This window comes from Cetorhinus maximus, chromosome 23, assembly GCF_964194155.1.
Source record: "Cetorhinus maximus chromosome 23, sCetMax3.hap1.1, whole genome shotgun sequence".
Classification (NCBI taxonomy): Eukaryota; Metazoa; Chordata; class Chondrichthyes; order Lamniformes; family Cetorhinidae; genus Cetorhinus; species Cetorhinus maximus.
In genome coordinates, this window is record NC_135901.1 from 6,383,011 (window position 1) to 6,438,325 (window position 55,315).

General features: G+C 44.4%; 1 protein-coding gene and 1 non-coding gene across 2 annotated transcripts; one reads left to right on the top strand and one right to left on the bottom strand.

Annotated features, from left to right (window-relative positions):
• Nucleotides 1-7,677: 7,677 nt before the first annotated feature.
• On the bottom strand, nucleotides 7,678-7,759 carry trnas-cga (transfer RNA serine (anticodon CGA)). Its single transcript has one exon. It is a non-coding gene; the product is annotated as a tRNA-Ser (tRNA).
• Nucleotides 7,760-24,101: 16,342 nt separating this feature from the next.
• On the top strand, nucleotides 24,102-47,735 carry LOC144697750 (uncharacterized). The gene is made up of 5 exons (XM_078569757.1): nucleotides 24,102-25,059; nucleotides 26,222-26,235; nucleotides 34,006-34,570; nucleotides 34,703-35,213; nucleotides 46,512-47,735. The coding sequence occupies exons 1-5, from the start codon at nucleotides 24,102-24,104 to the stop codon at nucleotides 46,564-46,566; spliced, it is 2,103 nt and encodes a 700-aa protein (XP_078425883.1). The 3' UTR covers nucleotides 46,567-47,735.
• Nucleotides 47,736-55,315: the final 7,580 nt, after the last annotated feature.

Consider the following 55,315-nt stretch of genomic DNA (forward strand, 5'->3'; position numbering starts at 1 on the left):
CCAGCGAATTCACACTGGGGAGAGACCATTCCTCTGCTCCGAGTGTGGGATGGGATTCACTCAATCAGCCAATCTGCTGTCACACCAGCAAGTTCACACTGACAAGAGACCTTTTAAATGCATAGACTGCAGGAAATGTTTTAAAAGTTCTGGAGAACTGATGCGCCATCAACGAGTCCACACTGATGAGAGACCTTTTAAATGCCCAGACTGTGGGAAGTGCTATAAAAGGTCTGGGGATCTGATGTCCCATCAATGTATTCACACTGATGAGAGACCATTCAGATGCTCTCACTGTGAGATTGGGTTCAGGCAATCGGCTCAGCTCACTGAACACCAGCGAATTCACACTGGAGAGAGGCCATTCACCTGCTCCAAGTGTGGGAAGGGATTTACTCGGTCATCCCATCTGCAGACACACCAACGAGCTCACAGTGTGGAGAGACCATTCACTTGTTTCGTGGGTGGGAAGAGATTCACTTGGTCATCCACCCTGATGAGTCACCAGCGAGTTCACAAATAATTACAGTGATTTTATTTTGCTGTTAATCATGCCCAGGACTGAACCATGTTCATTGGGGTCTGTTTCTGCTGATGTTAATGAACTCCAGCCCAGTTATAATGGTTAATATTTTGGATAAAAATCAAATAAATCAGCTTTGTTCTGAACGCACAGTGTGGTGAATCTTCTAATATCTCTAACAGAAGTTAGTTTCTTTTGAAGTGCTCTCCCTTTCCCCGTATCCTCCTCCTCACCTCAAACAACAAGTATGAGAAGCTCATGAAGGTTCTTTGTCACTAAAATTGAGACAATCCTATCAGCTGCCTCTGCTTCTTCCCTCCCTTCCACTAGCCCACCTGGCCAAACTGTATCTGAAGCACCTTCTTGTCCAAGCTCTGCACTTGCATCTTTCTCCAGTTTCTCTCCTATCTTCTATCTCCTTCAGCTCATCTTGTCTCTGAGACGTGCCTTCGGCTTCCTTGACACTATTCTCACTAAACTGCTGACCATCCAACTTCCACATTTTAGACAATATACTTAACGGTTCTCTCTCTTTTCGTACTGTCCCTCTCACCTTTAAATCCACTATTGTCTCTCATCATAAGAAAATCCTTCGACCCCACCATCATCCTCCACTCTTTTCTCTAACTTTGTACTTGCCGGTAAACTGTTCAATCTCTAATTCTTTTCCAGTTTGGATCAAAGGTTCCTGACCTGAAGCATTCACTCTGTTTCCCTCTCTGTAGATGCTGTTTGACCTGCTCAGAGTTTCCAATATTTTTTGTTTTGAGGTCAAACAAATATACGAATTAGGAGCAGGACGAGGCCACTCGGCCCCTCGAGTCTGATCTAATTGAACTGATTTAATTGTAACCTTAACTCCACATTCCTGCCTATCCCTGATAACCTTTCACCTCCTTGCTTATCAAGAATCTACCGAGCTCTGCCTTAAAAATATTGAAAGACTGTGCCTCCACCGCCTTTTGAGGAAGACAATTCCAAAGACTCATGACCCTCTGAGTGAAAAATATTCTCTTCAATTCTGTCTTAAATGGGCCACCCCTTATTTTTAAACAGTGACCCCCTAGTTCTAGGTTGGATTTCCACCTAGGGTGTTACAGTATTTTGTTTTTGGGTCAGAGTGGATCAGTTTTCTCTGGAATGAGACAACAGTAACTGTCACCCTGTTCGACATGAAACTAAACTCACTGTTAATTCCTCATCAGTAACAATGTTAAACACAAAGTTTCCAGCCGGGATTGAACCGGGGACTTTCTCATATAAAGTAAACGTGAGAATCACTGCACTGGGGAAATGAGTGTGAATCCCCCCGGACAGAGGGGAACAGACCATCCATCTCTAGCTCTAATTCCCAAACAGAAAATGCTGCCAAGAATCAGCAAGTCAGGCTGAGTCTGTGGCCGCTCTCAGCGTTTGAAACCGTCACAATGCCCGGGTGATTGACGGCAGCTCAGGACCAATAGGAAGAGAGGGCGGGACTGGTCCTCCATCCAATCGGAGTGAATGGAGGGGCGGGGCCAGGCTGTGACTGAAGCATGCGCAGTGCGGGTAATGGCGATGGGGAGACGGGTCCACAATGGGTAAAGGTGGAGATGGCGGGGCGGAGGGAGCGATGGATCCGGCGCGTGGACCGAGAGGCTCCGGAAACATGTGTAAACCGCAAACCCCGGAAATAAACTGACCGGTCCCCCTCCCCAGTTTGCATCGAGCGGGGCTGCAGCTCCCAGATCAATGAAGAGCCGGTTTAAACCAGAAGACATAGGAGCAGAAATTAGGCCATTCGGCCCATCGAGTCTGCTCCGCCATTCAATCATGGCTGATAAGTTTCTCAACCCTATTCTCCCGCCTTCTCCCCGTAACCTTTGATCCCCTTACCAATCAAGAACCTATTTATCTCGGTCTTAAATACACTCAATGACCTGGCCACCACAGCCTTCTGTGGCAATGAATTCCATAGATTCACCACTCTCTGGTTAAAGACGTTTCTCCTCATCTCTGTTCTAAAAGGTCTTCCCTTTACTCTGAGGCTGTGCCCTCGGGTCCTAGTCTCTCCTACTAATGGAAACATCTTCCCCACGCCCACTCTATCCAGGCCTTTCAGTATTCTGTAAGTTTCAATCAGATTCCCCCTCATCCTTCTAAACTCCATCGAGTATAGACCCAGAGTCCTCAAACGTTCCTCATATGTTAAGCCTTTCATTCCTGGGTTCATTCTCGTGAACCTCCTCTAAACCCTCTCCAGGGACAGCACATCCTTCCTGAGATACGGGGCTCAAAATTGCTCACAATATTCTAAATGTGGTCTGACCAGAGCCTTAGAAAGCCTCAGCAGCACATCCCTGCTTTTATATTCAAGTCCTCTAAAAATAAATGCCAACATTGCATTTGCCTTCCTAACTACCGACTCAACCTGCAAGTTAACCTTAAGAGAATCCTGGACTAGGACTCCCAAGTCCATTTGCACTCCAGATTTCTGAATCCTCTCCCCATTTACAGAAGAGTCTATGTCTCTATTCTTCCTACCAAAGTGCATGACCTCACACTTCCCCACGTTGTATTCCATCTGCCACTTCTTTGCCCATTCTCCTAACCTGTCCAAATCATTCTGCCGCCTCCCCGCCTCCTCAATACTACCTGTCCCTCCACCTATCTTTGTATCATCTGCAAACTTAGCCAGGATGCCCTCAGTTCCTTCATCTAGATCATTAATGTATAAAGTGAAAAGTTGTGGTCCCAACACTGACCCCTGCGGAACTCCACTAGTCACCGGCCACCATCCTGAGAAGGACCCCCTTATCCCCACTCTCTGCCTCCTGCCAGACAGCCAATCTTCTATCCATGCTAGTACCTTGCCACTAACACCATGGGCTCTTATCTTACTAAGCAGCCTCCTGTGCGGCACCTTGTCAAAGGCCTTCTGGAAGTCCAAGTAGATAACATCCATTGGCTTTCCTTTGTCTAACAGACCCATATCAAATGCATTACCTGGTGCCTGGCATTCTTTTGCTTGCCAGTCAAGTTTGCAATTCGATGTTGTCTATTTCAGAGAGCCTCAAGTTAACCAAGGGCATCAATATCAAATACATTAATACTGAATGTTAAATAAGGTAAAAAATTGCTGAGAAAAGTTTGTTTAATTTCTTCTGCTGAGGAGAAGTGTGTTCATAATGATTGAGCAGAAAGCATTGCTGCCTAAGACATTCTGTAGTTTGAAATTCAAACAAACTGAGGCACCAGGCGGAAACCAAGAGTTGTCTTCCTGTAACAAGTGACATGACCTCTCAGTCTAACCATTGGAATCCTCCAAACATTCTGGCAGATCAACACTTTTTCCTAAACAAATATGTATTCTGTAAGATTGCCTTCCCAGAACAAATGCATTTTAAACCAAATGAAAGAAACAAACTATGCCAGCTTTTGATCTTGGCAGGGCTCTGTTGAACTGTAACATTGATTTCCCACTGTGATATAACACCCTTGATTAGCTCCACCCTTGTGGAGCAAATGTAATTAGATTCTGTAAATCAAGTCAGAAATAATGAGGTGTTTGATCAGAAAAATGAGCACTTTTGTCAATTCGATATGAAATCAATAGAAAAAGTAAATAATGTTCATATGCATAACTATGTAAGAAGCACTAGTCTAAATCTTCATGGCATTGGGTGAGGGAAACAGTGTTACTTAAGGTAAACTAGGCATGGAATATGCAGAATCTCCTTTTTCAAAAGGGAATTGTGCAATTAATTGATATTCAGAATAATAACAGGTTTACTAAAAGAGGGATGGAAACTGAGATTAATTCGTTTGCTCTTATAAAAAGCTGATCGGGACAAGATTATGGAAGGGCCCCTTATGCCATTGAATAGATACATGGTGCTTTGCCGTTTTATGATTACATTGTTATATGAGTCTGTCTGCAGCATTCCTGACAATACCAGCTGAATTCTATTTCTCCGAAACAGAGACCCAGAGTGCTGCTGCATGACAGAATGGCTTAACATTCCAGATAGGCCTTGGTCAGTCGGACAGCTCACCCTTCATTCTCCCCTGATTCCGTTTCCTAAAGAGTTTGTAAATATTCACAGAACTGGAGACTGGGTTTCCTGTTTTGGTTCCTCCTCCATTTTTCCACCTGCCAATGAACAACATTTTCCAAAATCTCGTCACAATGTTCCGCCTTGCACCATGTTCAGGGGTGAACACATTCAGTTTTGTAGAGACTATAAAGGCCGGGATCGTTTTCTTTAGAGCAAAGCAGGTTAAACTGAGTTTTCATGGTGTTGTTTAAAATTACTGTGCTAAGGAAGGGATCGGCGGCGGGCGGTTTGATAGAGCAGTTAGGGAGAAACTGTTTCCACTCTCAAGGGTCAGTCACCAGAGCACTGGCGTTTTTGATATTTAAATAAAGACAGGCTTGCATTTATATAGCACCTTTCCCGACCAGCGGACGTCTCAAATTGCTTTCCAGTCAATGAAGGACATTGTGAAGTGTCGTCATTGTGATGTAGGAAACCCGGTAGCCAATCACCGCTCAGCAAACTCCCACAAACAATAATGTCATAATGAGCGGAGAATGTGTCTTTGTGACGTTGATTGAGGGATAAATTTGACCAGGAAGCGGGGAGAACTCCCCTGCTCTTCTTTCAAATAGGCTCATGGCATCTTTTACATTCTGGCGCCTAAATCCCGTTCATGTCTCTTCTTTCCAGGCTGAATAAGAAAGGAGGGATTTCACCATGCCTGCACTGAGCCTCGGTTTCCTCGGACATTTTATCGCACCCTGGCAGTTTTTCCTCTTCCTCTGCTGAAGACCGATACAAAGTGATGATGTAGCGTGTCTGCTATTTCTTCTGTTTCAATTACAATATCGCTTTCGTCTGTCTTTTGGAGCACACATTACTGTTCTTCATCTTTGAGACGACGAGTAAGTATGTTAACCTACAGCAATAAACAGATTCATTTATTTTGCTAACTGAACGAACTGTTAATATGTCTGTCGAGTGACAGTAGAAAGTGTTTTACAACCTTTACTGCATCGGGTGCGATAAAATGTCACTTTTGTTTTATTTGTGGGATGTTCTTTAGTATTTCGAGAAGACCAATTGTCACGTGACCGTATTACGCAAGTGCACTCAAACGTGCGGATTTCGGTAACATTTTCCCGGGTTTCGAACCGGGAGACTATTTGCGTGTTAGGGCCACGATGCTAGAGAAACCCTGCACTGCCGAATTCTCAATGGTCTTAGCTGAAACGGTAACCTGTGCGGCCATGCAGCAGCACTTTGGGTTTTTGTTTTGAAGAAATGGAATTCAGCTGCTATCATTAGGAATGCTGGAGACAGACTGATTTAATAATGTTGCCATAAAATGGTACAGCACATGAGGAGACAATTCGGCCCATCGTGTCTATGGCAGCTTTTTGCAAAGAGCATTCCAATCAGTCCCAATGACCCAAAAATACAGACTCGAAACGTTAACTCTGTTTCTTTCTCCACAGCTGCTGACAGATCGGCTGAGTTTTTCCAGCATTTTCTGTTTTTGTTTCAGATTTGCAGCATCCGCAGTATTTTGATTTATTTTGATCCTGGAGTCTCTTTACTCCGGGATCTACAAAACCCGTCACTTCTCTTCTTTCATTCTCACGCTTCCATTTCTAGTTTGAGTTGGTTTCCCTTTCGGGCTCTTAAACAAATCCATTTGGACGGACAAGTGGCAGCTGAAATTTAACGTAAGGAAGTGTGAAGTGATTCATTTTGGTCGGAGAGGAGAGGCAACAGGAAATAAAGCGTACAGATTTATGTTGCACAGCGAGTGGTTAGGATCCGGAATGTAGCAATGCGGCTCAGTTCCACACGCAGGTGAACGAATTTTTACCATCGCATTCACTTCACGCTTTACAACTACATTCACTTTATGTTTTGTAGCTTCATATTAAAATGGTTCAGAGAGAAAAAGCAGATTGGAAAGATTCCTTTTGTATCTTTTTGAACTGGAAATGTCTGAGATGGAGAATACGAGTTAAAAAATGTGACGTGAAAGTGAAGAATTTGATGTCTATCAGTTGCTTTTAGTGATGAATATCTGCCGTGCGCTGCCTTGTCAGTTTCACAGGAGCCGCAGTGATTAGGTTGGTGGGTTTTGGAAATTGAATTTTGCAATTCACAGCTTTGGGACTATTTCACCACGCTGTCGATTTCATGTTCCAGCCAATAGCTACGTTGATTTTCATTGGCTGAAGAAATAATTTGTGTCCTATTTCAACATGACATTTTGTCGGAGAAACTTCGCCCTCGTGAAAATGGTCCAGAATGAAGAAAATGGCAAAAGCCGCGTGGATATCCCGAGATGCAAGCGCAGAAAGCAGCTTCCTTGGTAGTCCAGTTGTTAGGATTCGGCGATCTCACCGCTGCGGCCCGTGTTTGCATCCTGGTCAGAAGCTAGCCGCTTAATTCTCTTGTTAAAACGACTTGATTGAGTTCCTGATTGAAAACAGAAAATGCGTTACAGCTCTGCCCGAATCAGTGGAGTTGGAACTGAAGCTCCGCATCAGAAATGAAAATGTCACATGTGCGTCAGGTCGAGAACAAATGTCGATGTCGAGCTGGAAAGTAAAAGAATAAAAGAGAAAGGCTGAGATCGGTTGCAAAGCACTGGCTACAACGATGTTGGTACAAGGCAGAATATGGATGGGAATGGGGCTGCTTTTACTGGAGCACTGTGTATAGTTCTGAGAATGGCACCTGATAAGAATCAGTATTGATTTTGGAAACACGGCAGCGCTGATCCACCAGGATGTGAGTTCTGGAATGTGAGTGGACATTCTACCCTCTGTAAACTTGAGGTCATTCAAAACTCTGCTGCCCATGTCTAAACTACGCAGCAAGTCCCATTCCCCAATCACCCCTGTGCTTTCTGACCTACACTGGCTCCTGAACAAGTATTATCTTTCGTTTAAAATTCTCCTGCTTGTTTTCAAATCCCTCCATGTCCTTGATCCTCTCTTTCTCTTTAGTCTCCCAGAACCCCAAAACCTTCCGAGATGTCCACACTCCTTGAGATGCGGCAGATAAACGGAAATAGGAAAACGCGGGAGAGTTTATTTTCTACAATTTACCAATAATTCTTTTTGGTTGAAATCGGGAATAATGAGAAAACGCAGTCGGCAGGATTCGAACCTACGTGGGAAGATCCCAATGGATTTCGAATCCATCGCCTTAACCACTCGGCCACGACTACGGGCATGCTTGCAGTGTTCATATAAAATGATAGGTGGCTACAGCAGAGCAGGAAGACATTCGCCAGGTCATGTTCGTGCCAGCTCTCTGGAAGAGCCAATCAGCTGGTTCCACACAGGCTCCTTTCCCCCCACCGGAATTCATATTTGTATTGTCTCTCCTTGTTCTTCCCATCAAAATAAAACACAGCACACTTCAACTGAAGCTTCCCCGTCTGAAGATTTAGTGACACGGAGCGAATACCAGCCCATTGTAACTCTGGGATTCGAACCCACGCCCCCAACGAAAGGGTGCGTTTAGTACAGCATTTTAGACCGCTCGGCCATGATAACATATAATGGACGCTTTTTACCTTACCTGGTATTTCCATTGAAATATAGACAGTAAGGAAAAGAGCAGGAAGCGGCCTTCAGACGCCTCGAACCTGCTCTGCCACTTGTTTATATCATGGCGGATCCCCAGCCGCGACACGAATTTTCTACCCCTTTATTTCCTTAGAATCGAAAAATCTATCCATCTTAACCCTCAATGTACTCGCCGACTGAGAATCTGCAGATGTCTGGGCTACAGTACTCCAAAGATTCACAACCCTTTGAGTGAAGAAATGTCTCCTCATTTCAGTCCTAAATGGCTGACACATTATCCGCAGAATGTGAGCCCAATTCTAGACGCTCCAGCCAAAGGGAAAACATCCTCTCACCATGAACACTCTCAAACTGTCTCAGAATTTCACACTTTGCAAAGAGGTAAAGGAGACCGAGACAGAGACAGAGAAACTGTGAGGGCGAAAGCAGATATACGGAGACAAAGAGAGACAGATAGAGACAGAGTTAGCTCGACACTGAAAGGAACAGATACACGTCACCATTGATAGCTTAGATTGAAAGACGGAAAAGAAGAAGAGAATAAAGAACTTACGTTTAAACAGAGCCTTTCACGAACTCAGGGCAACAGAAAGTGCTGTTCAGCCGATGGAATGCTTTTGAAGTGTAGTCAGTGTTGTAATTTAATGACACAGAGAGACAGTTCGACAAAAATGCTGATCCAGCAAATGACAAAATGTGATCTTAAGAACTACACCTCAATGTAAACATTTCATTCTATGTTTCTAAACTTTTCATTATTTGTTTGATCAGATTCAGCAGGTAGAATCCTTGACAAAACAAGGACAAAGCATTCCATTTCTATAAGGCCAGCGTTCATCTTTCCCTTTTCTAGAGTAAAGAGCTTCAGGCTGTTCAGCCTTTCCAGGTGATTATAACATTTGGGATTGAACTTTAATTTTCCTGTTCCTTCTGAGGTATGACCGCAGGAGAAACAGTTCCTAAGGTCTGAGGGATTTCAGTTTGGTCTATTTGTATTCACAAATTCATTCTCTCGGTGTGTCCATTGCCTTAACTGCTCGACCAGAAGGACTCGGTTTCTGTCTGTTTTAATGTTGCTCAGTGTAAATGTCAATCATCCCCCACTTTGTAACATACGGGCACTTAGGCGCTGAGCAGTCTCCATTCAAAAACAAATAGAGCCGGAATTCCCCTCTTGCATGTTTTAAAGCTGCTCTTTTTTGTTTGTCCGATTTTAATATGAAGCTACTCAACTAATATAAATAAAGTTTTGATTGATAAAAATGGGGAACTGAAGCACATTGACACACACAGAGGAACACACACATACATATAAGACCGAGAGTGACAGAGACCCAAGGACAGGCAAACACTCAGAAAACAAAGATATCACAAATTGATTAAGTTTTGTTTTCACAAATCCGACTGCAAATTCCGTAAATGCTTGCAGTTGAACGGCAATAGGGAAAAACCAAAGTGTTTGGCTGTGTTTTTTATTCCATTGAACAGATAATTAGTCCTGTATCTGTAGACGCCTGGTTAAAATCAGGAATGAGAAGTATAGTCGGCTGGATGGGACCCTGGGTGGGGACAATCCATCACCTTAACCACTCCGCTTTCGCCTGCTGACCCTGTGCGCTCACCAGTCGGGGTCATATAAAATCACATAATGATTACAGAAGAGAAGGAGGTCATTCGGCCCGTCATGTTGGCTCTTTGGAGGAGCAACTCAACTAGTCTCACAATGCCGGCCTTTTACCAGTCGCCCTGTAATTTATATTCACATTTCCTCTCCTCGGGATTCCGACCGCTCACTTTCCTGCTATAAATTTTAGCAGCCTCCCCTCCGCCGGAAGCGATTTGCACGAAGTCCCCAAAATTATCACCTGCTAGTGGTGGGATTCGAGCCCACGTCTCGTTAGAGACTGGAACTTAAGTCCAGCGACTTAGACCGCTCGGCCACACTACCACGGTGCTTGCAGCCAGTCATCGTCATGACTGGTATTGGCACTGAATGAGAACATAAGCAATCAGACCAGGAGTCTGCCAAAAGGCCCCTGGAGCTTGCTCAGCTACTTCATAAGGTCACGGAGGATCCTGGGCCTCAACACCAATTTCCCAGCCGATCCCTATAGCCCTTGATTCCTTTGCTGTACCTCGTCTTTGTGGCATAAGTGGTGAGTGTGTTCCGATACCTTCAACACCTCTTTGTTCCTTTGTCTGTGACATCTTTTGATTATCTGCTCCTATCACTGCTTGCTTATCCCTACAACCACCAGCCCCCCCAACTTCTCCCCCTCCCCCCCCATCCTCCCCTTAAACCAGCTTATATTTCACCCCTCTCCTAATATTACTCAGTTCTGTTGAAGGGTCATGAGAACTCGAAACGTCAACTCTTTTCTTCTCCACCGATGCTGCTTGACCTGCTGAGTTTTTCCAGGTATTTCTGTTTTTGTTAACTGAAAACTTGGTGGTTTGACATCATCCGGCAATGACATACGTCTCTTCCTCACCCTCTTCCCTTCTTACTTCCATTGCCATCATAGTTCCGGATTGTGCGCTTTGATCTGATGAAAATATTCCCCAAACTTTGTCAACCATCTGTTGTCCAGTATGTTCTCACACAAACAGGCGTTTAAATATTAATTTCAAACACAATGAGAATAAAAATAGTTCAACTGCGTATATACATCCAATTCATGAGAAAATATAGGATTCAAAGCTGCGAATAGAAATTCATTCTCTGAATATATTACGAGAACTGGAGCACACCATTGCACCGTGTGAAGTTCCATTTAATTTGTGGATGTTATACAACTGGTATCAAGATAACTGGTATTAAAATAATCTCAGAATCAATATAAAGAAACGGTACAAAAAGGGAAACAGTTACAATAATAATGCAATCAACATAATAAAAACATATTAATTTGCCATAACGACAATCCAGAGATATTCGCGAATATTTTCATTTAGAGTCGATATTTCACAGACAGAATTCCACCTGGAGTCGCTCAAGGGCTCCACCTTTGACCAAACCTACAGAGCAGACAGTTCAGCAGTGACACAGGTCAGAGCTGTGCCATGAAACTAACAGATCTTTTCATTATGTTATTGTGGTTTATTGTAAAGTAGGTTTATGGTGGTGAGTGTATGGTTCTGTCTGTGTGATTTAATTGCATTAGGGCCAGATAGGCTGCAAGCTTCAAATTATCAAAATAAATTAGGGGCAAAAGGTATTTTAAATGCTATTGAGTAAACATGGATGAGGCCTTAGCACGTATAGTGTGAAGGAAATTCGCATTTTTAGATAAGTGAAGGAAGTTAAGAAAGGCCAAGTAGTGTATTTATTTTCCCAAAGGTACTGACCATGTTAGCAACATGAAAAATTTTTGTATCATGGGAAAAGTAAATTTCCAAAGACACAAAGAACAATGGAATTTACAGATTAAAGAGAGAGAAACATATATGAAGAGGAATGGAAGGCTATGTTGGGGGGCCATGTAAGATCTAATAGGACCGTGCATAACAACCTTGGGGAAGCCTCCAGCCGCTTTAGCAGACGCCTGCTGTGTCCAGTAACCAAAGGTGGAGGATAGCCTTTGGAATTCCACTGTCAAGTAGGCGCTGTGGTAAATTTGCTTGCTTGCTACTTAAATTTTAAAGCTATTTTGGACTGCTGCCCTAAAGAGGGTGTATAGTTGGGAGTGAGGTTAATTAGGGATTTTGGGATTTGTATTTCGTAACTGTAATCTTATGCATGTGCTTGAAATTATTCCTTTTGTCAATAAATGTTTTAACTTAGTTTTAAAATCTCTAAAGGTGTTAGTGGACTCATTACTTCTGAATTCGGTGCACATATCTTCTCGTAATGAATACAAATTGTAAAACCGTTGTGATAGCGTGGCCACGTTTCCTTTGTGGAAACGGTCCGCCTGGCCGACATCATCTGCTCGGACAGCTCAGCTGGGGATGAAAGGAAACTTTACTCTGTCATGACAGTGCATCGCACATGATGCTACATTTATAACCAGCGTCATAAACTGACGCTGTTATGGAACAGAAGATTAAATAGTGGACTCTCGGAATCATTGCATTTCATGGTCCAGTGAACGATCAGGTTGAGCGATTGCTCTGAAAAGAACTGACGTCATTTTTCTTTTCAATTAACCGCAGATCTGAGCAAGGTGCGACGTCACACAAACATGGCTGACGCCAATTGGCCCGGCAGTGGATGACGCCACAATGCTTTTCGCACGCCATTGGACCGTGATTGGTTATTACCCGCATTGATTCAGGTGCGGGAGATCACAGGCTGTCTCCAGTCTCTGCTGAGCGGTGAAGTTTGAGCCGCCTGTGATCCTGACTCAGGACTGTGACCCCTTGGCATCTTAAAGGTCCCGTGCGCCCACTGAGAATGTCCGAGAAACTGGGAAGCGCAGCGGTGGAGGTTAAATATAAATGCAGCATAGAGGAGAGAAATGTGGTAGAGATTGGGATAGAGACTGAGACAGAGCAACAGATTAAACACTAACATTACCCTTTCCTAAATATCATTCCGAACCCTTCAGGTGGGCCAGCAATTTTTCCCTCCCTTAATCTTACAATGTTCATCAACAAGCGCCTGAACTCCAGGATTTTAAAGGAAAAACGGCTCTGCATCAGAAGGAAAATGTTGGAAGATATTGGGGTCTGACCAGAAATCTCTGTTGATATTCCCGTCAGGGGTGGGGGGGGGGGGGGGGTGGAGGTACGAGGGGGTCTCTGAGGAGATGCAGCGAAATCCCTGGGGTGATGTTCAGTGAGCACAGGGGGATGATATCAGAGGGAATGGAGCTGGGAGAGAGGATCCCTGGGGTGATGTTCAGTGAGTTCAGGAGGATGGTATCAGAGGAAATGGAGCAGGGAGAGAGGATCCCTGGGGTGATGTTCAGTGAGTTCAGGAGGATGGTATCAGAGGGAATGGAGCAGGGAGAGAGGATCTCTGGGGTGATGTTCAGCGAGTTCAGTTGTTTGTTGCATCAGGCAGGCCGCAGGGCCTGGGAATTTCCACGATTGTGCTACCTGGTGTTCCTATTAAACTCCAAACTGTGGTAATAACTTGCAGGATTACTGCTTGAAAATGTGTCTGTGTCAGATCGGCCCCAGCCTCTCGGAATCATCCCTGGGTTTGTACCAAATGTTCTGTGTGCGGTATATGTATATACCTTATTATTTATTTATGCGATATGGGAGCGGCTGTCTGGGTCAACATTGATTGCCCATCCCTAATTGGCTTGAGAAGATGGACTGTGACGTCTCTGCCTTGTGAGTGTTTAATTGGACAAGGTACAGAGAGTCCAGGCGAATGCTCTGGGGTCTTGGGTTCAAATCCCAACATAACAGCTGCTGGCATGTGAATTCAATTAATAAAGTTTGGACTCAGTAATGGTGACCATGGCAACAATCACCAATTGTCGTAAAAACCCAACTGCTTCACTACTGTCAGCTGTGGCTCAGTTCATCGCACCCTCGCCTTTGAATCAGAAGGTTGTGGGTTCATGTCCCACTTCCAGAAACCAAGAACTGTGAATGTACTCGAAAGAGTTACATGCGATCTGTTGATAACTCGAAAGAGTTACCCACCTTAGTACTGTCCTTTAGTGAAGGAAATCTGCCACCTACACCCAGCCTGGTCGACATGTGATTCCAGGTCCACAGCAATGTGACTTCACTGCCTGCTGAAATGGCCTCGGAAGCCGGGCTGTTCGGGGCGGCCTTGCCAGTGACACCCACATTTCATTAAAGGATAAAGAGAAAAAAACTTTTATTCTCTATCTAACCCCTACTGCACAGACCCTGGGAGTGCTTGATGGGACAGTGTAAAGGAAGCTTTCTTTCTCCACGCACTGCCCTACATCGGCCTCTGATGAAGCAGAGTCCTGCTGTTTATAATTAGCTGACAGACCAGAATATGACTGAGGCTCCCCTCGCTCTGAGGGAAAGATGTATTAACACGAATGAGTCGCTGGGTGGCGGAGTGACTCTTTCACTGACAGGTCTTCGATTCAAACACATCCCCACATCCCAGACAGGACTGGTGAAAAATACCTGTCTGGAAATGGGGACGGGGGCGGGGGCGGTGGCGGTGGGGTGGGGTGGGGGAGAGGGGGAACCGTGTAATAGGGAAGGTAGAGTGGTGTCGATGGGCCTTGGAGAAAGGATTTCGTCAGAACCATAGTTTGTTTCACAATAATGATTTATTAACAATTTCAGAGAACATTTTACAAAACAGTTTATTTTAAAGTTAACTGAAATGAATATGAGCGTCACATTCAGAACAGAACACATTCCCTCTGAGCTGCCAACTGCATGTATAATAGTAACAGACACCAGAAAGAGAAAACAGGAGCTCAACATTAAGGGAAGGGGATAATTGTGAATGAGGAATGAGAAAAGTTATTTATTTACACGGGGAATTCAAACTACAGGGGAATTATAAGCTACAATTAGAATACAGCGATAGTTATCTCGAAAATTTCAAACAGGAAGCCAGAAATACCATCCATGATTGTCTCAGTTACAAACTCGGAAACAAACTGAAGGTATTTCATTTTTAGAGTCACCAAGAGGACACATTTTAAATTCGGAATACAGAGATTTCAATGAAGAGCTGATGAAAATCTACAGTGCCCAAAATTCAACCGATCACTTGGTCTGTAAAATAGGATAAAATAATGAAACAGATGTTTAAGATCTGGGACATTTATATTAGAGTTTTAATCAATGAAACACTGAGAGGTTTTTCAAACCGCTTCTGTCAGTTTGAAGTGTGACTGTTTAAACTGTGCTGTCACACAACAGCTCTCTGGCTCTTTGGGAGAATTGGAACTTCGCTGCTTTAATTTGGAATGCTGCAGACAGACTCATATAACAAGGTCATCATAAAATGGCATAACACCGTGTATCCATACCATGGCCCTTCCATCATCCTGTCTCTGTCAGCTTTTTAAAAATGCAAACGAATTAATCTCAGTTTCCTTCTCTCTTATAGTAAACCTGTTATTTTTCTGAATATCAATTAATTGCACAATTCCCTTTGGAAGAAGGAGTTTCTGCAGAGTCCATGCCAAGTTTGCCTTAAAAGTTTGCCTCACTGTTCCCCTCACCCAATGCCATGAAGATTTCAACTTGTGTTCCTTACAGAGCTATGCATATGAACATTATTTACTTATCTCTTGATTTCATGTCGAATTGACGAAAGTGCTCATTTTTTTGATCAAACACCTCATTATTTCTGAGTTATTTACATAATCTAATTATATTTGCTCCACAACCCGTTAATCGAGGGAAATCATTGATACAGTTAGACAGAGCCCTGCCAAGGTCACATGTTAAAATAGTTCGTTCCGTTCGTTTGGTTTGAAATAATTTTGTCCTGGGAATGAAATCTTTACAGAATACATATTTGCTTAGGAAAAAGGGCAGTGTTGATCTACCAGAATGCTTGGAGGATTCCAATGGTTAGGCTGAGAGGTCATGACTCTTGTTACAAGAAGACAACTGTTGGTTTCCACCCGGTGCCTCAGTTTGTTTTGAGTGTCATAATGCAGAAGGCTCGGTCCAGCAAATGTCTCAGGCAGCAATCCTTTCTGCTCAATCATTAGGATCACCTTTCTCCTCCTCAGAAGACGAAATTCAACAAACTTTACTCAACAGCATTTTTTACGTTATTCAAGATTCAGTATTTTTTTTTATATTAATGCCCTCGGTTGACTTGAGGCTCTCTGGAATATAGAACAACATCGAATTGCAAACGTGACTAGCAAACAAAAGAATGCCAGACGCCAGGTAATGCACTTGATATGGGTCAGTTTTGAGATTTAGCACAACAGTCAGCATTTCAACTAAATCAAAGAATTTTACAGGAAACAGATTTGAGAGTTATATCTGATCCCTCTTTGTCGTTCTGAACACACATTACTATGCGACATCTTTGACATGGTGAGTAACTGTATTAATCTGTATTGAAAGACGCATTCATTTCTGTTGTTGACTGGACGAACTGCTAATATGTGAGTGCAGTGAAATACGAATATTTATTTCTACTCAACTGTGTCATGAAATCGCAGCACGTCTGATTTTGCTGTATTCATTTTATGACCTCGGGGTGAGAGCAACTGCAACATAGGAGATTCAAGTAAGCTTACAAATCACCCTCATTATTGACTGAACCGGGGTCCTTTCGTGTGTTGGGCGAACGTGATAACCACTATACTACAGAAACTGTCATGTTTCCATTGAGCCTGTCTGGAATGTTAAACTGCGCTGCAACGCAGCAGCACTCTGGGTGTCTGTTGCAGAGAAATGGAATTCAGCTGTAATTAGCAGGAACGCTGCAGCTAGACTGACATAACCGTCTAATCGTAAAGTGGCCGAGCACCGTGTATTCATACAATCGCATGAGGCCCTTCCACCATGCGACCTCTGTCCCCTTTTTAAACGAGCAAACTAATTAATCACAATTTGCTTCTCTCTTTCAATAAACCTGTTTTTTCCTCCTTTTCATTAAATTGCTCAATTCCCTTTTGAAAAAGCAATTTCTGCAGAATCCATGCCTAGTTTGCCTTAATTCACAAGGTTCACATGATGATTTGGACTTGGGTTCCAAGTATACTTTACCATATGAACATGATGTAACTATGCAATTGATCCTTATATCGAATTTATGGAAGTGTTATTTTTTCAATCTTACTATTTTTACAACCTTATTACTTTTGCTCCACAAACCTTCAATCGAGGGCGTTATATCACAGAGGAAAATGTTTGTGAAGGAGTTTAACAGAGCTCTGCCAAGAGCACATGATTTAATAGTTCCTTTCCTTCATTTGGTTTAAAACAATTATGTTCCTGGACTGGAATCTTACAGAGGATAAATATTTGTGTAGCAAACAGGCCAATGCTGAGCTACCAGAATGTTTGGAGGTTTCCAATGGTTGGACTGAGAGGCCATGTCGCTTGTTGCAGGGAGACAACTGTTGGTTTCACCCTGGTGCCTCAGCTTGTTTTGAATTTCTCAATGTAGACGTGTCCGTCCTGCTAATGTCTCCGGGTGCAATGCTTTCTGCTCAATCATGAGGAACATCCGCCTTATCCTTGGAAGACAAAATTGAACAAACTGTATTTGTTCCGCTATTCTATATTTAATATTTATAATTTATCTGTTATTGATGCCTTCATTTGAATTGAGACTCTCTGAAATATACAGCAAACTTGAATTGCAAACATGACTGATAGATAGAAGAGTGCCAGTCAGCGGGGAATGCAAATCATATGGTGCTCATTTGAAATTGAGCACAGATAGCTTGTAAACAAAATTGAATAATTTTACTGGGAATTGTTTTGAGAATGATTCGTTCATGACATTTGATCCCTCTTTGTTCCAGTTGAGAAGCTTTCTGGCGCATAAATGGCGTCCATATAGAAGACAGGAGGGAAGCCAACAGATCTGCACTGTGCCTCGGTGTCCATAGCTCCCTGGGTCATTTTTTCTGAAATTCTATTCTGAAGACCAATTATTTAAAGAAGTGATTCCGTACCAACTCTGTCATTTCCTCTGGTTCAATTACAGCATCGCTTGCGCCTGTTTTTATGAGCGCACTATAACATGAGATGTCTTTGAGGTGGTCAGTAACAATGTAAATCTGCATCGAAAACCCACTAAATTCTGTTGCTGACCGGACGAACTGCTAAAATGCGTTTTAGCATTTCTTGCTATTTTGACTCCATTCTCTCTTCTCTTGTCCAGTCCCTTCCCATCTACATCCGTGATTCCTCTGACACCCTAGATCATATCAACAATTTCCAGTTCCCTGGCCCCAACCACCTCCTCTGCACCATGGATGTCCAATCCCTCTACACCTCCATCCCCCACCGGGATGGTCTGATGGCTCTCCGCTTCTTCCTCAAACAGAGGCCTGAACAATCCCCATCCACCACTACTCTCCTCCATCTGGCTGAACTTGTTCTCACACTGAACAATTTCTCCTTAAACTCCTCTCACTTCCTCCAAATAAAAGGTGTGGCTATGGGTACCCACATGGGCCCCAGCTATGCCTGTATCTTTATGGGGTTTGTGGAACATTCCTTGTTCCAGTCCTACTCCGGCCCCCTCCCACAACTCTTTCTCCGGTACATCAATGATTACTTCAGTGCTGCTTCATGCTCTCATCTGGACCTGGAAAAATTTATTAATTTTGCATCCAATTTCCACCCCTCCATCATTTTCACATGGTCCGTCTCTAACACTTCCCTTCCCTTACTTGACCTCTCTGTCTCAATTTCTGGTGATAGACTGTCCACCAATATCCAATACAAGCCTCCCGACTCCCACAGCTACCTCGACTACAGCTCCTCACACCCCGCTTCCTGTAAGGACTCCATCCCATTCACTCAGTTCCTTCGCGTCTGTCGCATCTGTTCTGATGATGCCACTTTCAAAAACAGTTCCTCTGACATGTCTTCCTTCTTCCTTAACCGAGATTCTCCACCCATGGTGGTTGACAGGGCCCTCAACCGTGTCCGTCCCATCTCCCGCGCATCTGCCCTCACACCTTCCTCTCCCTCCCAGAAACATGATAGGTTCCCCCTTGTCCTCACTTATCACCCCACCAGCCTCTGCATTCAAAGGATCATCCTCCGCCATTTCTGCCAACTCCAGCATGATGCCACCACCAAACACATCTTCCCTTCACCCCTCCTGGCGGCATTCCGCAGGGATCATTCCCTCCTGGACACTCTGGTCCACTCCTCCATCACCCCCTACACCTCAACCGCCTCCCATGATACCTTCCCATGCAACCACAGAAGGTGCAACACCTGCCCCTTTACTTCCCCTCTCCTCACCGTCCAAGAGCCCAAACACTCTTTTCAAGTAAAGCAGCATTTCACGTGCACTTCCCTCAATTTAGTCTACTGCATTCATTGCTCCCAATGCGGTTTCCTCTATATTGGAGAGACCAAACGCAGACTGGGTGACCACTTTGCAGAACACCTTCAGTCTATCTGCAAGCATGACCCAGACCTCCCTGTCGCTTGCCATTTCAACACTCCACCCTGCTCTCATGCCCACATGTCCGTCCTCGGCCTGCTGCATTGTTCCAGTGAAGCTCAACGCAAACTGAAGGAACAGCACCTCATCTTCCGACTAGGCACTTTACAGCCTTCCGGACTGAATATTGAGTTCAACAATTTTAGATCATGAGCTCTCTCCTCTATCTCCACCCCTTTTCCGACCCCACCCCCCCCCCACCCCACCCCACTTTTTTTCCAATAATTTAGAAATATTTTTCTTTTCCCATCTATTTCCATTATTTTTAAATGTATTTCCATCCATTGTTTTATCTCTACCTTTTAGCCTTTTTCGATTCCTTCACCCCACCCCACCCCCATTAGGGCTATCTGTACCTTTCTTGTCCTGCTTTCTACCCTTAATTAGCACATTCCTTTAGATAATATCACCACTTTCAACACCTCTTTGCCCTTTTGTCTATGACATCTTTTGGCTATCTCCACCTATCACTGGCCCTCTATCCAGCTCTACTTGTCCCACCGCCCCCCCCCACCCCCCCCCCCCCCCCCCCCTTAAACCAGATTATATTTCACCTCTCTTCTATTTTTACTTAGTTCTGTTGAAGAGTCATCCGGACTCAAAACGTTAACTGTGTTCCTCTCCGCAGATGCTGCCAGACCTGCTGAGTTTTTCCAGATATTTTTATTTTTGTTTTGAATTTCCAGCATCCGCAGTTTTTTGCTTTTATGCAAAAATGCGTGCCGAGTCAAAAAACGAGTATCTATTTCTACTCAGTGTGTCATGAAATTTCAGCGTTTCTGATTTTGCTGCATTCATTTTAAGGCCCAGATAAGAGCAAAAGCACCATGCCTGAAGCATGCGAGATTCAGGTAACATTCAACAACAAACCTGAACTGCGCAAATTTCCCTGTCACAAAATTAGCAAGCTCAGATAATGTTTGCCTGGTTTTGAGCCAGAGTTTTTTTGTGTGTTAAGCGAATGTGATAACCACTACACTACAGAAACATTGACCAGCCTTGATGGCAGTGAGCCTATCTGGAATGTTAAACTGTGCTGTCCCGCAGCAGCTCTCTGGCTCTTTGGTTGGGGGAAATGGAATTCAGCTGCTATAATTTGGAATGCTGCAGACAGGCTCAGAAAACAATGTCATCATAAAATGGTATAACACCATGTATCCGTACCATGGCCCTTCCATCATCCTGTCTCTGTCAGCTTTTTAAAGGAGCAAACCAATTAATCACAGTATCCTTCTCTCTTTTAATAAATCTGTTATTTTTTCTGAATATTAATTAATTGCACAATTTCCTTAAGAAAAAGGAGTTTCTGCAGATTCCATCCCTAGTTTGCCTTAAATAATACTGTTTCCCTCACCCAATGCCATGAAGATTTAGACCTGGGTCCCCTACATAGCTTTGCATATGAACATTATTTACCTTTTCTCTTGATTTCATGTCGAATTGACGAAAGTGCTCATTTTTCTGATCAAACATCTCATTATTTCTGAGTTATTTGCACAATCTAATTACATTTGCTCTACAACTCGTTAATCGAGAGTGTTACGTCACAGAGGAAAATGATTGCTACAGTTAAATAGAGCCCTGGCAGGATCACATGCTGAAATAGGTCATTTCGTTCAGTTGGTTTGAAATAATTTTGATCTGGGAATGTAATTTTACAGAATATTTATTTCTTTAGGAAACAGGGCAGTGCTGATCTACCAGAATGTTTGGAGGATTCCAATGGTTAGACTTGAGAGGTCATGTCACTTGTTACAGGAAGACAACTTTTGGTTTCCAGCTGGTGCCTCAGTTTGTTTTGAATTTCGTAATGCAGAAGGCTCGGTCCAGTAAATGTCTCAGGCAGCAATGCTTTCTGCTCAATCATTATGAACACCCTTCTCCTCAGAAGACGAAATTCAACAAACTTTTCTCAGCAATTTTTTACGTTATTCAACATTCAGTATTAATATATTTCTATTTGTTATTGATGCCCTCGGTTGACTTGAGACTTTCTGAAATATACAACAACATCGAATTGCAAACGTGTTTGGCAAACAAAAGAATTCCAGACATCAGGTAATGCACTTGATATGGGTCTGATTTGAGATTTAGCACAACAGTCAGCATTTCAACAGAATCATCAAAGAATTTTACAGGGAACCAGTTTGAGAATGACGCGTTAATTATATTTTTTCCCTTTGTGAGCACACATTACTATGAGACAACTTTGACATGGTCAGTAACTGTGTTAATCTGCATCAAAAGACCCATTAATTTCTGTTATTGACTGAACGAACTGCTAATATATGAGCGCAGTGAAATAAGAACATCTATTTCCACTCAAGTGTGTCATGAAATCTCAGCACGTCTGATTTTGCTGCATTCATTTTATGACCTCGATGAGAACAAATGCAAGATGCCTGCAAATGGGAGATTCAAGTAAGCGTCAATGGAGCAAATCACCCTTACTATTGAACGAGTACATTTTAATAAAGTTGTTATTGCATTAAAGGTGTTGTATAAATGCAAGTTATTGTTGTCTACTTTAAGGAGCGATTTCATTACCAGTCTCAGTTGAAAAACCATGGGTGCTGTGGCACCAGGGAGAGGATTTGTACTGGCTGGGAGTGAAAAGGGATTCACTCGGTCATCCCATTTACTGACACAGCAGCACAGTCACTCTGGAGAGAGACCATCCAGGTAATTCACCAGTACGGGAGGGTTTACTCAGTTTTCCCGCCAACTATGAAAGTTCAAAGCATTTGATGGATGTTCAGCACATTCACACAGTAGAGAGGCTGTTTAAGTGTTGTATGCGTGGGCGGTGATTCACCTGTTCTTCCCACCCACTGTGATGCCAGTGAGCTCACATGCGACTGTAGTGGTTGGAATTCTGTTTTTGCTGCTGTTTTGGGGATTCTCGATTAACCATTAATTCCCATTCTCTTTTTTTTATGGTGGGTAATGGAGGGTCCATGCAGTTGGCTTTCGGTATAATTTGTTTCTTAACTTTAGTATTGGACCCTCCGACCCAGCTTCCGCTCCGCAACAGGAAAGCAAATCAGGATACCCTAATTTTGACTTTCAATGGGGGAATGGGTTACCCAGCATTCCCCGCGGTAGAGAATGTCCCCTATCCACACAACAGGAAGTCAGCGCGCAGGCGCAGTGTCGAACAGTGTTTGAGCTTGCGTGGAGTGAGCAATGGCGATGGAGAGAAGCTTCTTTCTCTGATCCGCAATCGGTGAGGGAGGGATGAAGGGTCTGAGGGAGCGAACGATCCAGTGGGTGGACGGGAGGGCTTCGTAAACATGTTGTGTAAGATGCAGTCTCCCGAATGAGAAGCTACCGGTCCCCGTTTACAAGAGCAGGGGGTCAGCTGAGGGGCTCCTGCTGCTGCAGAGCAGGGTGAACGGAGGAGGAATTTCCAAAGCTTGTGGTCTTGGTAACGGAAAGATCGGCACCAATGGTGGGGTGATTAATATGGGGAATGTTCAAGAGGCCGGTGGGAGATGAACACATGTTTCAGAGGTAAAAACAAAAAGCTAAAAGCTACTGCGGATGCTGGAAATCCAAAACAAAATAAAAACAGAATTACCTGGAAAAACTCAGCAAGTCTGGCAGCATCGGCGGAGAAGAAATCAGTCAACGTTTCGAGCCCTCATGGCCCTTCAGCAGAACCTTCTGCTGAAGGGCCATGAGGGCTCGAAACGTTGACTGATTTCTTCTCCGCCGATGCTGCCAGACTTGCTGAGTTTTTCCAGGTAATTCTGTTTTTACATGTTTCAGAGGGTTGTGTGGGTGGAGGAGATAACAGAGATAGGGATGATCGCAGCCAGAGGGGAAATCCATTGATTGGAGGGTTGTGTGGGTGGAGGAGATTACAGAGATAGGGATGATCGCAGCCAGAGGGGAAATCCATTGAGTGGAGGGTTGTGTGGGTGGAGGAGATTACAGAGATAGGAATGATCGCAGCCAGAGAGGAAAACAAGGATGAGAATTTTAAAATTTTGCTGCTTCTTAACCGGGAACCTTTGTAGGTCAGTGAACACAGGGGCAGCAGAGTTTTGGATGACCTCAAGATTACAGGGAGGCTGAATGTGGGAGATTGGCTGGGATTGTGTTAGGATAGTTAAGTCTAGAGGTAACAAAGGAATGGATGATGGTTACAGCAGGGGCTGAGCTGAGATGAGGGTGGAGTCGGCGACGTTACTGGGGTGGAAATTGGCGGTCTTGGTGATGATGCGGATATATGTTTGGAAGCTCATCTTCGGGTGAAATATTTTTCCATGGTTGTGAACAGCCTGGTTCAGCCTCAGACAGTTACCAGGGAGAGGGATGGAGTTGGTGGCTGGCAGTGGAGTTTGTAGTGGGGACTGAAGAGAACGGCTTCTGTTTTCCCAATATTTAAATAGAGGAAATTTCTGCTCATCCAGGACTGGATGTCAAACAAGTCAGGATGTTGTGTGGCTTGGAGGGGAATTTGGAGGTGATGCTACCCTGGTCCTAGGTGGTGGATGTTGAGGATTTTGGGGATTCCTTCACAGTTCTGGTCAAGCTGTAGATATATAAAACATATAAAATCTCTCTCTACCCTCTTTTTTTTTCTCTCTCTCTCTCTCTCTCTTCATTCAGCTCAATTTCACAACCGGCCTTTGTGTTTTTCTGTGTTCTCTCCACCCCCTGTTTCTGTTTTAAATCAGCTTCACAGGATATTAGAAGGGGAGGATCTGCAGTCAGAAAACAGCATCTGAAGGAGTTGCCCAATACATCGTAACCTGAATAGCATAGCATCTTGAACATGGAAGGAAAAAGCACTGTTAGCGAAACCATGGAAATGTGGGGACTGTGAGGAGAGATTCAGTTACCCATGTGAGCTGGAAACTCATCGGCGCAGTCATACTGGGGAGCGACCGTTCGCCTGCTCCATGTGTGGGAAGGGATTCTCTCGATTATCCCAGCTGATTACACACCAACGAGTTCACACTGGGGAGATACCATTCACCTGCTCCAAGTGTGGGAAGGGATTCACTCAGTCATCCAACCTGCTCAGACACCGACGAGTTCACACTGGGGAGAGACCTTTTAAGTGCCCAGATTGTGGGAAGTGCTATAAAAGTTCATGGGAACTGCTGCTCCATCAACGTGTTCACACTGATGAGAGACCGTTCAGGTGCTCTCACTGTGGGACTGGGTTCAAGCGATCATCTCAACTCACGGTACACCAGCGAATTCACACTGGGGAGTTGCCGTTCACCTGCCCCATGTGTGGGAAGGGATTCTCACGATCATCCCAGCTGATTACACACCAACGAGTTCACAGTGGGGCGAAACCATTCACCTGCTCCGAGTGTGGGAAGGGATTCACTCAGTCATCCCACCTGCTGAGACACCAGCGAGTTCACACTGCTGAGAGACCTTTTAAATGTTCAGACTGCGGGAAGTGCTATAGAAGTTCTGGGGAACTGATGTCCCATCTACGTGTTCACACTGAGGAGAGGCCATTCAGGTGCTCTCACTGTGGAACTGGGTTCAAGGCATCATTTCAACTCACTGCACACCAACGAGTTCACACTGGGGAGAAACTGTTCACCTGCTCCGAGTGTGGGAAGGGATTTACTTGGCTAGCCAACCTGCTGAGACACCAGCGAGTTCACACTAGGGAGAAACCTTTCAAATGCTCAGACTGTGGGAAGTGTTATAAAAGCTCCGGGGGACTGATATCCCATAAACGTTTTCACATTGATGAAATCCAGTTCAGGTGCTCTTACTGTGGCACTGGGTTCAAGCGATCATCTCAACTCACTGTACACCAGCGAGTTCACACCAGGAGAGGCCATTCACCTGCTACTTGTGTGGGAAGGGATTCGCTCAGTTATCCCACATGTTGAGACATGAGAGAGTTCACACTGGGGCGAGGCCGTTCACCTGCTCCGAGTGTGGGAAGAGATTCACTCAGTCATTCACTCTGCTGAGTCACCAGCGAGTTTACAAGTCACGACAGTGATTGTATTTTTCTGCCAATCACATCCAGGACTGAACCATGTGCATTGGGGTCTGTTTCTGCTGATGTTAATAAACTCCAGCCTAGTTGTAGGTGCTAATATTCTGGATATAATTAAAATAAATCAGCTTTCTGTTAAATGCACAGTGTGCCGAGTCTTTTTAATATCTATAACACAAGTTAATTCCTTTGAAGTGCTCTCCCTCTCCTGTTTCCATACTCACCAAAGCTCCTTAGACAGCACCTTCCAAACCCACGACCACTACCATCTAGAAGGACAAGGGCAGCAGACACCATTGACCAATCCATCCTCCTCCAATGCCCCTTCACTGGTGTTCAGCTGGGTGAGACTGCACGCTCCTGATTCCTTTCTTACCGGCTTGTAGCCAGAGAATCACCTGCAGTAGCTGTGATCATTTGAGTTACATTGTTACAAACTCACTCACTCGATAGGTGATCAGGTATCATTGCCCTTTGATATACAAATGTTCCATTATCACGTTCACAGTGACTGTAATTTACAGACCAAGCCTTCTTACCACACCAGCCCTCCTGGATAGATCAACAGAGAAATGCGAGGACTTTATAGTCCACCAGCCAAGATCATAGTGGTAAAAACATTTGATAATTCCCATTAAAATATAAAGCACAGCAGAACAACTGTGCATTGGCCTGTTACAAACTTATTGAAACAGATTCATTGCCACCTCCTCCCTTTCCACGTTCCAGGTCCCCAAGCACACTTTCCCGGTGACACAGTGATCTATTTGTACTTCTTACAATTTACAATGTGGCTGTGGAGATTAAATCCAGATTGGGTGACTGCTTCATGTAAAATCACCATTCTCTTTGCAAGTGTGATCCTGAGCTTCTTCTCATTTACTATTTTAATTCTCAGCCTCACTTCAAGTCTGACCTCTTAGCCCTCGGCCTCCTGTACTGCCGCATGAAGCCCAACAGAAGCTCGAGGAACAGCAGCTCGTCTCGTCAGACTCAACGGTAATTTCAATAATTTCATATCATAATCATCACTCCCATTTTTAGGGCAGCAGATGCTGGTAATGGCTCTGCTGTTACCATTTATCCCTCCTCTGAACCTGTCTTATATGTTTACTTGTCCCATTAGTTTCTTTAATTGTCTCATTGTCACCCAATGTTGCCTTGCACCATTGTCCCCTTTATCATTTACTCTCTCCAGCCTTCCATCCTGTCACAAGACCGTTTGTTGTTTCCTTCTGTCTGCCCCTGTTTTCTCTGACTCTCGACTTGTTTATAAACTGTTAAATCTGGGAAATTTTCCAATTTGGATAAAAGTTCAACGACCTGAAACATTCACTGTGAATGATGCTGTTTGACCTGCTGAGTGTTTCCAACATTTTCTGTTTTGAGGTCGGATTTGCAGCATCTGCAGTATCTTGTTTTTGGGGTCAGAGTGGATCAGTTTTCTCTCACTTATTGTTACCTGTTTAAAGGTGAAGAAGGAGCTTTTAAAGAATGAGACAACAGTAACTGTCGCCCTGTTGAACATGAAACTAAACTCACTGCTAATTCCTCATCAGTAGCAATTTTAAACACAAAGTTTCCGGCCGGGATTGAAGAGGGGACTTTCTCATGTAAAGTAAACATGATAATTACTGCACTAGGGAAATGAGTGCGAATCCCCCCCGGACAAAGGGGAACTGACCATCCATCTCTAGCTCTAATTCCCAAACAGAAAATGCTGCCAAGAATCAGCAAGTCAGGCTGAGTCTGTGGCCGCTCTCAGCTGAAACCGTCACAATGCCCGGGTGATTGACGGTAGCTCCGGACCAATAGGAAGAGGGGGCGGGACTGGAGGACCGAGCGGGTGCGGCTGGTCCTCCAACCAATCGGAGTGAATGAAGGGGCGGGGCCGGGCAGTGACTGGAGCATGCGCAGTGCGGGTAATGGCGATGAGGAGACGTGTCCATAATGGGTAAAGGGGGGGATGGCGGGGCGGAGGGAGCGATGGATCCGGCGGGTGGACGGAGAGGCTCCGGAAACATGTTGTGTAAACCGCAAACCCCGGAAATAAACTGACCGGTCCCCCCTCCCCCGTTTGCACCGAGCGGGGCCGCAGCTCCCAGATCAATGAAGAGCCGGTTTGTATCAGGCTGGGCATTGGTTCCAGAGGTTGGTCCCTGGTCTCCAGTGTCGGTTCTTCATCATTGAATGGTTACAATGCGGACGGAGGCCATTCAGCCCGTCCTGTCTGTGCTGGCTCTCTGCAAACGCAAATCAGCTAGTCCCACTCCTCTGCCCTTTCACTAACAAGACCAGCAGCAGATATTACCCATCCCCAGTTACATGTGGAGAAGATGATGTTTGACCTTTTTGAACCGCTGCAGTCCATGTGGTGAAGGTGCTCCCACAATGATGTGAGGTAAGGAGTTACAGGTTATTCACCCAACAATGATGAAGGAACGGTGATATATGTTCAAATCAACAACAACAATGTGTATTTATATCATGCCTTTCATGTAATAGACCTTTCCAGGGTATTTCACAGGAATGTTATAGAGCAACACTAGACACAGTCATGTAAGGAGATATGAGAGCAGATGGCCAAAGGTTTGGTCAAAGAGGTAGGTTTTAAGGAGAATCTTAAAGGCAGAAGGAACAATAGAGAGGGGGAGAGGTTTAGGGAGGAAATTCAACAGTTTATGGCCTTGGCAGCTCAGAGCGTGGACACCAAGGATGGAGGAATTAAAATTGGGAATGCTCAGGAAGACGGAATGAGAGGAGTGCAGAGAGCTTGGAGGGTTGTGAGGCTGGAGGATATTACAGAGATAGTGGGGGTGAGACCATGGAGAGATTTGAAAACAAGGATGAGAAATTTAAAATTTTGGTGGTGCTTACCTGGAGCCTTTGTTGGTCAGTGAGCACAGGGGTGATGGGTAATCAAGATTCAGTGTGAGTCAGCACATGGGCAGCAGAGTTTTGGATCACCTCAAGATTAGAGGGAAGTTGAATGTGGGAGGCTGGCTGGGAGTGCATTAGGAGAGAATATAAGAAATAGGAGTGGAATAGGCCATTCAGCCCTTAAAGCCTGCTCCGTCATTCAATAAGATTTTCTATTTCAACAACATTTTCTAACAACATTTTCCTGCACTATCCCCATGTACTTTGATGTTTTTAATATGAGAAATCCAGCAAACATACAAATTAGGAGTAGAAGTAGGCCACTCGGCCCCTTGAGCCTGCTCCGCTATTCAATATGATCATGGTTGATCTGATTGTAACCTCAACACCACATTCCTGCCTACTCCCAATAACTTTTCACCCTCTTGCTTATCAAGAATCTATCTACCTCTGCCTTAAAGATATTCAAAGACTCTGCTGCCACTACTTTTTGAATCAGTCTCAAAAATATCGATTTCAGTCTTGAACATGTTCAATGACTGAGCCTCCGCAGCCCTCTGAGGCAGAGAAGTCCAAAGATTCGCCACCCTCTGAGAGAAGAAACTCCTCCTCATCTCAGTCCCAAATGGCCGGCCCCCTATTCTGAGACTGTGGCCCTTAGTTCTAGAACCTCCAGCCAGAGTTAAGTCCAGAGATAACAAAGGAATAGATGACGGTTTCAGCAGCAGATGAGCTGAGCCTTGGCTGGAGTCGGGCAATGAGGTCTTAGTGATGATGTGGATATGTGTTTGGAAGTTCATCTTGGGGTGAAATATTTCACCATGGTTGTGAACAGTCTGGTTCAGCGTCAGATAGTTGTTGGGGAGAGGGATGGAGTTGGTGGCCAGGGAATGGAGTTTGTATTAGGGACTGATGACAATGGCTTTCATCTTTCCAATATTTAAATGAAGGAAATTTCTGCTCATCCAGTACTGGATGTCAGATGTCAGAATATGTATGGCTTGGAGCGGAACCTGGAGGTGATGGTGTTCACATACACCTGCTACCCTGGTCCTTCGAGGTTGAGGACTTGGGAGATTTTGTCAAATTGTGGTTTAAGTTGTAGGTCTATAAAATGCCTTCCCATTGTCCTCTGTCTCTCGCACATCCCTCTCTCTCTCTCCCACTTGTCTCATGCCCTCTCTCTGTCTCTCCCACTTCTCTCTCTTTTTCTCTCTCTCCATCTCTCTTGTCAAAATAGAATTCTCTACCCCAGAGGGTTGTGGATGCTCCATCCTTGAATATATTTAACGCTGAGATGCGGAGATTTTTGGTCTCTCAGGCAGTCGAGAGATATGGGGAGCAGGCAGGAAAGTGGAGCGAATACCAAGATCAGCCACGATCGTGTTGAATCGTGGAGCAGGCTCAACAGGCCGTATTTCTTGTGTTCTTATAGAAGCCAGAGTCTTGTGTAGTCCAGATTGGGTGTCAGGTTCCCTTCCCTGAAGGACATTAGTGAACCAGTTGGGTTTTTTTTGACAATCCAGCAGCTTTCATGGTCACTTTTTCCTAGTGTCAGCCCCACAAAATGCCAGGAAAAACTCAGCAGGTCTGACAGCATCTGTGGAGAGGAATACAGTTAACGTTTCAAGTCCGAATGACTCTTCATCAGAACTAAGGAAAAATACAAAAGAGGTGAAATATAAGCTGGTTTAAGGGGGGGGGGGGTGGGACAGGTAGAGCTGGATAGAGGGCCCTTGATAGGTGGAGATTGCCAAAAGATGTCATAGACAAAAGGACAAAGAGGTGTTGACGGTGGTGATGTTAGCTAAGAAATGTGCTAATGGTGACATGAAGGGTAGAAAGCAGGACGAGCAAGGTACAGATAGCCCTAGTGGGGGTGGGATGGGGGGGCGGGGAAAGATCAAAATAGGCTAAAAGGTAGAGATAAAACAATGGATGGAAATACGTTTAAAAATAATGGAAATAGGTGGGAAAAGAAAAATATATATAAATTATTTGAAAAGGGGGGATCGGAAAGGGGGTGGGGATGGAGGAGAGAGTTCATGATCTAAAGTTGTTGAACTCAATATTCAGTCCGGAAGGCTGTAAAATCTCTAGTCGGAAGATGAGGCGCTGTTCCTCCAGTTTGTGTTGAGCTTCACTGGAACATTACAGCAGGCCAAGGACGGACATGTGGGCTTGACAGCAGCGTGGTGTGTTGAAATGGCAAGTGACAGGGAGGTCTGGGTAATGCTTGCGGACAGACTGAAGATGTTCCGCAAAGCGGTCACCCAGTCTGCATTTGGTCTCCCCAGTGTAGAGGAAACCACATTGGGAGCAGCAAATGCAGTAGACTAAATGGAGGGAAGTGCAAGTGAAATGCTGCTTCACTTGAAAGGAGTGTTTAGGCTCTTGGACGGTGAGGAGGAGGGAAGTAAAGGGGCAGGTGTTGCACCTTCTGTGGTTACATGGGAAGGTGCCTTGGGAGGGGGTTGAGGTGTAGCGGGTGATGGAGGAGTGGACCAGGGTGTCCCAGGGGGACCGATCCCTGCGGAATGCTGCCAGGGGGGGTGAAAGGAAGATGTGTTTGGTGGTGGCATCATGCTGGAGTTGGCGGAAATGGCGGAGGATGATCCTTTGAATGTGGAGGCTGTTGGGGTGATAAATGAGGAGAAGAGGGACCCTATCATGGTTCTGGGAGGGAGAGGAAGGTGGGAGGGCGGATGCGCAGGAGATGGGCCGGACACGGTTGAGGACCCTGTCAACCACCGTGGGTGGAAATCCTCGGTTAAGGAAGAAGGACGACATGTCAGAGGAACTGTTTTTGAAAGTAGCATCATCAGAACAGATGCGACGGAGGTGAAGGAACTGCGAGAATGGGATGGAGTCCTTACAGGAAGCGGGGTGTGAGGAGCTGTCATCAAGGTAGCTGTGGGAGTCGGTAGGCTTGTAATGGATATTGGTGGACAGTCTATCACCAGAAATTGAGACAGAGAAGTCAAGGAAGGGAAGGGAAGTGTCAGAGATGAACCATGTGAAAATGATGGAGGGGTGGAAATTGGAAGCAAAATTAATAAATTTTTCCAGGTCCAGACGAGAGCATGAAGCAACACTGAAGCAGTCATCGATGTGCCGGAGAAAGAGTTGTGGGAGGGGGCCGGAGTAGGACTGGAACAAGGAATGTTCCACACACCCCATAAAGAGACAGGCATAACTGGGGCCCATGTGGGTACCCATAGCCACACCTTTTATTTGGAGGAAGCAAGAGGAGTTTAAGGAGAAATTGTTCAGTGAGAGAACAAGTTCAGCCAGACGGAGGAGAGTAGTGGTGGATGGGGATTGTTCAGGCCTCTGTTCGAGGAAGAAGCAGAGAGCCCTCAGACCATCCTGGTGGGGGATGGAGGTGTAGAGGGATTGGATGTCCATGGTGAAGAGGAGGCGGTTGTGGCCAGGGAACTGGAAATGGTTGATATGATGTAGGGTGTCAGAGGAATTGCGTAGGTGGGAAGAGACTGGACGGGGGAGAGAGAATGGGGTCAAGATAGCAAGAAATGAGTTCCGTGGGCTAGGAACAGGCTGACATGATCAGTCTGCCGGGACAGTCCTGTTTGTGGATTTTGGGTAGGAGGTAGAAGCGGGCCATCCGAGGTTGGGAGACTATGAGGTTGGAAGCTGTGGAGGGAAGATTTCCAGAGGAGATGAGGTCAGTGACAGTCCTAGAAACAATGGCTTGATGTTCAGTGGTGGGGTCATGGTCCAGGGGGAGGAAGGAGGAAGTGTCTACGAGTTGACGCTCAGCCTCTGCGAGGTAGAGCTCAGTGTGCCAGACAACAACAGCACCACCCTTGTCAGCAGGTTTGATGACAATGTCAGGGTTGGACCTGAGAGAACGGAGTGCAGCAAGTTCAGAGAGAGACAGGTTAGAGTGGGTGAGAGGAGCAGAGAAATTGAGGCGACTGATGTCACGCCGACAGTTCTCAATGAAAAGATCAAGAGAAGGTAAGAATCCAGAGGGAGGGGTCCAGGTGGAGGGAGAATATTGGTGGCGAGTAAAAAGATCTGTTGAATGGGGAGAGGACTCCTGCCCAAAGAAGTGAGCACAGAGACGAAGGCGGCGGAAGAAGAGTTCAGCATCGTGCCGAGCCCGAAATTCATTGAGATGAGGGCATAAGGGTATGAAACTGAGTCCTTTTCTGAGCACTGAACGTTCAGCATCAGAGAGGGGAAGGTCAGGGGGTATGGTGAATACACGGCCGGGGCTGGGATTGGAAGACAGGATGGGGACAGAGGGACGGGCAGGGGTGGAGGGTCCTGGATGGGCGTTGGAGCTTGCATTCCTTTGCACCTGAAAGAAAGAGACAAAGATTCTTGTTGAGGCGTCAGATGAAACAAGGAATAAAATGAAACTGGGGGCAAGGGCAGCTTAGAAATAGGGTGCGTCGGTGCTGCTGGAGGGAGAAGTCGAGTGTGTACATATGGCAATGCATGGCACTGAGTGTGGATCTCAGGATGCGACAAGAACAGCAGTCCAAGGTGCGTTGTATGTCCCAGAGATACCTGTAATCCTGGGTGGGTTCGAAAAATGAGGGATGGAACTTCAGTTGAAATCCACGTGGGGTAAGTCGGAGATGGAGACAGTCACTGAGGAAGGAAATATGGCTGTGAAAGCGAGTTTTAGTAAACTCCTTGTCAAACACCAGGAGAGAAATGGAAAGCGATGAAGATGAACAAGGCAAAAGAGAGAGGCAGAAATCCTGTTGGAGAGAAGAGCAATACTTCTTCAAGGTAGGCATTCCTTGAAGAGAAGTGGCAGTCAAATAAACACTAAGATTATAGCAAAAAACTACGGATGCTGGAGATCCAAAACAAAAACAAACATACCTGGAAAAACTCATCAGGTCTGACAGCATCTGCGGAGAGGAACACAGTTAACGTTTCGAGTCCGAATGACTCTTCATCAGAACTAAGGAAAAATACAAAAGAGGTGAAATATTAGCTGGTTTAAGGGGGGTGGGACAGGTAGAGCTGGATAGAGGGCCATTGATAGGTGGAGATTGCCAAGAGATGTCATAGACAAAAAGTCAAAGAGGTGTTGACAGTGGTGATATTAGCTAAGAAATGTGCTAATGGTGACATTAAGGGTAGAAAGCAGGGCGAGAAAGGTACAGATAGCCCTAGTGGGGGTGAGGTGGGAGGAAGGGATACAGCCTTCCGGACTCAATATTGATTTCAACAACTTTAGATCATGAACTCTCTCCTCCATCCCCACCCCTTTTCCGATCCCCCTTTTTCCAATAATTATATATATTTTTCTTTTCCCATCTATTTCCATTATTTTTAAATGTATTTCCATCCATTGTTTTATCTCTACCTTTTAACCTATTTCAATCCTTTCCCCCCACCCCACCCCCACTAGGGCCATCTGTACCTTGCTCGTCCTGCTTTCTACCCTTAATGTCACCATTAGCACATTTCTTAGCTAATATCAGCACCGTCAACACCTCTTTATCCTTTTGTCTATGACATCTTTTGGCAATCTCCACCTATCGCTGGCCCTCCATCCAGCTCTACCTGTCCCACCTCCCCTTAAACCAGCTTATATTTCACCTCTTTTCTATTTTTCCTTAGTTCTGATGAAGAATCATTCGGACTCGAAATGTTAACTGTGTTCCTCTCTGCAGATGCTGTCAGACCTGCTGAGTTTTTCCAGGTATTTTTGCTTTTGTTTTGGATTTCCAGCATCCGCAGTTTTTTGCTTTTACCACAAAATAACAGATTCATTCAGCTCAATTTCACAACCTGCCTTCGTGTTTTTGTGGGTTCTCTTTCACTCCCTTTTCTCTGTTTTAAATCAATTTCACAGGGTGTTAGAAGGGGAGGATTTACAGTCGGAAAACTGAAACATAACATTAAATCAGGATCTGATGGAGTTGTCCGATTTATTGTAACCTGAATATCATCAGATTTTGAACATGGAAGGAAAAAGCACCGTTCACAGTGGGGAGAAACCGTGGAAAGGTGGAGACTGTGAGGAGGGATTCAAATCCTCGTCTGAACTGGAAACTCATCGGCCCAGTCACACTGGGGAGAAGCTATTCATCTGCTCTGAGTGTGGGAAGGGATTCATTCGGTCATCCAACCTGCTGCAACACCAGCGAGTTCACAGAGGAGAGAGGGCATTTACATGCTCCAAATGTGGGAAAGGATTCACTCAGTCATCAACCCTGCTGGCACACCAACGAGTTCACACTGGGGAGAGACCATTCACTTGCTGTGTGTGTGGGAAGGGATTCACCACCTCATCCACGCTAATGACACACCAGCGTTTTCACACTGGGGAGAGGCCGTTCACTTGCTCAGAGTGTGGGAAGGGATTCACTCAGTCATCTGACTTGCTGGCACACCAGCGAGTTCACACTGATGAGAGACCTTTTAAATGCCCAGACTGTGGGAAGTGCTATAAAAGTTCCCGGGACCTGATGCTCCATCAACGTGTTCACACTGATGACAGACCATTCAGGTGCTCTCACTGTGGCACTGGGTTCAAGCAATCATCTCAACTCACGGAACATCAGTGAGTTCACACTAGGGAGAGGCCGTTCATCTGCTGTGTGTGTGGGAGTGGGTTCACTCGGTCATCTAACCTGCTGACACACCAGCGAGTTCACACTGGGGAGAGACCTTTCACCTGCTCTGAGTGTGGGAAGGGTTTCACTCAATTATCCACCCTGCTGAATCACCAGCAAGTTCACACCAACAAGAGACCTTTTAAATGCCCAGACTGCAGTAAATGCTATAAAAGTTCCAGGGAACTGATGTCCCATCAACGTATTCACACTGATGAGAGACCATTTAAATGTCCAGCCTGCGGTAACTGCTTTAAAAGTTCCGGGGTTCTGATGCGCCATCAACGTGTTCACACTGATGAGAGACCGTTCAAGTGCTCTCACTGCGGAACTGGGTTCAAGATGTCATCTGACCTCAGTGTACACCAGCGTATTCACAGCAGGGAGCGGCCATTCACCTGTCCGGACTGTGGGAAGGGATTCACTCAGTCATCCACCCTGCTGACACATCAGCGAGTTCACACTGGGGAGAGGCCATTTACCTGCCCGAAGTGTGGGAAGGGATTTACACAGTCATCCAACCTGATGAGACACCAGCGAATTCACAGGTAAATACAGTGATTGGATTTTGTCATTAATCATATCCAGGACTGAATCATGTTCATTGAGGTCTGTTTCTGCTGATGTTAATTAACCCCAGGCCAGTTAAAAGGGCTAACATTCTGAATAGAAGTCAAATAAATCAGCTTTGTGTTAAATACAGTGTTTAATCCTTTTAATATCTCTAACACAAGTCAATTCCTTTTGAAGTGCTCTCCCTCTCCCCGTCTCCTCCATCCTCACCTCCAACAACAAGTGTGAGGAGCTCATGGAGCTTCTTTGTCTGTAAGATTGAGACAATCCGATCAGCTGCCTCTGCTGCATCCCTCCCTACCACTAGCCCACCGGGCCAAACCATCTCCAAAGTTCCCCCTTGGCTCAGCCCTGAACTCACATCTTTCTCCAGTTTCTCTCCTATCTCCCGTCATACCCTGTCAGAGTCCCTCAATCCTATTCCCACTAAACTGCTGACCATCTAACTCTCCCAGGTTAGCTGATATTGCTCATGGTTCTCTCTCTCTTCTGGTTTTGCCCCTCTCACCTTTAAATAAACCAATCTTACCCTTCCTGAAAAAAAAACCCTTGACACCACGGTTTTGGCAAACCACCATCCCATCTCCAACCCTCCTTTCCTCTCCAAAGTCCTTGAACTTGGTGTCCCCCAAGGATCTATCCTTGGCCTCTCCTATTTCTCATCCACATGCTGCCATTAGGTGACATCATCCAAAAGCAACATATTAGTTTTCACATGTACACTGACTACTCCCAGGTCTACCTCACCACCATCCCTCTCCATTAATCCACTGTTACTAAATTATCAAACTTCTTATCCGACATCCAGTACTGGATGAGCAGAAATTTCCTCCAATTAAAAATTGGGAAGACCAAAGCCATTGTCTTCAGTCACCACTACAAATTCTGTTCCCTAACTACCGAGTCCATCCCTCTCCCTGGGAACTGTCTGAGGTTGAACCACACTGTTCATAATCTTGGTGTCAGATTTGACCCCAAGATGAGCTTCTAATCACATATCCACACCATCACTATACCAGATATTTCAATCTCCATAACGTCGCCTGTCTCCATTCCACCCCAGCTCATCTGCTGCTGAAACCCTCATCCATGCCCGTGTTACCTTTAGACTTGACAATTCCAATACATTCCTGACCAGCCTCTCACATTCACCCCACCCCCACGTGGAAACGTGAGATCACCCTAAACTCTGCTGCCCGTGTGCTTTCTCACACCAAGTTACATTCACCCATCACCCCTGAGATCGCTGACCTATGTCGGCTCCAGGTCAAGTAATGCCTCAATTTGAAAATTCAGCTCCTTGTTTTCGAATTCCTCCATGGCCTCGTCTCTCCCTATCTCTCTAACCTGTAGTTTCACAACCCTCTGAAATATCTGCGCTTCTCATTCTGGTCTCTTTAGCATCCCTGATTTTAATTACTCCACCATTGATGGCAGGGCTGAGGCATGCAACTCTGAAATTCCCTCCCTAAACTCTCCATCTCTCTCCTGATTAAAAATCTTGTTAAAATCTGCCTCTCCAGTCAAGGTTTTCTCTATTTACCCTAATATCACTGTCAGGAAGAGATAATAATGTCCAAAATGTTATTGGAATTTATTGTAAAATAGAGTCCGTGTCTGTTGTGTGTGTGAGAGAGACTTAATTGAATTAGAGGCAGCTAGTCTGGGTGCTTTAATGTAAGAAGAGAAGTTAGGTTTGAAATGTTAATTAGGTAAACATGGGGAAGTTTTAGAATGTGAAGTGTAAAGGGGGAAATTTGCATTTTTAAATAAATCAGACTAGATTGATTTTAAAGGAGGAGAGAAATGTGTCACCTAGCCAGGTGAAGTTAAGGAACAGTGTGTTTATTTTTCCCAAAGATTACTGGTAAAACTTTATGCTATGAGAGACTTTTATTATCAGAAAAATAAAGTGCAAAGACATAGTGAAACAATGGGAATTTGCATTCAAAGGGGAAAATATGTACAAAGGAGCAAAGGCTGTGTCTAAGGGTAGACATTTTTAAGATCTAACAAGGGTGAAACACCTTCAGCCTGTATATACCAAATTGCTGCCTCTAGGGACTGAAGTTAAGAGAACTCACTTTGAATTCAACTGTTCAGGGTATTGTTTACTTTGCCTGAGCCTTTTAAAATCTGTGTGTCTTACGGAAGTGTAACTGGGAGTTAAATTAATTAGGGGGTTTAGAAGTTATAGTGATAATTTGTAGACATATGTGTGTGCTTAAAAATCATTTTTCTTGTTAATAAATGTTTAATTTAGTTTTATAAAAACCTCTTAAGACTCGGTGGTCCTGTTATCACTGAATTCAAAGCCTGCATCTCGAAACATACAAATTGTAAATTAGTTGTGACAGTTGTTTCAAGTTTCCCTCTGGGATTTGAACAGCTCAGCATTTACCACATGCTATGTCATATCATCACCCTATGTGACTCAATGTCCAATTTTTACTTTATGAAACTCCTCTGAAGTGCCTTGGGATGTTTTATTATAATAATCGTGTTATATAAATACAAGTTATTACTGTTTCATAACAGCCAGTTTGTACACAGCAAGGTTCCACAAACAGCAATCAGAAGAGTGACCGATTAATCCAGTTTTTTTTGGTGGTGTTAGTTAAAACATGAATGTTGGTCCCACTGCACCAGGAGAACTCCCCTGTGGACAGTATGTGGAGGATAAAGATCTTGTGTTCATTTCAAATCTTTCACACCCTCAGAACATCCCAAAGTGACTCACAGTCAATGATACATTTTGGAAGGAAGAATGAGAGGCAGTATAAACTAAATGGTACAATTTTAAACAGAGTGCAGGAACGGAATGACCTGGGAGTGGATGGACACAAATCTTTGAAGGTAACAGGAAAAGTTGATCAAATTGTTTAAGAAAAGCTAATGGGGGCCCTCCATGTATTAATGGAGACATGAAGTACAAAAGCAAGGAAGTCACAATGAAACTTTATAAATCACTTTTTAATCCTCAGCTCAAATATTGTGCTCAGTTCTGAGCACCACACTTCAGGAAAGATGTCAAGGCCTTGGACAGAGTACATGGAAAATTGACCAAAATAGTATCAGGGATGAGGGGTTTCCGTTATGTGGAGAGACTGGAGAAGCTGGGATTGTTCTCTTTAGAGCAGAGAAGATTAAGGAGTGATTTAACAGAGGTGTGGACATTTTTGAGGAGTTTTTATCTACATAGAGAGAAATTGTTTCCATTGATAGGATGGTTGGTAACCACAGAAAACAGATTTAAAATAATTGGCAAAAAATCCAGGGTGAAGATGAGGAGAGATTATTTTACTCAGTGAGTTCTGATGATTTGGAACACATTAATATAAAAGCAAAATACTGTGGGTGCTGGAAATCTGAAACAAAAACAAAAATTGCTGGAAAAACTCTGATGAAGATTCATACAGACTCAAAACGCTAACTCTGTCTTTCTCTCCACAGATGCTGTCAGACCTGCTGAGTTTTTCCAGCAATTTTTGTTTTTGATCTGGAACACATTGTCTGAATGACTGGTGGAAGCAGATCCAATAGTAACTTTCAAAAGTGATTTGGATTTTTACTTCATAAGGAAAGATTTTCAAGGCTCGGAAGAAAGATCAGGGGAGTGGGACAGAATGGCAACATTTTCAGAAAGACAGTACAGACACAATGGGCTGAATGGCCACCTTCTGAGCTCTATGGTTCAATCGTATGGTATTTATTATGAATCATTATCCTGTTATAGAATCATAGGATCTCATCAGAGTACAGCACAGAAGCTCACCGAATCTGCACTGGCTCTTTCAACGAGCAATCCAGTTTATCCCACCTCCCCCCCAATCTTTCCCAATATCAGTGAAGGAGGTTTCAGCCGAACATCTGGCCTGTTAAGACACAAGCACAGTCAACTAGGGAGAAACCGTGTTAATGTGGGGACAGTGGGAAGGGATTCAATTTGAGTTGGAAAGTCATTAGGGCATGCACACCAGGGAGAGGTCGTCGCCTGCTCCATGTGTGGGAAGGGATTCACTCGGTCATCCAGCCTCCAAACACATCAATGAGTTCATACTGGAGGGAGAGAGGGTTTAAATGCTTAAGACTGTGACAAGAACTTTCAAAGCCAGTTCCCATTTTATAGTCCCAGTGAAAGTCAGGGCTTCCCAAACTGTGGGTCGTAACCCCAGTGGGTTGTGAGACAGGATTTTGGGCTCGCTAGCTCCGAGGTAGCAATGGCTGCCGTGGAGCTCCAACTGTTTCCTGACAGCTGCGAGGCCCCTTTAAATCCTCACGGTTTTTTTGTTGGTGGGCGTGGCCTAATGGCCTCCTCTCTCAGGCGCAATTGCTGCTGCAAATAAAGTTTGTGAAAAGGTTGTGCACATTGTACAGGTGTTCGTTTTTTCTGGAAAGCCGACTTCTTCAATAACCAGGATCATAATGTATTAATAATCAGGATAATAGTAAATTAATAAACAGGATTGTAATGCATTACTGTTCAGGATCATATTGCATCAATAACCAGGACACTGTTACAATAATGATCAGAATCCTATTGCATTAATAATGAGGATCCTATTACATCAATGTTCAGGTTCCTATTACATTAATGATCAGAGTCCAATTACTTTAAGATTCAGGATCCCAACTCATTAATAATCAGGATATTATTACATTAATAGTCTGGTGCCTATTGCATCAACAATCAGGATCTTATTGTATAAATAATCAGCATCCTATTACATTAATCAGGGTCGAATTACATTAATAATGAGGATCAAATTACATAATTCCAGTTGTATTAATGTGACAGATAAAGTTCAATGCAGAGAAATGTGAGGTGATTGGTTTTGGCAGGAAAGATATGGAGAGGCAGTATAAAATAAAGGGAGAGCCACTAACGGTGGTGCAGGACAGAGGGACCTCAGTGTATACGTACATAGGTCATTGAAGATGGCAGGGCATGTTGAGAGAGCAGTTAATAAAGCATATAGTATATTAGGCTTTATTAATAGAGGCATTGAGTACAAGAGTGAAGAGGTCATGTTGAACTTGTCTAAGACACTAGTTAGGGCTCATCTGGAGCACTACGTCCAGTTCTGGGCACCGTACTTGAGGAAGGATGGGAAGGCATTGGAGAGAGTGATTCCTGGGATGAAGAACTGTAGCTGTGAGGATAGAGTGGAGAGATTGGGACTGTTTTTCTTGGAGAAAAGAAAGCTGAGAGGAGACTTGATAGAGGTATTCAAGATCCTGAGGGGTATGGACAGGATAAATAATGAAACTGTTCCCACTCAGGAGAACATCAAGAACTAGAGGGCACAGATTCAAAATAATTGGCAAAAGATGATATGAGGAAATTATTTTTCACCCAGAAGGTAGTTGGAGTCTGGAACAAACTTCCTGAAAGGGTGGAGGATGCAGGTCTGATCGAGGTATTCAAAAGGAAATTGGATTGCTGCCTGAAAAGAGAGAATGTGCAAGGTTAGGGGGATGAGTGGGACTGTGTGAAATGCTGTTTCAGAGAGCCAGTGCAGACTCAATGGGCCGAATAGCCTCCTTCTGCACTGTAAAGATACTGTGAAACCGTGTTTAATGATCAGCTGCCTATTGCTTCAATAATCAGCAAATTATTGCAATTATCAGGATACTAATACATTAATAATCAGAATTATTTTAATTGATAATCAGAGTCCAATGGCATCAACTATCAGAATCCTGTCACATTTAAGTTATTTGCCAATTGTGTCAATAATCAGCATCCTATAAATAAATGAATAATCAGGACGCTATTACATTAATAATGAGTTCAAATACATTAATAATCCCCCCCAAACTCGCGCAACAGCTGAAGCACCCACCTCCCCACTACCCCTGTCACAATTCTCATCCCCTCAAATTTTCACTCTGGAGTCACACGAAGTCTGAGGAATTAAAATGTGGTCACACTGGGAAAAAGTTTGGGATGCACTGATTTAAACAACCCCTTTCTGGACTTTAAATGTACTTATCTCATGACTCATCTCATCATTCAATGTCACATCTCCCTGTTCTATCTCCCTGATAGAAGTTATTATTATTCGTGGTGATCAGCTGTCGTTGTGGGCTGTTGTTTTCAGTGTAGGCGTCTGTTTCACTCCATTCTTCACCCTGAAACTGTTGGAAGTGGTGCCATCAAACTGTACAGTCACTGCATGTTGTCATGAAAGGAGCAGGTCAGACTGAGCAGCTTTGGGGGACAGTCAATTTTCTCCAAAATCTTGGAGAGTCCTGCCCTGCTGACGGTGTTGAATGCTTTACTAAGATCTATAATAGTCAGGTGAAGAGGTATATCCTGTTCACTACACTTCTCTTATAGCTGGCTTATGGAGAAGATCATGTTCACTGTAGATCTGCCAGCACAGGAACCGCACTGTGCTTCTGGATACACTCAGTCTGCAAGTAGATGGAGTCTTTAAGCATGACTCCAGCGAAGGCCTTCCCAGTGACGCTAAGGAATGAGATGTCCCTGTAGTTGTTGCAATCTCCTCTGTCACCTTTGTTTTTCTATAGTGTGATGATTTTTATATCACACGTATCCTGTGGATCCTGATTAATCCTTGCCAACAATCAGCACTTTCTAATTGGAGATGTTAATCAGTGGACCCTTTCAGACACTGAATTTTAGATTTTGCAAAGGCCGATTTAGGATTGAAGTAAAAGTTCATAATTTTATTGTAAATGAGTTCTTGTTGAGAATTCTTGAATTAAGGGGAAAGATCAGAGATGGTGTTATTAAAAAAGGATACTGCAGTCCCAAAAATCAGTGCCATCTCCAGGATATTAAACTCCAGCCAGTTATAGGGCTGTTAAATCAGCGGAAACAAACCTAATATTGTCAGACTATCAGTCCTGGATGTGATTAACAGCAGCAAAAACAGGAGAATCCAACTTCTGGAATCACTTATGAACTCACTGGTGTGGTAGCAGATACCATGACTGAATGAATCCCTTCCCAAATACAGAGCAGGTGAATGGCTTCTCCCCAGTGTGAGTGCGTTCATGTAAATGCAGGCTGCCAGACTGAGCGAATCCCTTCCCACACACGGAGCAGGTGAATGGCTTCTTCCCAGTGTGATTGCGTTGGTGAGCAGTGAGGGTGGATGATTGCCTGAAACCCTTTCCACATGAAGTGCAGCTGAATAGCTTCTTCTCAGTATGAATCTGATGGTGTGTCAGCAGGGTGGATGACTGAGTGAATCCCTTCCCACACTCAGAGCAGGTTAACGGCCTCTCCCCAGTGTTAATTCACTGATGTGCCTGAACCTCTTTCTACAGGAAATACAGTTGAAAGGCTTCTCCTCAGTGTGAATTCACCGGTGTGATCACAGAATGGATGAATGAGTGAATTCTTTTTCACATGCAGAGGTGATCGGCCTCTCCCCATTTTGAACTCGCTGGTGTGAGGTGAGGGTGGATGACTGCCTGAACCCTTTTCCACATTTGTGTAGGCGAACAATGTCTCTTAAGTGTGTATTCGCTGGTGTAACATGAGGCAGGATGACTTCATAAATCCCTTCCCAAACACAGAACAGGTGGACGGCTTCCCCCCAGTATGACTGCGCCGATGGTTTTCCAGCAGGCATGGATAATCGAATCCTTTACCGCAGCCCCCACGTTTCCATGGTTTCTCCATTGTGTCTGTGTCCATGTGTCTCTCCAGGTTGGATAACCTGTTGAAGCCTCGTCCACACAGGGAACACGTGTATGTTTTCTCCCTATTGTGAACAATGCAATGTATTTTCATGCTGTGTAACCGGTTAAAGCTCTTTCCGCAGTCAGTTCACTGGAACACTCTCACCCAGGTGTGTGTGTCTTGGTGCTTTTCCAGTCACCCTGATGCTTGAAATCTTTTCCCACAGACAGAACGGACAAACATTTCTCTTTCCACATTCAAAGTCCAATGGTATTCAGGTCCTGATGCATCAAGTGAGTCAACCAGAAAGTGATGTGACATTTGGCTTGAGTTTCACATCTCCAAATCCTTCCTTTTAATATTCTGCAAAAGGAGTTTACAAAATTCATCACTGTCAGTCCAGGATAGAAATTCAGAACAGATTATTCTAGTTTCTATGCAACATTTTTTCCTCTCTTTTCCACTCCCAAAGCTGTAAATCCCCGTAAATCCAGTATTCACTTGTGAACTTGTTGGTGTGTCAGCAGGTGGGATGTACGAGTGAATTTCTTCCCACACTCAGTGCAGGTGAACGGCCTCTCCCTGGTGTGAATTCGCTGGTGTTTCATGAGGTGGGATGTCTGAGTGAATCCCTTACCACACACAGTGCAGGTGAACGGCCTCTCCCCAGTGTGAATTCGCTGGTGTACAATGAGTTGAGACGATTGCCTGAACCCAGTCCCACAGTGAGAGCACCTGAACGGTCTCTCCTGAGTGTGAACACGTTGATGTCGCATCAATTCCCCAGAGCTTTTATAGCACTTCCTGCAGTCTGGGCATTTAAAAGGTCTCTCCTTCGTGTGAACACGTTGATGGGACATCAGTTCCCTGGAACTTTTAAAGCACTTTCCACAGTCTGGACATTTAAACGGTCTCTCCTCACTGTGAACACTTTGATGGGAAATCAGTTCCCAGGAACTTTTAAAGCACTTCCTGCAGTCTGGGCATTTAAAAGGTCTTTCCTCACTGTGAACCCTCTGGTGTGTTACCAGGATGGATAACTGAGTGAATCCCTTTCCACATTCAGAGCAGGCGAATGGCCTCTCCCCAGTGTGAGCTCGATGGTGTCTCAGCAGAATTGATGACTGAGTGAATCCCTTCCCACACACCGAGCAGGTGAACGGTCTCTCCCCGGTGTGACTGTGTCGATGAGTTTTCAGCTTTGACAGGTTATAGAATTCCTTCCCACAGTCCCCACATTTCCAAGGTGTCTGTCCAGTGTGACTGCATTTATGGTTTGTGAGCCCAGATGATCTGCTGAAGCCTATTCCACACACAGAGCACGTGTACGGTTTGTCCCCACTGTGAACGGTGCTTTTTCCTTCCATGTTCAGAATCTGATGATATTCAGGTTACAATAAATTGGGCGACTCCGTCAGATCCTGATGTGGTGTTTGGGCTGAGTTTCCCAAATTCAGATCCTCCGCTTCTAATACCCTGTGAAATTGATTTCAAACAGAAAAAAAGGATTCTGAAAGTAAGGCAGGTTGTGAAACTGAACTGAATGAATCTGATAATTGGTGGGTCCTGAGACTAGGAAAAAATGAAAGCTGCCAGATGGTCGCTGATGTCCTTCATTGAAGGGAACTTGCTACCCAGCCTGGACCTACACAAGACACTGCCCTCTATGGGAGGAGAGAGATACATGGAAGAGGCAGGAGCAAAGGAGAGGGATGTTATATATCGACAACTCGGGCAGAACTTTGACAGAATTTCCCAAACCCTGAACCTCCATCAGCTAAAGGACCAGGGTGGCAGGTGTAAGCGAACACCATTGCCTCCAAATTTCTCTCCAAGTCTCACACGGTCCTGACTTGTTTGACATCTAGTTCTGGGTGAACAGAAATTTCCTCCAGTTAAATGTTGGGAAGATGAAAACCATTGTCTTCAATCCCTGCTACGAACTCCACTCTCTGACCACTGACTCCATCCCTCTCCTCAGCAACTATCTGAGGCTGAACCACACAGTTTACAATCTCCGTGTCGTGATTCACTCCAAACAGAGCTTCTGACCACATACCTGCATAAACACCAAGACCACTTTCATCTCAGTAACATCACCTGACTCTGTCCTTGTCTCAGCTCATCTACTTCTGAAACACTCATCCATTCCTTTATTGCTTCTGGGCTTAACTATTCTAAGGCACTCTTAGCCAGCCTCCCACATTTCGCTTCCTTGTAACCTTGAGGTCATGTAAATCACTGCTGCCTGTATCCTTTCTCGCACCAAGTATTGTTCACCCATCATCCCTGGGCTCACTAACCTACAAAGGTTCCTGTTTAAGCACAAAAATTTGAAAATTCACATCCTTGTTTTCAGATCCCTACACCAGAAGGACTGTGTTGGTTCAAAAAGGTAGCTCACCCCCACCTTCTAAGGGCAATTAGGGATGGGAAATAAATGCTGGCCTAGCCAGTGATGCCCACATCCCATGAATGAATTAAAAAAAAAACTGGGGGGTGGTGGGCAACAGTTGGAACCTGATTTGGCAGAAATAACAGTAAATTACCAAACATGGTTAAAATAAACCCACTATTAGAGACAGAGGAAGTTAGACAATGACAGAGAGGTGATCAGGGAGGGCAGAGGTGAAGCAGAGCAATAGATAGACATGGATTCAGATCCACAGTAAAGGACCCACACCAGTCCCAGAGCCATGGGACCACAGCACAGCACTAAAAGCTCTAAAGTGAATGTTTAATAATACTCACTTCTGAACCTGTTGAAGCCTGAAGCTGAAAAGATATCAGAAGCACTGGAGTCAAAGAAAAATCTCACAATCTTCATATCTTCTAACTCCCCATAAAAGGAGATTACAAAAGTCAAAAGTGTCAGTTGAGGTTAGAAATTCAGAAAGACAAACATTTCACTTGGTTTGAGTTTGCTGTGTGTAAACCCTCCCCTTTTAACCCCCTGTAAAAGGAGTTTCCAAAATCCATCCCTGTCAGTCCAGGATAAAAATTCACAATGTCTCTCCTTCTGCTCTTGGCCCAGGATTACTTAAGCAGGGACATATTTGCAATGAAAGCAGTTCAGAGAAGATTCATTTGGCTGATTCCTGGGGAAAGGTTGAGCAAGTTGGGTCTATACTTATAGGAGTTTAAAAGAATGAGAGGTGATCTCATTGAAACATGTAAGATTCTGAGGGTGCTTGTCATGGTAGAGGCTGAGAGGATGTTTCCCCTCATGGAGGGATCTAGAACTAGGGAACACAGTTGAAAAACAAGGCATCTCCCATGTAAAACTGAGATGAAGAGAAATTTATTCTCTTCACAAGGACGTGAATTTTCAAATTTTGGTGCTTAAACGGTAATCTTAAGAATTTTATGTCTTTGGAATTCTCTTCCCCAGTGAGCAGTGCAGACTGGGTCATTGGATATATTCAAGGCTGTGTCAAAGAGAGTTTTGAGCTACAAGGAAATCAAGTGTTATGGGGGTAGAGGGAGGGGGACGGTGGCAGGAATGTGGAGTTAAGGCCACAATCAGATCAGCCATGATCTTATTGAATGGAGAAGGCTTGATGGGCCAAATGCTTACTGCTTATTCTGCTGCTTTTGTTCTCTTGTTCTTCAGTCGATCGTGCAAGCTCCCTGCAACACCTTGCCGCTCTAAAGTTGACGGCCATTAACCCAAGCCTGTCACCAACTCCTGTGTGCAGAATGAGAATGAAATCAATGAGTCAATGATTTTCTGTCCTGGTCACCGGGACCCTGAAGACGACTCTGTTGCGTCACTAAGGTAATCGCGCATGCGCAATCCTACCCGCAGAACCAATATGGCAACGATTAACCTGGGCCTGTTCCCGGTAATAAGCCCCGGTGCTGCATACACGAGACTTGCAGCATCTTATTCGGGATTTGGAGCCGACATCAGCTATTTATGAAGCCTCCTCTCCCTCCTCATTGCCCCATCCAATTCCCGACTCCCTTCCTCTATCCCGCTGACTCTCACCCGTTGCAAGAAGCGTCTCCAGCACTGGCAGGGTTCTCATCAAACTGATACTGCGCATGTTCCAGATACTGCGGCTGCGCAATGGACCCCTCTAGTGGGAATGGGCCACGTTCGCGACCGCAGGGAATGTTGGGTAGGGGCAGCACCATTGCTTCCTCAAATAGGAACTAGAAAAAAATACGACCAAATTGGGATAGATTAAAAGAAAGCACACACAAATCTTAGCTCTTCCATGCTCAATTTTTCGAATTGATTTAATCTGCTGCTCTCCCCTGGAAATACACAGAAACTTTAAGGATTTTCCCACTGTTTTCCCTCTCCCATTTCCTGAAGGTGCTGCTGATTCTGCTGAGTTCAATCCCACAGTCACTGGTTCCCCTCTCTCTCTATCCCTGATGCTGAAAATTCACAATCATTGGCACTGGTACGACAAACTCCAGTTAAAACTGATTTTAAAAACTGTCAGGACTCTGATGTGACTGAGGTCAAAGAGGCTGTACACTACAGGGAAGAACTCCCCTCATCCCTCACAGCAAGTAAGGACTCACTCGTCCTACATGATGAGGTTTTTTATCACAAGGATAGCTTTAATTTGACTTGGGCCACACCTCGATGCCTGCAAAAAGAATTATTTTTGTTTCGGGATCAAATTGGGGGAGTGTTTTTACCTCACCCTTAAAGCCTATGTTTTGTATGTCTTGTATATGTGTGTGTGCGCTTGTGTATAGGGGTTAAGAAGGGGTTGAGTTTAAGTTATAGAGTTAAAAGTTAGCAGTTAATTTTTCTTCCTATTGCCACTGGTTACAGATAATTTGTTTAATAAACAGTTATTTTCTTGTTAACTTTACAAACTTGGTGCCTATTCTGTTAATCTAAATTAAATTACAGTTAGGTAAAATTGGGGCAATTTGGTGGTCTAATCAAACTTCTCACATTTGTCTCAGCTCAGGGACCAGTGGGGCTTGCTATTACAGTGCACTATCCCAGTGAGTCATGACAATACCAGGTTGATCTTTTCTATTGAACTTTACCCAGAGCGAGTCATTCCAATTCCCATTTGGTGTTGTTATTTTTCTCTTTTATTCTAAGTGCAGCCATCCCATTAATTACCATTCTATCTCATTCAGGAGTAGTTGAGGAATGTTACCGTCCAATTTGACATTCACATAATATGATGTTTTTACATCAGACACAGAAGCATTTGCAATCAGGTTGGTGATAACTCCCATATCTCCCGTTCTCAAGCACTTTGTCTTGAAAGATACAAATGGGAATTAGCCAAATCTTTAAAAGGCAAAGTCTTTAGTTCAAATTGTCACGATGCTGTCAGTGGAAAGGGGTAACTTCTCTGATTGTTTGCAAACGGGTGGAGAAAACAGTCACAAATGCACACAATTGTGTCAACTTTACGTAACTTCATTTTCAGATCAAAGATGAATCAAACACATTTTGAACTTTGCTTTCCCAATTCATTTGCTTTTTTATTCAGCTTTGTTTCTGTTTTTATTCTGCTCTTTCTTCAGGCACCTATTCAAATGACTGTAATGAAACTAAAGAAAAATAAAACTAAAAAAGTTAGCTTTCACAGAAAAGAAGATTCAACCTTCTTAGATCTGTTATGATCCTACACACCAGACACCGAAGTTGTTGGCAAGATCCAGTTAGGGTGAAATAATGTTTTGTTTAAAATGGACAAGGTTTGAGATTCAAGACAATTGTCAGAGAATAAATCCATAAGATTCCATGGGTTTTGAACAAACAAAAATAAACTTTCATGAACAACATATTTTGTACTCCAACATTCAGAGTTAATATGAGGTACATGTGAATTAACAGGCAAACTGTGGTCGAACACACCACCCTACACAATAAATGGCAAATATGACCAAAACAGAGTCCACCAATTTCTCAATATCCATCCAGACGTCAGTAAACACTCCAAGTCAACCAATCTCATTGAAATTCTGTCTTTCTCACAAGGGGCTGCTGTCTTTGCCTTCAAAGATCTCATCATGGAATTCTCTCCACAAGTCACTCCAACTTGGACAGCATCAATGACGACCTCTCACGGTTTCAATCTCGTCTCCCGAGATTCTGTTCCTTTGGATTCCAGAGTCCTCACTCAAGCACCAACTCACAAGCACTTCAGCTCTTTGGCTGTGACGAGAGAACACTACTGCTCCAAAATGGTAGCTTTGCCCCAAAGGCCAGCAGCAAAGAATCACCAAACTTCTACTGTCTTCTTGGATATTCAGCGCTTCTTCTGAGCACTCTTCATTAAAGTCTCCTAACTTCAGCCCTTTTCCTACTTGGGGCCTCTTTCTCTGCTCTTCTCTTTTTATCTTAACAGGGACTTCTCCCTCTCCCCTGCCAGGGACACTTGTCATCAATGGTGCTCCACTCCCAGTCACATGACATGGGTTTTCACACCTTTTTCCTTTATGCATAAGTACACTGGGCCAGTCCTTGGCCCAAAGAACTCAAAATGCCAAACTGTGCATGTGCAGCCCACTCCCAGCCTGCACATGTGTGGACACTCCGAGGTCTGTTGGGACTTGGAGTTCTTGGCCCCAGCTTCCAACTCCAAAGTAAGTCTGATTTTCATAATGGACCCAAAAGAGATAAAGAGGATGGAGCTTCCCACAGCTTCTGAGATAGGTTCATAAGCTCAAGACTGAAGCTTTTCTTCAGGGAATCAAACCTTCCAGTGCTGTTTACAATTGTACAAATACATTGTAATTCATAGTTAAAAGGTTTACTTTCACTCAGTAGTTAAAATGTTTCATTTTTCTCAGCACAGAAGCTGGCAGCATTTTAGATTAAATACCAATCATACACTTCTCTTGTAGCTGGCGTATGGAGAAGATCATGTCCCCTGTAGATCTGCCAGCACAGAAACTGCACTGTGGCTCTGGACACTCAGTTTGCGAGTATGTGAAGTCTTTTAAGCATGACCCTAATGAAGGCCTTTGCAGTAACACTGGGAAGTGAGATGTCCCTGTCGTTGTTACAATCTACTCTGTCACTTTTGTTTTTGATTATTTTGATGGTTTTTGCATCACGCATCTCCTGTGGAACAGATCCCACCTCCCAACAGAGAAGGGCATGAGGTTGTGGCAGTAGATGGGACTTTCCGTGCTTGAGCAGCACAGCTGGAATTCCATCCTTGCCGGGTGCCTTTCTGCTTGCTGAGCAATCAATGGACTTTGAGCTGAATTGATGAGGGTTCCTCATCAAACTCAACCATGACAGGAAGCTGCAGGAGAGCATGAAACAGAGACCAGGAGATGTCCGTCTCATGGGAGTACAGCAGTGGGACATCTGTTTACTTCTGTCGGAGAGTACTTCACCATCTGCAAACTTCAAGGAGGCAACATTGGTGATGTTTGGACCAAGCGCCCTCTTAATCCCATCATACATAGCATGGAGACTTCTGTTATCAGCGACAGTTTTGATTGCCTGAAGTTGGCTGATCTAGTGTTTATTTGAACATCATCTCTCTGTCTTCTCCAGAATGTTAAACTCCAACCAGTTGTAGGGATCGTTAACAATAGCAGAAATAAACCAAATATTGTCAGACTATCAGTCCTGGATGTGATTAACAGCAGCAATAACAGCAGAATCCAACCCTTGCAGTCACTTATAAATTTGCTGCTGTCTCAGCAGATATCATTACTGAGTGAATCCCTTCCCACACACTGAGTAGGTGATTGGTCTCTTTCAGTGTGAACTTGTTGGTGTGCACTGAACATGGATGACTTCCTGCACCTCTTTCCGCAGGAAATACAGCTGAATGGCTTCTCCTCAATGTGACCTCGCTGGTGTCTCAGCAGGTTGGATGACTGGTTGAATCCCTTCCCACAGTCAGAGCAGGTAAACGGTCTCTCCTCAGTGTGAACTCGCTGGTGTGCCCTGAGATTAGATGGAGACTTGAGCCTCTTTCCACAGGAATTGCAGCTGAATGGTCTCTCCTCAGAGTGGATTCTCTGGTGTAATTTGAGGCTGGCTGACTGAGTGAATCCCTTCCCACACACAGAGCAGGTGAATGGCCTCTCCCTTGTGTGAACTCTCTGGTGTGCAATGAGGGTGGAAGAATGCCTGAAACTCTTTCCACAGGAAGTGCAGCTGAATGGCCTCTCCTCGGTGTGAATTCGCTGGTGTGACATGAGGCAGGTTGTCTGAGTAAATCCCTTCCCACATACAGGGCAGATGAATGGTCTCCTCAGTGTGAATTTGCTGGTGTGTCAGCAGGTGGGACGAGCGAGTGAATCCCTTCCCGCACTCGGAGCAGGTGAATGGCCTCTCCCCAGTGTGAATTCGCTGATGTGTCAGCAGGTTGAATGCCTGAGTAAATCCCTTCCCACAAACAGAGCAGGTGAATGGTCTCTCCTCAGTGTGAATTCGCTGGTGTGTCAGCAGGTTGAATGACTGAGTGAATCCCTTCCCACACACGGAACAGGTGAAGGGTCTCTCTTCAGTGTGAACTCGCTGGTGTCTCAGCAGATTAGATGACTGGTTGAATCCCTTCCCACACACAGAGCAAGTGAATGGCTTCTCCCCAGTGTGAATGCGTTGTTGAGTTTCCACCTGGGATGGCGATCTGAATCCCTTCCCACAACCCCTGCATTTCCAAGGTTTCTCCAAGGTGCGGGTGTTCTTGTGTCCCTCCAGTTTCGATGATCAGTTGGAGCCTCATCCACAGACAGAACATGTGTACAGTTTCTCCCAGCTGTGAATGGTGTGATGTCTTTTCAGGCTGTGTAACTGGTGAAAGCTATTTCCAGTCAGTGCACTGCAACAATCTCACTCCAATATGTGTGTACCTTGGTGCTTTTCCAGTCACACTGATGTTTGAAGCGTTCTCCCACAGAGAGAACAAGTATTTCTCCTTCCACATTCAAAGGATGATGATTTTCAGACCCTGATGAATTGAGTGACTCTGTCAGATGTTGATGTTATGTTTGGTTTAAGTTTCTCACCTGTAAATCCTCCCCTTCTGATTACCCTGTAAAATGTATTTTCAGAAGTTATCACTGTAGGTACAGCATAGAAATTCAGAACAGACTATTCTAATTTCGATAGAACATTTCTTCCTATTTGTCTCAAAGGTGTATATCCCCGTCCCACACATGCTCCCCAACGTGTGGAGATCCAAACCCTTCACACCACTTCCACCCTCCACTCCCAGTTTTATCCCTTTCTACTCCTGCCCGAGTTTAGTTCTTCAGCTCCTGTGTGCAGAGTGAGACTAAAATGAATGAATCAATCATTTTCTCTCCTGATCACTGGGACCCTGAAGGCCCGCCCACTCTGTTACGACACTAATATGGCCGCGCTTGCGCTCTGCACCCCGCTGAAACAAGATGGCGGCCGTTGACTTCTGGGAAAAGCCCTGAAGCTGCAAACGCGGGACCTACAGGTTCTAATTCGGGGCTTGCGGCCTTCACCGGGTGTTAATGAACCCTCTCCGCCCTCCCGCCGGTTCCCCGCCGCCGCCTCTTCCCGGCTGCCGAGTGACAATACCCAGCGTTCGCTGCAATAAATGGAGAAATTGTTGGAAATACCCAGCAGTTCCAGCAACATCTATACAGAGAGAGAGAGTTAATGTTTCAGGTCTCTGACCTTCCGTCAGTCTGTAATAAACCCCTCCCTCCAGCCGCTTTCGTTCAGCCTCTGGGAGCCGCACTCGCTTCACTGAGGCTGCGCACGACCCCGCTCAGCCTGGAGCCGCACCGCGCATGCTCAGCGCAATCAGGCGGACTGTGGACGGGGGGGCTTCCCGCGCTTGCGCGCTGCGGCCCTTCTGGTGGAGATGGGCCATATCCACGCATGTGGTGTATTGTAGGTAGGACCATCAGCCATTAATTGAAACAACAGAAGAATATTAATGTGGCAGAATCATTGAAAAATAGCATCGGAGAAAACAGTGAACATTATCTACACCCATTCCCATCAGTCTCTCCAAATTAATATGTTAATACAAATAATTAATTTGATAATTATAAAAGGTGTTTGCCTTCAAGTTTATCTAATTGTGTTCCCGCTAATTCATGGCCACAGTTTATTTCTTCCTCCCAGCCCCTGAACTTCCCCTGAAAGTGAAATATTGGTGAGTGGTGAACGATTGTCCTGGGAACCAACAGGAAATGGAATTCAGAGGCTGGAGGATCAATGGAGAAGCAGCTTCTGCGTAAAATTACAGGGCTTGACAGCTGGAACCTGAGTTGACAAGTTAAATGGGTCTGTGTGAATACCGATAAACAAATTATCTTTTAAAAATTTATTCCAGATTTCTTTCATTAAAAAACAGCTTAACTGTTGTTGGTATTTTGTTTTTCTGGTATCAGACTCTTCATCACCAGTTGGATCAGGTGTTTAAAGGTAATTCCTTTAAAGGTGATTCACCTTTCCATATTGCTGTTAATTAAAGATTTGGGGATTCATTTGTCCCTCATTATGCATCCATATGTGATATTTAGAGGGATAATTTCTCACCTTTCTACATGTTTAATCGTTAAATAAGCATCCTTTCCATAATTAGTGATCCACATTCCGTATTGGGGAGATGCATGATGTTTTCAGCCTTTAAAATTCTTGTCCGTTTGTTTAATTCTCTCCATGACCACACCCCTCCCTATCTCTGTGACCTCCTGGAGACTCCAACTCTCTTAATAAGCAACAACTAGATCCAGTGTCGGAAGGATTGGTGAATAGTCAGCTCAGGTTTAAGTTAACATTGAAAAGAGCACGAGTGGATATGAGACATTATTCTAGACATGATCTGGAATACACTGCCTGAAATGATGGCGGAAATAAATTCAATAGTAACTTTCATAAAGTGATAAATTCTTGAACTGGAAAAAATTGCACATCAGCAGACAAAAGGCAGACAAGTGGAGCCAGAATGGGTATGATGAGCTGAATGACCTCTGCCTGAATCGTATCATTTTCTGATTTTCTGAACTCATTGTTCCTCTAGTTCTGGTTTCTTACTCATAAAAAACCTACTCACTGATTCTCAGTTTCAGTTCCACCAGGGCCACAGTGCTCCAGATCTTATTACAGCCCTTGGTACAAACATGGACAAAAGAGCTGAATTCCAGAGGTGAGGTGAGGGTGACTGCCTCTAACATTATAGCATCATTTGACTGAGTGAGGCATCAAGAACCACAGTAAAATTGAACTCAGTTGGAATCAGTGTGGAAAACTCTGCTTGGAAATATATATAGCACAAAGAAAGATGATTATGGTTGTTGGAGGCCAATCATCTCAGTCCCAGAACACTTCTGCAGGAGTTCCTCAGGGTGGTGTCCTAGGTCCAACCATCTTCAGCTGCTTCATCATAACCTTTCTCTTGTCAGAGTTCATTCCTTCACTGTCACTGCACTTACACCACATAGATTGCAGCAGTTCCAGAACTGGATCACGATCACCTTCCAAGGGCAATTAGAGATGGGCAACAAATATTGTCCTTGCCAGTGATGCCCACATCCCATGCACAAATTATAAAAAGGAATTAAGCTATAATTGTCTGTTCTGAATTTCTATCCTGCACTGACTTTTGTAAACACCTTTTAGAGGATATTTGAAAAGTAGGATTTCCCCATCAAGGCTGGAAATTCAACACAGTCAAAGTAGGGTGAGGCCGTGCACTGGCTCCATGCGTGGGAAGGGATTCCCTAATTCATCATCCCTGCTGATGCACCAATGCATTCACACAAGGGAGAGTCCATTTGTCTGTTCCCCATATCGGGAGGGATTTAATTGACTATCCAGACTTTTGAAAGATTGAATTATTTTATTCTGACAGTTGGCTTTGTTTCTGCTGATGTTAATGAACCATATAAGTGGGCCGCTCTTTAATATTGCAAATTGTTGTACATTTTTGTCTTTCCCATCTGAGTGTTTAGCCTCATCTGGTTGGAACTCAGAAAGGACAATATGGGGGAGGATCATATGGCAGGAACAGAACTTCAGCCTGGTCTCAGTCCTTCAGGGTCACACCGAGAGGGACAAACAGCTCTTTGATCTTTCTCATCTCACTTCACTGACAGCAAAACCCAAAGGCGGGTGAATCCTGAGGTGTGTAAGAAATGTGTCCCAGACATTTCTGTACAGTCTAAAGATGGCGAAGGTCAGGCTGTGAGGAGTCCAAGGCCACATAGAAAAATGGATGGAAAAATACAAACTCCCTGTAAATCTAACCCTCTTTTTTCATATAACCATCGTGTTTCAAAGCTCCATGGCACTGAGTAGAAGGCTGTTTTACAACTGTGGTTGAACAACCTGAATCAGGCAGTCTGGAAACGTGCCGTTAAATCAGAGATTGATGTAAAACTGTGCCCTGTTCCTGACTGAAACTGAAATGACAGGATTAAGTCACCAGTTTAAAAATGACTGTGGTGATTATTCTGTGAAGTTTTTAA

Excerpts from the sequence above, each read along its gene's own strand:
- LOC144697750 (XM_078569757.1), top strand. The coding sequence starts at position 24,102 with ATGTGTGGGAAGGGATTCTCTCGATTATCCCAGCTGATTACACACCAA. Across the intron at positions 34,571-34,702 it reads ACCATTCAGGTGCTCTCACT|TTCACACTGGGGAGAGACCT; the intron begins GTGGCACTGGGT and ends CACACCAGCGAG. Across the intron at positions 35,214-46,511 it reads AGACACCAGCGAATTCACAG|TCGATCGTGCAAGCTCCCTG; the intron begins GTAAATACAGTG and ends CTTGTTCTTCAG.